General features: G+C 34.8%; 1 protein-coding gene, 1 long non-coding RNA gene and 1 other non-coding gene across 3 annotated transcripts; 1 reads left to right on the top strand and 2 right to left on the bottom strand.

The window, feature by feature from the left end:
* The first annotated feature begins 18213 nt into the window (after window positions 1-18213).
* Window positions 18214-19362, top strand: LOC128284171 (uncharacterized). The gene is made up of 3 exons (XR_008274521.1): window positions 18214-18234; window positions 18776-18853; window positions 19180-19362. It is a non-coding gene; the product is annotated as an uncharacterized LOC128284171 (long non-coding RNA).
* An 11824-nt stretch (window positions 19363-31186) lies between these two features.
* On the bottom strand, window positions 31187-33718 carry LOC108472155 (zinc finger protein CONSTANS-LIKE 16). The gene is made up of 2 exons (XM_017773670.2): window positions 32489-33718; window positions 31187-32390 (listed from the first exon to the last, which is right to left on the bottom strand). Exons 1-2 carry the CDS (start codon window positions 33500-33502, stop codon window positions 32133-32135), a joined length of 1272 nt encoding a protein of 423 aa, XP_017629159.1. The 5' UTR covers window positions 33503-33718; the 3' UTR covers window positions 31187-32132.
* A 6044-nt stretch (window positions 33719-39762) lies between these two features.
* LOC128289881 (small nucleolar RNA R71) lies at window positions 39763-39868 on the bottom strand. Its single transcript, XR_008279523.1, has one exon. It is a non-coding gene; the product is annotated as a small nucleolar RNA R71 (small nucleolar RNA).
* Between the last annotated feature and the right edge of the window lie 32221 nt (window positions 39869-72089).

The following is a 72089-nucleotide window of genomic DNA, read 5'->3' on the forward strand; positions in this document are numbered from 1 at the left end:
ATTTTCCATGGCTGAAAAAGGTTGTGTAAAAGTCTTATTAACCAAAGTTGGTTTGTAGGTTATGATTGTAATGCTTACAACAGTAGTAACAACAAAATACATGAAAAGTTCCACAACAGCTTTTAAACTAAATCCAGATTTATCATCTTAAGATTCCCAAGCATTTATTTCTATTTCTTCTCCCTTACTAAACTTACAATTGAAAAAATTGTAAAGATAAATATCGAGATTGTTTATGCAGTTCAACTTCAGTCTATATCTGTGTAGCTTTACTCAGATCAATAATCCATTATGTTTCTCTTTGTACAGTCAATGATTTAAGTCATACAATCAATCAAACTCTCATCAATTTAGCAGCCTCATTGTACTAGATTACTCTCCCACTAATCTTTCCCTCCAAAGCTTAGTTTTGCAATAGAAGGGATACCTTTGATTGTTTACAAAAATAATGTACACATAAAACGTTCCTAACTTGAATAGATTTGTGTTTTCTCAATCTCTCGGTTACCCTTTTAACCTAAACAAAACTCAAGTAAGCTAAACATCAACATAAGATAATAATTCCATAAGAGTCTCGATGTAATCTAATATCTTTAATAATACCTAAAGTTGTGGGCACTATTTCAACTACAACAACAACCATACAAAATTTCCTTCCCTTCAAATATGACAACACTTAACATTTCCTAAATATAGAATTGCAGAAACAACTCCAACCATTGCATCTTGAGACAGAAACTCTTAGGAAGAGATTTAAAAGAAAAACAGAACAAAGTTAAATAACTTCAACTAAACTAATGGCGAAGATGCATTACTTGCTCTTCTTGACTGGTTTCAACGATATCCATAGCTCTCCTAGTTGCAAGATACTTTTCAGAATCATTTAGTGCATCCAACTCAATACACAGTTTGATTGTTTAAGTAATGAAAAGTTCTTGATTCTCCTGTTTCTATTTCTCAACATCTTGGTAAATATATATCAGGAGTAAAACCAGAAAAGACTAGGATTCTTCGTAGGTAATAAAAAACAGTAAACATAAGCAAAAGTGATGACTTGATGTTAAAATAATGGAGTTGACACTTTAATCACAAGAGCCCAAACAGTTCTACATACTAGGTGAACCATAGGTAAAAATGATGCCCGACCTGCGTAATAAGTTATTGTCCCTAATTGAGTTTAGATGCTTAAATAAGAAGAGATACATTCATCTTGATGGTGTCAAGTTTATTGTGCTTTCAAGATTTTCATGACTAATGATCAAATATATAGCTTCAATAAATAAATAAATCAACATTTAAGATAAAAATAACGACCCAATTTTAAAACCGAATTTCTTAAAGTTGAGTTAGCTAAAATTTGGGATTGAATAATTATGTGTTTGAGTATGGGATTGTAGAGTGGAATTATTAAGTATAAATAAACTAAATTAGCTATTAAAAAAATAGTACATGGACTGTATTATAAAAATGTAATCATATAGTTATGTGTTGAGTATGGGATTGTAGAGTCGAATTATTAAGTATAAATAAATTAAATTGGCTATTAAAAATAATACATGGACTGTATTATAAAAATGTAATCATTAACAAATTTTAATTTAGAAAACGCAAAAGACCTAGTAGAAATTAAACTAGGGACTATAAAATAAATAGACCAAAATAAAGTAAAATAGTGGAATGAAATGATTAAAACCCTTATCGATGTTAATTTGGTTTAGATGATAAAGTAGTTTATTGATAATAGGTTAATTAAAATTAATTAAGCTTTAATCTAACACTAATCTAAGTCTATAAACAAAGATAGTGGAAAGAGAAAGTAAAAATCAACATCAAAACTTTATTCTATCTCCTTCGTCACTATCCATTAAGAAATAAAGAAAAGAAAACTCCATGTTCTTCTCCTCCCCATTGCCGTGACATTCCATAGCTAATTTAGTAAGTTTTTTCTTCTTCTAAATTTTAGTTGGATTTCTAATGAATAATGTTAGATAATAAAAGCTAATACGATAAATTTAAGAATTAATAAGACTTTTAGTTTGGGTTTCATTGTTGAAAAGCTTTTAAATTTTGTATGTATAGGAAGCTCAAGATTCATGCATGAAATGGGTTAAATAAATTAAGTGAAATTATGTTATAAATGTGATAGATGGTAGTGCATTAATTTAAAAATCATGTTTAGATTATTTGGTTAATTATGTAATTAGGAATTTCTTTGTAAAGAATAAAAGTTAATAATAAATAATGGTTGTAGGATGTCTCTATAATATATTTATAAAGTCGGGTTTAATTTTAATTGAGTAAATTGTAAGAAACAAGCGCTTAGGACATTAGGGTGTATAGGAACTAAATTGAATAAAATGCTTTATCCATATAATGTGTTGATTTGTGCTTGAATTGTGTAATTAATGAATTTTCCGTATTCAAATTTAATTTTGTGACAAAAGACGACGCAGGACAATCTCGGGACAAAGCGAATCCAAAGCCGTCAACGAATAAATTTTCTGGTTTGTGCTCTCATAACTTGAGTTCATTAAATAATTAAATATATATATGTTTGAATCAATATATTCTCGGGAATGATTAACTATCAATAAGAATTTGTTCGACAGGTATGTATATAGTTGATTAGGTAATTTGTGATCAATTAGTTGAATGAATATACATATATATGCTTGAAGATATTATACAATTAATAATAATGATATTTTCCCTATTAACCTTGTCGGGTAGGGTCACGAGTATAGTTGGCATGCCATAAGGTCTGTATTGATAGGTGAGAGATTCAGTGCTATACACGTACATATTGTAATAGTTCTCTAATACCCTGGGGGTTAAGAATGTATCACCAGCTCAAATACCCTGGGGGTATGAGCGTATTCTTGTGTAGTTCGTGAGATTAGTGTATTTATACCCGAGTAGCACTTTGGTTCATATTTGGTGTAATGGTGGATTGATCTGTGTACTCTTGTTTGTATCCAATTTGGTTAATAGGGATTAAAATGTAAAAATAGTATGTTGATCATATATTGAATTGAAATGAGATATTGATATTAATATTTGACATGATTTTGATATGTTAAACTAGATGCAAATACCTTGGGGGTGCATCAGAAATTATACTAAGAAGTTGAACTAAGCATTGGTAGGCATAAGATAAAATGATAAATAATTTATTAGTATATATGTATCCTTAATGTTAATGTGAAATGGTTAGATGGATAATTTGAGTTATTGTATTACTTATGTTTATTAGCTTTTGTTGTGTTTATAATTGAATTCGAGTTATGTTTGTAATACCCCATAACCAGCCTAGATGACAAGACTAAGTTTGGAGGGCCACATCAATTATTTCTCAAAATATAATTTTTAAAACTTGGTTTCAAAGTCTTCCAAACCCAAAAGAATTTTAACAAACATAAATTTTTTGGAAATTATCATTTAGAAAGTCGAATATCTGAAAACTACTAAACTTAACTAATAATAATAGTTGATAAAAAAGTATGACCGAGCTCCTAATTCGCTGACCCAATTAAGTCTGTGGATTACCTATAATTTAGTCAGTAGACAAAATGAATGAATAACTAAATAAGGAATCAATTATGTGTTAAAAAAGTGTTAAAGTTAAACCGATAAGGTCCCGAATTCATATTTGAAATCAGATACAGAAGATAATCTGTATAATTTAACAGATCATAACAGATCAGTCAGATAACAAGTCAGCTCATTCCCAAACATAGAACAAAGCAAAGTAGACGAAATTTCCTACCCTCATTTGTTACACACCATCTCCGACCAACCTAACACACTATGTAACGTCTCGATTTTGGGCCTAGTCGAAACAGTGGTTTCGGGACCACAAATTCGATGAGGAAAATTTCATTTTTATTATATTTTTATGGTCTACGATTTCACATAATGATTTCGTGAAAATTTTGTTCAAAAATTTCGACGTTTGGGCACTCAATTTGGTCAAAAGGACTAAATTGTAAAAAGTGCAAAAGTTGAGTTCAACATGTTAGAGGTGTCTAATTGTTATGAAATTTTAAATGTGAGGTCCTTAAATGGTAATTAGACCATTTTATAACTTGTTGGACAAAAATGGTCTAGGTTGGGTAAAATTTGAAAGAATAGTAAAAAAAGTATTTTGGTCATTTAGGGGTAAAATGAATTAAAAGACAAATTTTAAAACCCAAATGTATCCCTTTCTTCTTGATTCAGCAGAATATACCAAGAGCAGCCATGGTTAGGGTCTTTCCAAGCTTCCAAGCTCAATAATAAGTGATTCCGAGCTTCGTTTTTAACATTCTATGCATTTTTGAAGTCCCGATAACATGTTCTAGCTATTTCTACCATTTATTTGAGCTAGGGTTTGTGTTTAAAAATTTACCCATGAATGATACACATATATTTTGATGTTTAATGGTAGAATATGAAGGCTCAGTGTGTAATAAACGACTTTTACTAAGCGATTTTCGATGAAAACGTCCGAAAGGATCGTTTTGTAAAAGTTGTAAAATTGGTCATAAAAGGGTGATTTAGTGGGAATTGGAGGCTTCCATAGTTATGAAAATGATTCATCTAGAAATAAAATGTAATAAAATTGAATAAAAATAATTTTACGAGCATTGGGGAAAAGTGCAAATATGTGAAAGTTTAGGGGTCAAAATGAAAATTTGTAAAAGTATGATTTTTAGACCCATATGAATAACGTGACTAATTATAAGGTTAAATGTGATATTATAGATCAAGGAAATTGAGATTCGGGCTTAAATCGGGAAAATACAAGGTTATGTACTAAAATGGTAAATTGTCGTTTCTAGATCCGAGGTAAGTTCGCGTGATTTAATAAGCCTATTTCATGTTATTATTGTGATACATGAAATATAACTTGTTATAATTGTATTGAATTTGATGTAAATAGAAATTTGGTGGAATATGATATTTTAAATGAAATGATTGGTTACCGTGTAAATAAGGTCCTGCATGTGTTGCAGAAAGGTTGTCCCGAAAGGGTAATCTTTTGATCTCATTATGAAAAGGAAATGTACACCTTGTGTGTACAATGTGAAAAGGGATAGCTTTGGCTATCAAATGTGAAAAGGGATAGCTTTAGCTATCGAATGTGAAAAGGGATAGCTTCGGCTATCGAATATGAAAAGGGATAGCTTCGACTATTAAATGTGAAAAGGGATAGCTTCGGCTATCGAATGTGAAAAGGAAAGGTATACTTTGTGTATATCACTAGAAAATGAAAGGTATACTTTGTGTATACCATTTGAAAAGGATATGTACACTTTGTGTGTACACTTGGAAAGGTTAGGTATACTTTGTGTATACCATTTGAAAATGAAAGATATACTTTGTGTGTACCACTCGGAAAGAAACGTACACCTCGAGTGTACAACTGGAAAAGGAAAGGTCCATCAGAAATTCAATAATTCAGCGGTAATGACATACATAGTGATGTAAATAAAAACAGCATGATAAACTCATCTATGCTTAGTTGATTTTAGTATGATGCATATGATTGCCCTGTTTGGATGAGTAGTTGTGCTAAGAGATAGCACAGGTACGTACTCGCAACTCATGAGTATGTGTTTGACATGTGAAATGAAGTGGTCTTGTATTAAGAATGAATGAGTGATATTTATGAGAATAATTTCTATGACAAACTTGTGATGGTTATCATTATGTTGCACTAAGACAGAATAGGAAAATAACAGTTATCCGACTTTGAAAATCCACTAAAAATAGTGGAAATTAAGTTAGAGGCTGAATAAAATATGAAATTAAATATTAATCAGTCTAGTTTCACATAAAGGAAATGGTGTAAGCAAAAGAATTTTTTATTAAGAGATATTTGAATTCTTGTGAGACAGAGTCAAAATGAGTTTGAAATCCCCTATTCTGACTTGGGAAAATCACTAGAAATTTCAAAAAAATAATTATGAGTTATGAATCATATGAATGAAATCCTTAATGAGTCCAATTTTAGGAGAAAGATATGGGAACATTATCCGAGTCTCGTATTATGAGATAAATAAATTTTAGTGAAGAAAGGTCGAAGCTGTCAAATAGCAAAACAGGGGAGACTTTGAATAATAAACTGTATTTATTGGCTAGGCCAAAAATTTTGAAAATTTTATGGTAATAAGAGATATGAGTCTAGTTTTTGGGAAAATTAATGGATCTTGATTTGGAGTCTCTTAACTCTAGATATAAATAATTTAATGATTGTGACTCGAGAAAATAACTTAGCTGGAATTTGAATAAATAGAAAGAATTTGAAAATAACATGTTTATCATATAGCTTATTATTTTCATGTGAGCTTAATAAGCGTAAAACTTACTAACTCCTTTCCATTTTTTTTAGTTTTTTCAGGTTAACACGGGGTTGGAGATCGTCGGAGGCAGCATCACACTATCGAGCCATTACCCTTGGGGCATTGACATGCGTAAGTTAAATGTTTTCAAGTGAGTGGCATGTATAGGGACGTAATTTTTTTATGATGAATATTGTTGTGATTAGCAAAAGGTATTGGCTTATATTGATTTGTTGTTTATAGCCATGAGATGTGGCTTATAATGATTTTAGCTTGTAAGCCTATTTATCCATGATATGTGTTAATGTCTTGTGATTGTGCTCATTCACTATGTATGAGGAGTATATGACATATGTACACGATGAAGGCCTTAGGACCGTTCGAGGCGGTCATGGTCATAGAATGATTGTGTGATATGGTAATAAGTTATTAGTGCCTTGAACATGGATGTCGATGTATAAGTTAATAACCATAATATAATGGTTTAAGTGATTAATAAGATAAAAAGGTCAAAAGTATGTGTGTGCATGTGAAAATGACAAAAAGGCTTGGAAATTAACCTAAGTTTTGACCTTATGGGTAGAGACACTTTATGTGACCCGTTTTAGGGTTAATCGAACGATGGTTTCAGGCCACCAAATCTGACGAGTAGGTTTGTAAATATTATATTTAATATTTATGAGCTAATTGTGATTTAAAAAAAAATATTTTTGATATTGTGATTTTTGTTTTATAAGCGATTTATTAAGTTCAAGTGGTATGACCCTAAGGTCAAGTGGGTTTAGAAAATGAGGTATCGGGACCTTGTTTCTATAAACCGAGTCGTAAATATTTTTATAAATATTTACGTAGTGGCAATAAGATGGTATTAAAGTTTCGTTGAAAAATTTTATCGTTTCGATAGTTAATTAAGCAAAAGGACTAAATTATGTAAAGTGCAAAAGTTACATTCTATAAGCTAAAGGTATTAAATAGATATAGAACTTAAAAGTGAAAGTCCTTGTTTGGTAATTAGCCCATTAAAGAGATAGTGGGATATGATGGCTTGGCATTTGGTGTAATAAATAAAGTGTATAAAGGTTAATATTGTAAATTGGTTAAAAATAATAATAAAATGAATAAAATAAAAGAATCAAGGTGTCATCTTTTTCATTCTCTTTTTACCAGCTGAATATGAAGCTTGAGAAGCCATGGAAGAAGCTTCCAACTTTCGGCTAATGCATGATCAAGATCGGGTGGAAAATCGAGGAAAATGAGAAAATTACCAAAATACCCCTGAACTTTGGTATCTCTACAATTTAGCCAGGTAAGTTCGTATGCAATAAGCATTGTTAAATTTATGTTTCTAATGCTTTGATGTCGTATAAATTGTATATACGTGAATATTTTAATGGCTGACGACATATCGACAAAATGTGGCACTTAGTGTGCGGGGCAATCAAATATGGTACTTAGTGTACGAAATATTGAGAATGACACTTAATGTGCGAGATATTGAGAATGACACTTAGTGTGCAAAATATTGAATGATTAAATAGAGCAAAGTGAACAGGTATACATGCTATATTATATGAATTGTTTATGAGACGACTTTATAATGGTGTTATATCCGGGCTAAGTTCCGAAGGCATTCGTGTTGGTGTTATATCCGGGCTAAGTCCTGAAGGCATTCATGCTGGTGTTATATCCGGGCTAAGTCCCGAAGGCATTCGTGCTGGTGTTATATCCGAGCTAAGCCCCGAAGGCATTCGTGCTGGTGTTATATCCGGGCTAAGCCCCGAAGGCATTCGTGTTGGTGTTATATCCGGGCTAAAGTCCCGCAGGCTTTGTGCTGGTATTATATCCTGGCTTAAAGTCCCGCATGATTTGTGGTGGTGATTGGATTTGGGTTTTAAACCTAGCAGACTTAATGCCGATGATTCGAGTAAGATTATGATTTCGAATGTTCGTAGTAAACTACCATTGAATATGTTCAATGCATTAAGTTGGTCAGGTATGTATTATATACTTTTATATGTTAGATTGATCGGAATTGAATCATGAATGCGAAATGAGAAGTATATGTGAAAATCTCATATGTGTATGTGTGTATTCGGTTATGGTGAAAGGTTACATGAGATTGATTTGGTGATATACATGTTAAATAATATGAATGTAAAGAATGTGTAATAAATCTGCTTGGGACAGCAGCAGTAACGTGAATTTGGAAAATCACCATAAATTGTGGGAGTTGAGTTAGAGGCTGAATAAATTATTTCATGAAATTTTAATGAGTCTAGTTTCTTATAAAAGAAACCGTGTAAGCAAAAGAATTGCCAATAATGAGATATTTGAAGTGGCATGGAACAGAGTCAAAATGACTTCAAGGTCCCCTGTTCTGTTTTCAGAAAATCATTATAAATGGTACAAAAATATTTATAAGATAAAATTTATATTCTTAGACTCCTTAATGAGTCTAGTTTCAAATGAAATAAACGATAACATATTTTGAATTCTTTATAATGAGAAATTTGATTCGTAGTGAAGAGTGGTCAGAATAGTCAAACAGTGAAACAGGGGAAAACTTCAAGAAAAATCTGGTATTGATTGGTCAAACTAAAAATTCTGAAAATTTGATGGATGGAAGATATATGAGTCTATTTTTAGGGAAAATTAACGTCACTTGATTTGGAGTTTCTTAGATCCAGTTATAAATAATTTAGTGACTGTCGCTTAGGAAGATAGCTTGTAGTGAATTTGTGATTTTATTGCAAACATGGTTAAAACTTGTTAATGAGATGCTTTTCGAGTTCTTATGATCTTATTTTTTATTTCAATATTTGGTTTTAATTCAGTTCAGATTCAAGTGAGGTGAATTTGCTACATATGCATTATGTTCATGGATACTTGGCCAAAATGGAAATTATCTAGGAATAATTTCTTGAAAATTTGAATAATCGATCTATAAGTAAATTAATTGTTTGCATTGCTTAAAACTTACTAAGCATTGAAGCTTACTCCGTGTTCTCTTTTCCATTTCTTATAGGTTTATACTTTAGCTCGAGTTGGAAGGGCCGGAGATATCATCACACTATCGAGTCATTATGTGAGTTGAGAAGATTGTATATCATTATGGTTTAAGGCATGTATAGGATAGACTATAGGTAGAATGATATTTCGACTTGTATGCATTATAGCCATGTGAAGATGGCTTGCTCATTTTGTTTAGAGAAGCCTTATAATTGAACTAATGTGGTGAAATGTTTTAGTTATAACTTGATAGTATTTAAATTGTTATTAGATATTCGGTTATGTTTTGATAGTGAGTCATTTTGGAAATTTATAAGAGCTCCTATGGAAAATCAATGAGACATGTTTACATTGTTGATAATTTATGTCTGGTAAGTATCTTTGACCTTATAGAAGTTTTGTTCAGTCAAGTAATACCTCATGACCTTATTCCGGCGACGGGTACGAGTTAGGAGTGTTACAGACACGGCCTTATGTCTCATCCGTGTGGAGGACACGACCTCTCGCCAAGGGCGTGTACCTTTAAACGGTTGTTGATGTTACAAACAGAGAGTTACATGGGCTGAGGACACGAGCGTGTCCCAAGCCACACGGACGTGTGTGATCACACGGCCCAACCCATACGGGTGTGTGACTCTCCAAAGCAAGAAAATTTGGTGAAGTTGCCCAAAGATTTTCAAAGTTCTCGATTTAGTCTCGAATCACCCCGATGTATGTTATAGGCTTCGAAGGCCTGTATAAGGGACGATATGCATGTGTTTGAGATGTTATAATTTTGGGCGAAAAATTTTGTGGCCCGGTTTTGCCTGTTGTGAATATTTAAGTCTAGTAACGTCTCAAACCTTGTCCCGGCATTGGATACGGGTGAGGGGTGTTACACACCAAATTGAGTATTTAATACTCATTCAGGCCTACACACCACATAGTGTTGGTATGACACGTTTAAATAACTGCAGACTAGCTGCAAGATCAGGTTACAAATACCGGTGGCTTCGCCACTGATTAAGAACAAAACATTTCCTCCTTTACACAATTCTCACCCAGTACAGATGCAGATTTCAGACGACAATTGATAAGGATGCTTATTTAGTTATTCAGACACAATTTATACTCATATATAACATATTAAAGTTATTAATGATGGTCCTATTCAACACACATACAGATATCCAGTCCTCAGTCTCATATCATAGAATAATAGTTTATACAGTCTATTTTAGTTCATACAGACCCTACGGAAGATTGGCATTTGTTTCAAACGATGCATGTAGCCTGAGGATGAAGTCCTGTTCCCGATCTACAAGTCCTTGTGGTTCCACATGACCTAGAAAGCTGGCCCGTGTGGCTTCACACGGCCTGACACACACCCGTGTGCCTGCCCATGTGTCACACTCTGCCTGGCACACGTCCATGTCACTTGCTCGTGTTGTCCTATTATGCAAACAGTGAGTCACACGATCTGGACACCTGCCCGTATCCCTGGCCCGTGTGAACCCTGTGCTAAACATTCCCATACACGACTTGAGCACATGCCTATGTCCCTAGCCTGTGTGTCTTTGATTCATGAACAGTGGGTTACACAATTTTCCACATGGCCATGTGGTGTTGACAACCATGTTTTTCGGCATCTGAAATTCACAGAAGTCGGGTTTTTAGTACGCACCTGTTAGCGATTTGAAGTAGGGATAATGCAGTAAACTTCCAAAGCCTAAAATGACCATTCAATAACGTCATTAATAACTTAATTGAACTAAAATGCTAATTCACATTCAAAATTAATATAACACGCCCTAACTCTTATTCGTCGTCGAAATCGGGTTATGAAGCATTACCAGACTTTTCAGATCAAATACGAACATTTACATAATCATTTAGCATACACATCATAATTTAACCATATTTTCCCTCTATTGAGCCCTTGAGGCCCAAAATATATGTTAGAAATAAATCGGGACTAAATCGGGTACACTAGGAATTTTTCGTGAAATTTCAAAATTTTTTTCCTAGGTGCAAGGGACATGCCCGTGTGACCATGAACATGCCCGTGCTTCAGGACGTGTCCATCCCCGTGTAACTCTCTGACTTAGGTCACACGGATGAGACACACGCTCGTGTCTCTGCCCATGTGAAAATACTTGGGCATTCTGTTTTGAAAATTTAAAGTTGCAGGGGATACACGGCCAAACCACACTCCCATGTGTTAGCAGTGTGTCTCACACGGTCTAGTCACACGCCCGTATGTCTGGCCGTGTAGACTCAAAATGAACCTTAAAGATCAAGTTTTCCATACCCTGCAAACTTAATCACCAAGCAACTCAAAAACTATTTATTCAACCAATCCAATACAAAATCAAATACATCTAAATCATGTCAAAACAATCAACTTAATGACCTAACCAATGTACCCACATAAGTACTTCACATATATTATCCAAAACAATCCAATAAAACTTCATTCAAGCCAATTCTATAATCTTGCCAATTTTCAACCTAAATTTTCCTATAACATACTCAATTATGCATCAAATTAAACATTTCATATTAAACCTTAACATAACACATATATTCTTGTATATAAGCAACCAATATCATCTTACAATATCATTTACATTCATTTCCCAAAATGACAAATTATAAGACATCCTAGGTACATGCCGGCACAAAAAGAAATATACGTCACCTTGAATTCGGGATCGTTGTGGATGCTGATTCGGTAATTTGACTTTACCTAACCTGCGCATGAAAAATAAACCGTTCGCTGAATATGAATTCAATGGTATTTCTATAATCCGAATGTTTAAAAAAAATAATATAACATACACATTTAATCATATATTAACAATAGTCATTCAACTTAAACAATTATTCATAACATATTCAATTTTCATTAATTGTTATCTCGAATAGCATTTCTCATTGTCACACATTTCATATGTCTCATTTCTAATTTCACATTTGGAATTTCAATACCTTTCATACTATCACTTCATTTATTTGCCCCTATTAACATAATATCAATTCAGCACATTTATGCAACAATTTCACAATAAATCCTTGTATTTTTACGATTTTAACAATTTAGTCCCTAATCGACAAATTCATCAAGATTACTTAACAAAATACTTATAAATAACAACTAATACTTCAAATTCATCAATTAACATCTAAAATCACAAAGATTCATCAATGGCAACATTCAAAATCTTTAACAGTTTCAAAAATGAATGTACGGGCTAGTTAGACCTAGGTGCAACGATATCAAAAATATAAAAATTACAAGAAAATGAGTCGGTATTACCTACCATGCAAAGAAAACACCCAAAACCGAAGCTTCACCTCCTTGGCTATGGCTTTCGGCTGTTGAATAAGAAAAATGAAATTAATTTTGTTTTTCATTCTTTAATTTTGTTTAAACTTTCATTAATTTACAAAACTGCCATCCAAAACACATTATTTTATCATTTCCTATTAAATTGCCATCCCGCTATACTAATTAGGTAATAATTGTTACTTAAGTCCTTCCTCCTTTATTAATTAATCTATTTCATCACTTAAATGATATATTTAGCATATTTTACATCTTAGTCCTTTTTAATTAATTAACTATCTAAACATTAAAATTTCTTAACGGAACTTTAATACAATCTTAATAAAACTTCGTAAATAATTATAAAAAATATTTACGGATTGTTTTATAGAAAACGAGGTCCTAATACCTCATTTTCTAAAACCACTTGACTTTAAGGTCTTAACACTTGAACTTAATCAATCATTTATATAACATAAATTATCATATCAAAAACCTTTTAAAAACCATAATTGACTCGTAAATATTTGTAAATAATATTTACGAACATAATCATTGGATTTGTGGCCTCGAAACCACTATTTCCAACACCACTAAAAAACGGATTGTTACATGAACTCACTAAGTTTAATTGAACTTACTCCATTACTTTTCTTTCTCAAGTGTTTAAGTAGTAGATGAAGATCAGTAGAAGGGAACTAGGCCAGAGCTGTGTTTGCAAGTGAGTCACTTGTTAATTTTTGTATCATTCATGGCTATGTTGGTGGGTGGCATATAAATCCATTTTGTAATCAACTTTTGTAATTCACTTTGTCATCAATATTGTTCCATTTTCAAAAGTGAATTTACCCTTATTAGAGAAGTGTAAGCCAAGCTTTCTTAATTTGCAACACTACAGGAAAATAGAGCTTTAGCGGCGTTTTTAGCAGCATTTTATCAAAAAACGCCGCAAAAATTATAAAACACAGAGCAATAAACGCCGCTAAAAACAGAGCAATAGCGGCGCTTTTGGTAAAACGCCGCTAAAAACCAGAGCATTAGTGGCGCTTTCGATAAAACGCCGCTAAAAACCAGAGTAGTAGCGGCGCTTTCGATAAAACGCCTCTAAAAACCAGAGCATTAGCAGCGCTTTCGATAAAACGCCGCTAAAAACCAGAGAATTAGCGGCGCTTTCGATAAAACGCCACTAAAAACCAGAGCATTAGCGGTGCTTTCGATAAAACGCCACTAAAAGTCATATAATCCCTAAAACCCTAAACCCCAAAAAAAATAATAAACACTAATTTATAACCCTTAAAACACTAAACCCCTAAATCCTAAAAACCCCTAAACATTAAACTATAACCCCTAAAACCCTAAACTCCAAAAAACATCATATGGATGTTGATGTGTATATACATAGATATTAATGTAAAAGCTTATGTTCATAATAAATTATGGAATTAAAACTGAATGGGGTTTGAAACGATATCACATACAATTAAAGAATTTCAATTTGAAAGAGTGTTAATCTCATACCTAGTCCCGGCTCATAAACACCTTTACCTTTAATTTGATATTGACCCTTTAGTATAAATTTTTTCTTGTTTCACCTCTCTCAATTATAGAGGCTAAATTATAAATAGGGTAAATTATACATGTAGTCACTCAACTATTTGTTTGTCTTGTTTTTGCTCACCAACTATGAAAAGTTGCAAAATGATCACCCAACAATTTTATTTTTTTTTATTTTTTGGTCAACAACTTTTAAATGGTCAATGAAGATGATATGATATCTTTTAAATTTGACATAATATCAACTTTAACCATCAACATTTAAATGTTGTGTTAATTTAATATTGATTCTAAAAAAATTAACCCCCAACATTGACACATTGTGTAATTTTGTCTTTTTCTTCAATTTTACTTTTCTTTGTGACATTTTCACCTAAAAAAATCTATCAATTAAATTTGATTGGAAATATAACAAAGATGGAAATACCTGAAAATCCATAGTAATTTTCATCTTTTATCATTTTTTGAAAAACTAACCCTTAATGTTACGAATAAAAGTAAATATGAAAAAAAAAACAAAGGATTAAATTTCACAATGTGTAAATGTTGAGAATTAAAGTTATTATTATACAAATTTTAAAGTTTCCAAGTTATCTTTCCAATAGTAATTTAACGACTAATGACCAAAAATAAAAATTTGAATAGTTGGTGACGAAAAAAGAAATTTTTGATAATTAAGTGATCATTTTGTAACTTTTTATAATTAGATGATAAAAAAGAAATTTATTAATAGTTGAGTGATTAACAATGTAATTTACTCTAAAAATACTAGCTTCAGCCCAAATATGATATGTTGAAGCTTCTAAGATGGGCTCAAAGAGCACCCATCAATCCGTAAAATCGGGCCTTTAATTTTAAAATCAACGGCTGAAATTAAATCAAACGGCCACGATGTAAAAAACAAAGACCCTAGCTAGCAACACACATTTTCATCCTTTCACTGCAAACCCTAGCCTTCTTCTTTTTCCTCCGCGGCTACATTTCCACTTTCGTTTCAACGATATCAAAGTAAAAATGAAGGTGGTCGCCGTCTACTTGTTTGCCGTACTCAGAGGAAACGCTTCTCCTTCCACCGATAACTTGAAGGTTATTCTCAGATTAGGTCATTTTTCTCACTCTTTTCTCTTTTACTCGATTTGCTCTCTCTGTTTTTGAAATCTGACGGTGCTTGTTTTCAATGATTTTATGGTCAATTTAGCTACGGAATTTAGGGAAATTTTCCATGTTGTAATTTTTGTTTACTCAATCTTTTTAGTTTATGTTCATTTTTCGTTGTACTTGTTTACATTAATTTGGAATGGTCAAAATATGTCGTCGGTCATTGTGTTTTAGCATTATTTAAGAATCAGTTCCTGTACTAAGTCTTTTATTTTCAATTTAAAAATTCTAGTCTAGTCGATGACTTTAAAAGTATTTTCATTTTCATTTTTTTAAATATATATATATATATATATATTATCTCTGCAGGTGTGGAACCAAAGAAAAGAGGAAAAGGTGATTTCGCCCCCCTGCATTTCATTTTATATTACAGAATTTATCATTTCCAGATCTTTATTTACTGTTCTTATCTTTAAAGGAGCAGGGGAACTAAATTTTATAATAATGGAAGCAGCCTCGTGCAGTCTCGAGCTTTGTGAGGTTAGTCCTGACTCTTAAGCTATTTTTTACTTGCTTCTTCAACTGATTCTTTGCTCTTTACATTTTTCTATGCATTATTTTATTTTATTTTATTGATAGCATGAAATAATAGTTCTCTGGCTAGATGGTTTTCAATTAAGCTCCTCCTTTTACCTTGCTTTCTCATCAATGGACTAAGTCCATTTCCTAATTACGTTTGCTTAGAAAGATAGATATGTGAACCTAACGGTCATTTGTGGCTGTGTTGGTCAGTGTTAAGATAAAGCGTTGAAATTTTAAAACTTCTATTGACAGTAATTAAAGTTTAAAGGGATATGATTTTGATAGTAATATTTCTTACTTTAAAAGAATACAAGATAAGATATTCTAATTGCAGATTAATTTGGGTTCATTTCTTGTAGTACAAATTTAATATTTGGTTAATATTGGCTTCTGAATGAAGTTTTCTCATTTCTGTGTATCTAGTAGTTAGGGATTTTCTATATATTTATCCTGACTTTGATTTATTTCCAAATGCCCGTATGAATATGGCCTAGTGTCGGTTTTCTTACCTTTTTCTTTTATTGTTATTAGTATTTGTACAACCATTTGACAAAGAACATCTAATAAGCTGAGGACTGATCTTGCACATGGCTTTCTAGAGATATTCTAAAGTTTTAGAAGGATCACTTGTCATCCTGTTGAAGCCTTATTGAGGATGAGCCTTAGATTGTTATAGCATTCACCATTTTACATGAAATCATCACTTTTTAGGAGCTTGAAATTCCTAGATATAAACATAAATAAAACGTTACAAATTTAATGTCGAAATTTGAGTCTCATCAATATTTTTGTTTCACTTATTAAAAAAAAGTTATAGATTAAGTCTTTCGATTTGAGATTAGCCAAGATTTAGTGGAGCTACCAGCTTTAGATATGTGGGAACTTGTTTCACGTTGTACTCATCATATGATATTTCGTACTGGCCCAAGTTTGAGGTATACAACCGTTGTTTAAATAGATGCCATTTGAGATCAACACCTTAAAAATGTCCGGTAAGGTAAGACAACAAACAGCGGAAGATATCTCAAATTTTAATTATACAAGCATGAGTATGAGATTTGTACTATTTTAATCGGGATGATCTTTAAGTAAAATCTTCGTAATAATGATAATTTTAAGATATAAACTTAGTCTAATTCCATTTCTTCCAATTACTTATAAGTATTTATAGGTTTAATTTTAACACTTTAACTTTCATTGGCACATTTTTTATTGTTTTATTTAATTTGTAAAATTAATGAAATATCTTGATGTATGGATTTACGACATTAGGAATGGATAAAATTCCATATCGATCACTATGTGAAAGAAGCAACATGTTATTTTCATATTTAAAAATATATATAATTGTTATTGCTATACCATTTATATTTGAAAATGTGAATTCAAATTTTAAAAGGAGATAAGAATTGAAAACCTATAAATTCCATAATAGAACGAGCTAGATTGAATTGTGACAATATATATATATATATATATCAACGAAATATACCCTTTTTTTTTGTCTTACAAATTTGCTTAAAAACTGACACCAATCAACCAAAAGTTAAATAAAATCTTCATCTTTCTTAACATTCTTAGACTAATGTTTTTCTGTGCAGCGACAAATGAAAGAATATAACAGTGACGTGAGACAAAGCAGCCGCCGCTTCTATGCGGTTACAAACGACAACATGTTTTAAGGAGGAAAAAGTTGGAATCCTAGTGCTGCACTTGCACAAAATAAGTTTTCAATCATATTTTCTACCCAACATCTATTCTTTGGTCACAAAATGATTAAAATATATATGATTAAAATCATAGACTTCTTTTGATGTTTTTTTCTTATCAAATCTAGGATCTAAAAGCAAGATAGAAGGAACTTAAAGCAAAAGAGGCTAAATTGAATAAACGTGAACGGGTAATTTGTTGTTGGCTGTTTACACTCGAGTGAGGCTGGCCCTTGAATAATAAGTGTGGTGCTTCTGATTTATTTTTGCGGTATTCGATATCAATTGTGATAAGTTGTTCCTTTCGCATTGCGATTACAAATTATCTGATTTACAAGTAATTTAAATATTGCTATCTTGGCACAAAAAACCAAAACCATAGTTTTTGAATCAATTTCCTATTCATATTTCAGTTTAGTTTTTCTGTCAATTCTTGTAAAATATCTTTATGTTCGTAGTCTTTCTATTATGAAAATACTAAAATTATACAATGACTTGATTTTTATATGTTCGGATGCAATATGTAATTGTGTTGTATGTAAGGTGGTTTTGCTATTCATTTTGCTCTTAGATTAATTTGTCCTTGTAGTAACCGAATGTTAACTTTATATTTTGCGAGAATTGAGAAGGAAAGAGGATGCAATAGCACGAGGTAGGTTCTTTTTATTTTTATCTTGATGAGTCCTGAGTTTATCCATTACCAGTTTGATTCTGACATGAGTTCTTGCCTTGTTCTTGGCATCTGGAATTGTAATAGAGGACAAAAATTGTTAGGCGAGTTCAAGTTCAGGTTTTTCTGTTTCTTTTGAAAAATCTTTCACCAGTATAAAATGGAATGCTTGGATGTTGGTTTTGGTTTGGTTTTGTTCTTTTTCCATTTTTTTCTTACTCTTCTTACATATAAGTCTTCAGTGAGTCTTTCAGTTAAAAATGTGTTTTGTATTGGCTTTAATGTTCATTTTTTCCTTATTTGGTCTACAGCTAACTAAAAAATTTATCTGTCTAATTATTGCTTAGATTGTAGTACTTTGTGCAATTATTTCTACTGTCTTGAATCCAATGATTATAAATGTAAGTTGTATGATTCTTTGGTCACCCATCAACACCATATGTGGTACTGCAAGGAATATTGACTTACTTTACAACTTGTTTCTCAGTTGTTTATTTTAAAATTTTCTTCTGCACATTCTAAGGATGCATGGGACATGGTTGCTGAAATTTGCCTTTCTCAGCGTCCATCGTTGGTTGAGGATCGTAATGCAGAGTTCCAGGTGTGTTTTTCTTCCAGAGTTAGAACTTACTTGAATGTAAATTAAAGGTTAAGGATTTAATAGGAGTAATATAGGGATCTATGGATTTATTTAAGGGTAAATTTTAAGATTTTCCGGTTGCATAAGCCCTTGAATTTATGCTAAAAGTGGAATTTATTATAATTTTATTAATTATTTTGAAAAATCTATAGCCAGGAAAAAAAAAGAGAAATAAATATGTATAAATTATGTAAGTTCTTTGTGTAGCATTTTAAGAACTTCAAAGCTCACAGATGATTTGTTATACTCTATATGAGTTCATTGATTCTATGTTTTTGCAATTTTAGGTATGATCATGGGTGCAGCAGCTTCAACTGAAAAGTACTTGTGCAGGTCTGGAGTAGGTCAATCAAGAAGCTCTGCTGGAATTAAACTGACAATTGTAGTATGCTTGTAGTTAAAGTTTCTTATAGTAAACATCATGTTGTTTATTCGGTAGAAGTTTCAAAGATTTTACTTTTTAGAAGAAAGTGTATTGTAGTCATTAGATTGGGTTTTCAAATATTGATTATGAACATTTTGATCAAATGAAAAGTTCTCTTGTTAATGTTTTTGAACTCAAAAACAATTTAAAATGTGTCAATTGTTAGGTTATTTAAATTTTGTATGATGATTTAAGGTAAGAATGAATATGAAATGATTAAAAAGGAAGTTGAAATATATATAGTCTTTAGCGGCGTTTTTAGGGAAAGCGTCGCTAAAGGTCATGTCTTTAGTGGCGTTTTGAGGGAAAGCGCCGCTAAAGGTCATGACTTTTAGCGGCATTTTTGGGAAAGCGCCGCTAAAGGTCATGATCTTTAGCGGCGTTTTTGAGGAAAGTGCCGCTAAAAGTCATAACCTTTAGCGGTGTTTTTTCTACGCCGTAAAATTTAGCGGCGTCATCTATAGCGGCAATTTTTGCGGCGCTTATAAAAACGCCACTAAAAACCTGTTTTGCTGTAGTCACAATTGATGGTAGGGAATGATTAATAGGCTGACTTTTATAACCCCAATTGTCTTCTTCTTTAAGGATGTGTTACCGATTTAGAGAAAGAATAATGGTTTGTAACTAAAAGGGGAACCTTCATAACTATTTTCTCAAATATTTAAGAAAAACCAAAGAATTTTTTAATCTGTCAATAACACCCTAGTCTGTTGGGCGATAAGTTTGGTTGAATGATGTACGCGAAGTCTTCCTGACGGGTTAAGGGATGTTATATGCAAGGTTGTAAGAAGTAAATCATCTGTTCTTGTATAACCTACATTAAAACCAAAATCACTTACGAATTGTTCATTGGTGTAATATGATGGCATACTCGTCTAAGTGTTTTTGGCATAAAACATCAATGTTTGGAGGTTGAAATTGAAAGCATTCACGGAATGTCATGTTGAGTTTCGAAGTTCAGGTTACCGATTAACCCCAACTGTTGGATAGATTGTGCGTCAAAGTTTAAACTAGGGCTAAAATCGATGAATGTCTTCCAATTGATGATTATGACATTTCATGATATGAGATTTGTAATAATGTTGTGAACTCACTGCACAATTATATGGTTAGACTTTCTACTTCTTGTTCCATTTCGACATTAACTGGAATTATTGTCGAACTCGGAGCCCTATCATCGACATCAAAAAGTGGGCATATAACTCTAGTGTAGCTGATCCACTAGAACAATGTGAATCGAGCATTGCCTCGACCTCCATGTCGCCTTTTAGGTTAAATATATCATATTTATTAGGGTTCAGTGACATTATATATCTATATTTCAAGCTCGAAGTTCTTCTCCGGATTGAACAAACCATTTCCATCCTAGTTCTTGACCGAAGCTCCTGTAATTTTATGCTCCTGTTGAAAGCCAATTCTGTTGATTGGGCTGATGCAAAAACGACCCTAATATCAGTGTGAAAATTTTCACCATCGTAATAAATAACGGCTTTAACACGTCAACTCATCTTCAACCAAATAACTTATTTCACTTATTTAAAACGAAAACATTATGTAAAAAAAAAAAAAGAGTACTAATTATCCAATAACAGCAATACCAAAACTTACATGATCTAATTTAGTGTGTTGAGACAATTTTTGAAATTCAAGTCTTTCACATAAACAATATTATGGTGTTGCAAATCTCCTTATGAAAAAAATCTACTCGAAATTTAAGTATGGAAGTTTTCCAAAAGAGTGAAGGCTCATTTTATAGCAAATATTACCCCTGGATATCAAACATAACTTCAATATGTTGGAAAATATTGGACATGAAAAGTCTAAGTGGTTTTTTTTTTAAATGTGTCTTGTTAGAATTTTTTTTTTTAAATTGGGCTTCCCGTTCTGAAAATTATCCTGAGTTTCCTGAGGTGTTTGACAACTATCCCATATTCTAGACATTTTTCACAGGTTAGGGATGAAAATAGGAGGGGGAAAACGAGCATTGCATGCAATGTTTTCAAATGAGGTGGCAAAATGTTCATTGAAAGCATGCCCTGTAAGACACGTATTCAGCTGACTTGGTTGCCATGCAGGCTGAAAACGCGTCCCACAGGGCACGCTTTCAGCGAACATTCTACCACCTCAACTGAATACGCGTTATGCAAAGTGTGTTTTTCCCCTCCCATTTTCAACCCTTACCCTAACTCGTGAAAATTTTTTGGAATCCTGAGATAATTTTCAGACATCCTGATTGGTACATTTTATGTTTTTCTTCCCAATTTTTCTTCTTCGGTTTCCTATATAAAGGGGATTTTGCTCCCCCCTAATACATTGCCTCTCTTGGCCACTATCTTTAAACTCTAAACAATTATCTCCTAAATTGTTTTCTTTTTGTTGAGTGTTGAAATTTTTGGACGGAAATATTTATTTGTATTTGATGGAGATAATGTGATAGTTGTGTTTGAGTTCACGATGATGCAGTGGCACTCGAAGACCACCACATTTCATCTACGGTGTGGGGATCGAACCATCACCTTAGAAAACTAGGCCTCTAATAGTAGAATTATATAATCACGAGTTGAAGTATAACTAAGGCTCCTGGTTGTCAATGGTTATACGATCACGGGTTGGAGTATAATTTGGGAGCCCAGTTGATGGAAACCATAATTATAGAGAAAAACTAAAGGGCTTTCCAATATAATCAGTTTATTCATTTTCTACATATCCACCAAAGTAGTATCCTTAGCCTCTTTGTTCGAAGCCTATGACAGAGTTGGGAGTAAGAGGACTTTCAATGAAGGAGTGACTGTGGCACCGGAGAAAAGCTGAAGATCCTTTCGAGGTGGCAGTAACTACTGCGCCCCAACTTGAGTTTTAGCTTCTCTCTATTACCATAGTCACTCATCTCTAAGAGTCCTTTTACATCTAAACCTCTCACAAGTTCCCGACAATTAGGTTTAGGATATTGCTTTTCATGGAGATGGAGAAAAATACAAAGTTGATTATACTGGAAACTTCCTTTGTTTTTCCCTATGATTATTCTCTCGAAATTATGTATCGTGTTTATCAAGAATCCTCTTCTAGCATCATCAAACTTGAACTTATGATCGTATAACAACTGCCAACTGAGCTCTTAAGTTATACTCCAACCCGTGACTGTATAACCACCATCAACTAAGTCCTCTAGTTATACTTGAACCCGTGACCGTATTAGTACCGTGAACTTGGAGCTTAAGTTGCAATATGATGGGCTTCTAAGGTAATGTTTCTATCTCGACATGACAGATGAAATGTGTGGGTCTTCGAGATTTATCGCATCACCGTCAACTAAAATATACCTTTAAGCTAATCACAATGTACCTCAAACAAAACACAAATAAATCTTTCTCCCTAAATTTCCAACCTTAAACCCTAAAAAATAAAAACATTAAACATTAAACATTAAACAAAAAAATAAATCCTAAATCCTAAAAAACCCTAATCCCCTAAAAAAGAGCCGAGGAGAGAGAAACTAAAAGTATGTCCTACTGAATGTGTTTTTAGCTGAGCTGGCAGGAAAGCGCATCTTACAGGGCGTGCTTTCAGTACGTTTTCTTTTCTCTCTCTCCAAAATTGGCCTCTTTCCCTAAATATCCCAAAATTCGACCCAAAACCCTAATTTTTCTTTAAATTTGGCATTTTCTTCAATTTTAGAGAAGGCGACTCTCTTTTCTGAAGACGGGATGTCAGAAAAGTTACTTATGTGGAATTTGGGGACCATAACCCTAATATATAACTTTTGCACATTATCTTTAATTTCTAATTAGTCCATCATCAATTAGAAATTTGTTACTACAATATCTACACATATTTGACTCATACTTTATTTAATAACTGAAATCTAATAGACCTTAATCAAATTAGATCACTTTTAATTTGGACTGTTAAAATAAAATAAAATAAAATAAAGAATATACAGATTTTATGTGGAAACCCTTTCAGGAAAAAAACCACGGGCAGAGGAGAAGAAAATTTACTATGTCAAATTCGAATTTAATTACAAGAGGATTAGACTATGTCTATTTATAGGCTTGTAAAGCCATCTTCTAGTAAGATTGAAACACCTTATTCTAATCAATATAAAATAGATAGAGTTTAATAAGGTTTAAAAAACCTTATTCTAAAATAAAATAAAAGAAATGTAGTTCTATATGGATTTTAATTCTATTTTATTTTACCACTGTATTTTATTTAAATAAGGATTCAGGTCATTTAATTCTAACAATATTCACCTTGACACGAATTCTCAATGAACAAGTTCTTCATCACGAAGTTTCAACGAACAAGTTCTCCACTTCTTCCATAAAACCCTTAAGGGTTTAACTTCAAAAATGAACACCAACCAAGTCTAACCAATGCTTAAACTTGGTTATAGGAAGTGACCTAGTCATCATATCTGCAGGATTTTCATGAGTACTAATTTTTCCCACAACAATATCACCACGAGCAATAATATCACGAACAAAATGATACAGAACATCAATGTGTTTTGTTCTCTCATGAAACATTTGATCTTTTGTAAAGAATATTGCACTCTGACTGTCACAAAATACTGTACTGATTTGAAGGTCTTCATTGAGTTCATTAAAGAGTCCTTTCAACCAAATAGCTTCTTTACAAGCCTCAGTAATCGTCATGTACTCAGCTTCAGTGGTAGACAAAGTGACTGTAGTTTGCAAAGTTGCTTTCCAACTGATTGCACAAACTCCAATTGTAAAGACATAACCTGTGAGAGATCTTCTTCTATCAAGATCTCTAGCAAAATCAGCATCAACATATCCAATGGCTCCATCTCTAGTTCTTCCAAACTGTAAGCAGACATCAGTAGTACCTTGTGAGTATCTTAAAATCCACTGAACTATTTTCCAGTATTCTTTACCAGGATTCTTCATGTATCTGCTAACTGCACTGACTGCATATGATAAATCTGGACGTGAATAAACCATAACATACATGAGAGATCCCACTGCACTAGAGTATGGAACATGTGACATGTACTCAATCTCATCATCTGATTGTGGAGACAAAGCCAATGAAAGTCTGAAATGGGCTACTAAAGGAGTATTAACAGGCTTAACACTCTGCATATTGAACTTGCAAAGAACTTTCTCAATGTACCCCTTCTGACTTAGGTACAATTTATTTGCTTTTCTATCTCTGAGAATCTTCATACCATGTATCTTCTTTGCTGGTCTCAAATCTTTCATCTCAAATTCTTCACTTAGTTGGGCTTTGACCTTTCTTATCTCTCATTTATCTTTTACTGCTATCAACATGTCATCAATATAAAGAAGTAGATACACAAAAGAACCATCACTGTTTTTCTTAAAGTAAACACAACGGTCAAAACTACTTCCTTTGAAATCATGAGAAGTCATAAAGGAATCAAACCTCTTGTACCACTGTCTTGGTGATTGTTTCAAACCGTAAAGGGACTTTTTCAGCAAGCAAAAATAGTCCTCTTTTTTAAGACTGTTAAACACTTTGGTTGTTGCATGTAAATATCCTCCTCAAGTTCTCCATGCAAAAATGCAGTTTTTTTATAGCTAACTGCTCAAGCTCCAAATCATGCATGGCCACAATACCAAGTAAAGCTTGAATCGAACTATGCTTAACAACTGGGGAGAACACATCTGTGAAGTCTACTCTTGGAATTTGACTGTAACCCTTTACAACAAGCCTTGCTTTATATCTGGGTTCTTCAACTTTTGGAGTCCCTTATTTCTTTTTAAACACTCATTTACAATGAACAACCTTTTAACCTTTAGGAAGTTTCACAAAATTCCATGTTCTGTTTTTTTGGAGTGATTTCATCTCCTCTTGCATAGCAAACATCCACTTTTCTGAGTCTTCACAGCTAACCGCCTCAGGATAATTAGATGGCTCTTGATTCGCATCTATGTCTTTAGCCACATTTAAAGCATAAGTAACTAGATTAGCCTCGGCATACTTCTTTAGAGGTTTAATTTCTTTTCTAGTTCTTTTTTTGGCAATAGAGTATTGCGGTGAAGAAGCAACTCTATTCTTAATTTTTGTACTGGCTTGAGGAGTCGACTCTGTATTAATCTGATGCTCCATCTGCTTTTGATTTTCTTTATTGGAAGAGTCTTTAAAAGATAAGTTAGATAGCATAGCAGTTTCATCAAAAACAACATCTCTACTAATCACAACTTTTCTATTTTCAGGACACCATAACTTATACCCTTTTACACCAGCTTTATAACTAAGAAAAACACATGTAATGGATCTCGGTTCTAATTTTCCATTATCAACATGAGCATACACAGGACACCCAAAGATCTTTAAGTCAGAATAATTAGCAGGATTACCAGACTATACCTCTTGTGGAGTCTTTTTCTCAATGGCAACGGATGGAGATCGGTTGATCAAAAAACATGCAGTAGAAGCTGCTTCTACCCAAAACGACTTTGGTAAGTTGGCATTTGACAACATACATTAAACCTTCTCCATGATCATCCTGTTCATTCATTCTACAACACCATTTTGCTGTGGAATATGATGAACTGTCAAGTGTCCCACGATCCCTTCTAAATTGCACAATCTATTAAACTTATTAGAACAGAACTCTAAGCCATTGTCTGTGCAGATGTATTTTATTTGTTTTCCCGTCTGTTTTTCAATCATAATTTTCCAAGACTTAAATTAGGAAAACACATCGCTTTTTTGCTTCAGGAAGAACGCCCAAACTTTTCTGGAAAAATCATCAATAAAAGTTAGCATATAATTAGCTCCACCTTTCGAAGGCACTCTAGATAGCCCTCACAGATCAGAATGAATGTACTCCAACGTTCCCTTCGTGTTATGGATTCCTCTAGTGAATCGAACTCTCTTTTTCTTCCCACAAATACAGTAATCACAGAACTTCAGTTTGCAAATTCCTTGTCTATCAAGAAGTCCTCTTTTGCTCAATTCTGTCATGCCATTCTCACTCATATGCCCTAGGCGCATATGCCAAAGTTTAGTAATATCATCATCTGACAAAGAAGAGGAAGCGACAGCTGCATCACCAGTAACAATAGAACCCTGCAAAACATATAACTTGGTAGTCTTTTTTTGCCCTTTCATCACAATAAGGGAACCTTTAGGAATCTTTAAAACTCCACTTTCAGCTATGTATATGTACCCTTTTCAATTAAGAGTACTTAACGAAATTAAATTTCATTTCAATTCTGGAACATGTCGTACGTCACTAAGTGTTCTGATAACTCCATCAAACATATTAACTTTAATTGTTCCAACACCTGCGATTTTACATGAAGCATTATTTCCCATCAAAACAACACCTTCAGACATTGTTTCGTAAGTTGTAAACCAATCCCGATTAGGACTCACGTGGAAGGTACAGCCTGAATCAAGTATCCACTCTTCACTTACTTTAGAATCATTAACAGAAGCGACTAGAAGTTCACCATCGCTGTAGTCTTCTACAACATTAGCTTCACCGAAATTTTCTGGTTGTTTTCCTTTTTGATTCACAGCCTCCCTTTTAATCTTGTTTTGTAGCTTATAGCACTCAGATTTAATGTGCCATTTCTTCTTGCAGAAGTTGCAAGTTTTACCTCTGTTTGAAGACTTCAATCTACCTTTAGATTTACCACGAGGATTTCGTTCCTGTGTCCTTCCACGATTATCATCAACATTCCGATCTTGTCTCCCACGAATAATGAGACCCTCTCCCTGAGAGTCCAATTTAACCACAAGATGCTTCATCTTATCATAGGAGGTTAAAAAATCATAAACCTCATCAACTGTGAGAGACTCGTGGCTATATAAAATCATGTCTCTAAAGGTTAATTAAGACGGGGGCAACGAACAAAGTAGAATCAACCCTAGATCTTCCTTATCATACTGAATCTCCATGGCCTCCAAGTTTGAGAGAATTTCTTTAAACACTATTAAGTGTTCGTGTACAGACACACCTTCCTCAAAATGATGAGCATAAAGACACTGCTTCATATGCAACTTGCTTGTTAGAATTTTCGACATACATATTTGTTCCAGCCTCTTCCATAATGCAGCGGCGGTCTTTTTCTTCGTCACATCCTGCAAAATTTCGTTGGACAAATGCAGACGTAATTGTGTTAACGCCTTTCGATCCTTACGCTTCTTCTCTTCATCTGTTAATGTTGAAGGCATCTTATCTATCCCTAGCAGGGCATCCTCCAGATCCATTTGCGCAAGAGCTGCTTGCATCTTAATCTGTCACAACGCAAATCTGGTGTTACGATCCAACAGTAGAATTTTATACTTCAAATACGCTATTACCGTGATCGAGATGAACTACCCGGAAGCTTTGATACCAATTTGTGAAAATAAAATAAAATAAAATAAAGAACACACAGATTTTACGTGGAAACCCTTTTGGGAAAAAAATCACGGGCAGAGGAAAAGAAAATTCACTATGTCAAATTCGAATTTAATTACAAGAGGATTAGACTATGTCTATTTATAGGCTTGTAAAGCCATATTCTAGTAAGATTGAAACACCTTATTCTAATCAATATAAAATATATGGGGTGTAATAAGGTTTTTTATGGATTTTACTTCTATTTTATTTTACCATTGTATTTTATTTAAATAAGGATTCGGGTCATTTGATTCTAACATGGACTAACTTTTTATGATATAAATAATAACATGTAATTCTTCTTATTATATATGTAATGTCCATATTTTTCCAACATGATACCTTAGTATAATATTTTAGACTAAGAAAAATGGAAACTAATTGTAGTTTGAACATGTTAAGCTAAGGAAAATGAAGACTAGCTTAACGGAATCAATCGACCTCGCTCAGCATCGATCAGTCAAGAGACCTACTAGTGTCACGGGGCTAGACCTTTCGTCTTACAATCCGTGTGGCCTTAGGCGATTTGCTCGTCCAAACTCGCCTAATTCAACCTTTTCTCGAATGAGGATTCCTTAAGAACTCCTTCAAGGCACCAACTCATACAGCGGAAGCAAACTTATGCCAAAAGAAGCTTAAAAAGAACAACAGAAAGGGACGTTCGCAAAATGTTTGAGTAAATGCTCTCTATTCTCTTATTCACAAAGAATAATGAAACAATAAATGGAGTGAGTACAAATGAGGGGGAGGCTCTCTATTTATACTTGAGCTCCCCCAAAACTGATGGTCAAGATACAATTACATCGACGGACGAGATTAACCAATCCCATAATTTAAGGGATTTTATAAGATATTGCCATATCAAATCCTATCTAATATTTACAAGATATGATTCCCTCTATATTTAAAGATTAGTTACCATAGTTGCCTAAGTTGCCATATCTTCGCTATCGGGCCAACCATGCTTCAATTTGACAGACTTCTCTAACAGTTCCTTGAATTGGGCCAGCTCACGTGGGCTAAATGATCCCCATCTAAGTAATAAACCTCCATCGGATGTATTTGGTTCGATGGTCACAGGCTTTGAACTCTGGCCTTTGACATTCTCCCCTACCCATTCTCGCAACGTCCTCGTTGCGACTCCCGAATGGCACTAACTTGATTCATCTCGGATCCCACTCGTTACCTTGTCTCTTCCCTTCCTTCGGGACTTTTGCCTCGACTTCCGTAGCTTCTTAGCTCGAGCCGTCCTACTCGTTTGTACATCTCAACGACAAGGAGTTATGTCACTCCCTTGCCCACATTCTAACTTCCCTCGAACAGAATCCTCGTGATTCACAACACTTGGCTTCGCTTTGCCCACAGTCTCTCGGCCTCCTTGCTCAAGAACTTCGAAAGGGCCCCTACGTTCTCACCAAATCAACAAGTTAGAATGCAAAACACTATTAGAGTGCTCGGAATGTACCTTTACATTTACCCGGGTCAACTGTCCCACATGCATCACTTCTTTTTCCTTGAAGTCCGATGCACCACTCACCTCTCCCATAGGTGAAAGCCTTGTCGATGACTTGGCCAACTCCGACGCTTCACTTGATTCGAGTCTCATTGGTCCCATCTTCACTGTTTTCATCGCAACTTCTTCCTTTAAGTTTGATGACAAACTCACCACTTCCTTGGGTGGAAGCCCCTCTGACGACTCACTATGCTCAGACGTTGCCTTTCCTTTGACTACGGCTTGCTTTGGACAGTTCCGCAACTCATGCGGACCACGACACAAGAAGCACTTTACTCACTTATTTTTGCTCCTCTTAGCCCTCTTGGCTTCGACTTTACCCTTGCTCGAACCAAGCTTCTTGGACTCCTTGTCTGCTCCATCGTTCCTTTCGATGACAGACTTGCTCCTCTTTGCCCTCTTGGCTTTGGCTTTTCCCTTGCTCGAACCAAGCTTCTTGGGCTCCGTATCTGCTCGATCATTCCCATCGATAATAGGCTTCCTCAGACACTTCCGCAACCTATGCGGACCATGACATAAGAAGCACTCGATTGGCTTCTTCTCGCTTTCGGCCTCCTTGGCTTCGACACCCCTTGCTCTCGAACCAAGTCCCAAGGCCTTACCCACCGGCTTCTTCCTAAGCGCGGATTTCATCGGACATTTCTTCAATATATGTGGACAGTCGCAGAGAAAGCATTTCAGCTTGTCCCTTTTCCTCTTGGGTTTCTTCTTCCCAACTCGTGGTTTCCCATTACCACCATTGTTGCCGTTGCCGTTGCCATACTCATCTGTATCTTCCTTGTGATTCCCTTCACATACGCCCTTTTTTTCGGACTTGGAAGATCCAAGCTTGTCTTTCCCTAGACCAAGCTTAACCACGGATACCGCTACCGTCATGGCTTCCGACAACTTTTGGACACCTCTTTGTTCTACCTCTTGTCTGACCCACGGCTTCAATCCCTCTTGAAAAGCAAGCATTGCTTCTCTCTCGGTCACATCTGAAACTTGGAGCATGAGTTTCTTGAACTCACGAACACACTCCCCCACTGTGCCCCGTTGCGTTATCCCTTGTAACTTTTCCCAAGTTTCTTTCTCGAAAAATCCGGGTAAAACTGTCCTTTCAACTCGCGTTGGAACTTTTCCATGTTCCAATCTCACATTGCCTTTTATCTGTAGTTCTACCTCACCACCAAAAAAGCGCAATATCAGTAAGAAATAATGAAGCAGTTTGTACCTTACCCGCATCATCCATGATGCCTTTTGCACGGAAGTAGTTTTCCATCCTCCACAATAAATTTTCCACATCACATGCAGACCTTGTCCCCACAAACTCTTTCGGCTTCGGGACATACTTGTTACTAAGTGCTGCACTTGACACTCCTTCCCCCACCGCAGCTCGGCACAAGGCCGGCTCTCCCTCGAGCTCCTCTATTCTTGTGCTTAAAGCCAGTGTCGTGGCTATTGTTTCCTCCTTCAAAGCAATCAACATGGCCTCAAGAGCATCGTTCCTGTCTGACAGTTTATCTTTATGTGAATCAAATAACTCGTTTACCTTATCCATGGTCGAATTAAGAGACATCTTTACATAGTCTCTGGACTGTTCCTTCCAGTTGTTTATGTGACCCTCGAACCCATCGAGTGCCTCCTTTACGTTCTCCATGGATCCCTCGAGTTTATCCACATGTTCCTCTACTGCCGACAGCATCTCCCTCAAACCTTTTCTTGTCCTCCTTTGTTCAAACTCTTCTTTCAACATCCCAACAGTGCCTTCGAACCAATAGCTCGGATACCACTTGTCACGGGGCTAGACCTTTCGTCTTGCAATCCGTGTGGCCTTAGGCGATTTGCTCGTCCAAACTCGCCTAAGTCAGCCTTTTCTCGAATAAGGATTCCTTAAGAACTCCTCCAAGGCACCAACTCATACAGCGGAAGCAAACTTATGCCAAAAGAAGCTTAAAAAGAACAACAGAAAGGGACGCTCGCAAAGTGTTTGAGTAAATGCTCTCTATTCTCTTATTCACAATGGATAATGAAACAATAAATGGAGTGAGTACAAATGAGGGGGAGGCTCTCTATTTATACTTGAGCTCCCCCAAAACCGACTGTCAAGATACAATTACATCGACGGACGAGATTAACCAATCCCATGATTTAAGGGATTTTACAAGATATTGCCATATCAAATCCTATCTAATCTTTACAAGATATGATTCCCTCTATATTTAAAGATTAGTTACCATAATTGCCTAAGTTGCCATATCTTCGCTATCGGGCCAACCATGCTTCAATCTGACAGGCTTCTCCAACAGTTTCTTGAATCGGGCCAACTCACGTGGGCCAAATGATCCCCATCGAAGTAATAGACCTCCATCGGATGCATTTGGTTCAATGGTCACAGGATTTGAACTCTGGCCTGTGACACTAGCACTAAAATGTAAGAGGAAAGGTTCTAGTGGCAAATTCAGGACTCCGATTCAATAGCCATTAGACAGTCGAATCGATGATTATTAGACTTGTTGAGGAAAGTATTAAATGAGATTTTGGTTTTTAAAGCTAGAGCCATTTAGTTGTCTAAATTATTGTTAATCGAAATGAATTTTATTGTGCCTATACTTCCTAATTTGATTAAATTGGTACTTGACTTGCGACGAGTGTTGAAATTCATCAAAGGATTTAACCACTTCGAATTACTTTATTAAAATATTAGTTGTAAAGGAAATCATAACTTGTTGCAATTAATCTGATTTTAAAATTTATATACTTTAATAGGCGAATTCATATTTCACAAAGAAAATAAGAGAATGTGAGAGAGTGAAGAAAATCATTCACCCTTATTTATTTATTAAAATTATGTGGAGTTTGAGAACATTGAGGCCTAAGCACCAGGAACTAGACACTACATCAGTGGTGACGAGTAGAAGAGGATTTGAAAGGGCTACTTGTTGAGCAATGGAAAAGCAGGTCCTGCAAGAAAGGATGCCCTTTTGACGAACCTCCCTTTCATTCGAGGCCTCTTCTCCGCATTAAGTTTGCGAACCTCGTACCTTATTTTCTTGGAGAACAACCTTGTTCTCCGCTTTTCTCTGTACCTTGATACTCTTGCTTCTCTACCTCCGTCCCCCATTGCCTGCTGCTGTCCTCCCATTCCAATCAAACCACTATAGCTCTGCTGAACTTCTGTTCCACCATTTCGCTGCAAATGGAAACCAAACCTTGTTATCATGTTACAGCAATAGAATAACATCTATATATGGAATAGAAGAGAACATTAACAAATAAGTGGAAAGATACCATGCAATCTGGCCAACATTCGTCTGGGTCCAAATCTGGTTTGCCACCAGAAGTCCAAGAAGACCCTTGGGTTGCCCAGGCGGTGATTACGGCTTCATAATCTAAGCTCAAAAGTGTCTTCCTTTTCTTCTTTTTTGCAGTATTCTCCTGACATTCCCCATCCTCTTTACTCTTCATTGCTACCTCTTCCTTTACCAACTCATCCACCCCTCCACAGCTTGGTGGAGTGTCATAGTTAAAGCTCAACTCAAAGGGTTCTCTCCCCATGCCACCTTCAAAACTCTCTTCGTCTTCAATCTTCACTTGACCGTTTCCGTATGAATACTCCCTCAAGTCTTTGTCTTTGGAGCCTGTTAGACCCAGCTCCACCATAGTAAAGGACTCATTCTCAAGACCCTTTCCAAGCAAACTCTCAACATCAGCTGCAAACTCTGCAAGATCCATCTCAGACGGGAAAAGCCCATGTGAACCATCAACATCTTGTCCCAAGAAAGCTTTAGATTCAGTTGCAGTAGTTTCAGCTTCATTTCCTACAGCACTCACCGCAGCTTCAGTTGACGTTGTAGAAGTGCATAATTCAGCAACAAAGGGGTCAAATATTGGTACCCTATAAAGAAGCTGTTCCTCTTCATTCTCTTCATTGAATAACTCATCAATACCAACTTCTGGCACAACAGGAACCGGGTTGTTCTTAGCTTTAAGTAGCTTTCGATGAATGGAGCCCTTCACGGGTCGCCTTGTCCTTGCCTTTCTGGTAAACCCTCTATCCCACGTGGGTGAAAAACTCTCCAAAGGAAGTTCATCACCTGAGGACTTAACTGAAGCAGTTTTCAGGCGGACTCTTTTATGTCTACGAGCAAGTGGATTGGCCGAATGAACTGAAGAATCGCAGGCTTGACAAAGAAAAGCATCATCAGCAGCACAGTACCAACGAGCCCGTTTCTTTATACAGCTATCACAAGCTCTAACGGTTTTGGCACCAACGGCGTTCGCCATCTTTTTGCTAGATATCATTGAACTAATACCCCGATTAATTAGTTCAAATTACGAGAGAAACAGAGAGAAACTGGGATTCCAAAATCAATGTTACAAAGCATAGAAATTAAGTTCAAGAAAATAAAATCTGAGAACCATCAATCAAGCCAAAGATGAACTGCGCTTTATTTTAAAATACCTTTTTGAAGTGGTACAATTATTGTGCTTATGGTGTGGAGGTCTGACCCACAAACTGCTCTTTTATAGAAACCCTTCAAAAAGTCTTCATCCTCAAATTTTTAGATAAAATTTAAATTTTAAAAATGATATTATTAAAAAAATTTTACTTAAATAATATCTTTTTAATTGGTTAAAATATATATTAGATTTATAGAACACTCATGACCTACCTAAAAAGAAAGTATATAAAAAGTATATTTATTAAGAATTGTCGTAAAAACTTACTGATTTTTTAGCATATTTTCATAAACACATAACTTAATTTTTATTTAGTTAAATCCTAATACCAATTCAATAATGATAAAAAGTTGGGATGCACTTTTGGGTCCATTAAACAGTGAGGGATTGCGCTTTTGGGTCCACAACAAGGCCTTATCTGGATTCCCATTGGTTGATACCATAAAGTTGATCCTAAACTGTGTCATCTCATTGGCTACATCTCAAATCCGAAGGATTTCGCGTGGGTCCCAAGCACCAAAGATGAGAATGAGTCTCCAGGATTTCACTGTCAATCTTTTCTCCTACCCTTCCTTGGCTATGGTTGTGAATAAGACCCTTTTGTTTCTAAGTCCTCCCCCCGCCCCCAGCTATTGTTGTGAGTTCACAGCACAGTACCCGTTTTGGGCGGTCCCCTTTCCCTGCTTGCCTTATCCATTTTTCTTTTTCTCAACCTCTCTCTCAGTATATCTCACTGCAACTGTATCATGCAAAACCAAAGAAACAAATCTAATAAATAGTGATCTTACTGTTTCATGCACTGTTACTATTTTCAGCTTTAAACCAAGTTTTGTTCATATCTGTAGAAGAAGTCATTCCCAATGGCAAGAAATCCAGTTTTACCCCGGACACTTGGCAAAAAAAAAAATTAAAATTAATACTTAAAATCAAAATTAAGTCGATAAGTCATGTCATTTGGGCTCCTAAGTCATAAATGATAAATACGGCTCTTGGGATATATGTGGAAAAACTTGGCAAATAGCTTTTGAGCCTTAAATAGTTTGACAAATTAAAAGATAGAATGGAGCATTTATGGATTGTGGTTTTTCGCATGTAAGTTGAAGGGATTAAAAGATGATGTGGAGATCTAACCCTATTACATACAAAAATCTCAATTTGACTAACCCTCACAATTTGGTTATTTTGAATGTTAATTCATCAACTTTCTCGACTTAATCAATTTAACATGCTCAATTTATCCATTTTTTGGAATTTAAAAAATTTCCTCCCGTGTACCATATTTCTAAAAATTACTTTTGGGTACAACTATCTTTACTTGATTGAAATATGTTTTATTATTATTATTATTTAGGGTGTGTTTGATAATTCTTTGAAAATGAAAATCTTTGACATTTGATTTTTTTTTAAAATTGTGTTTGATAACAATATTAGCTTTTTACTTAATATAAAATTTTAATAAAAAAATGTTGAATATGATAAGTAAGTAGATAACTGCTTATCACTTAATGTGGAAAATATTAAGTTAATTTTACTTTTCAAAATCTTATTTTTGAAATAAATTATTTTCTCATTTTATTAAAAATTAAAATATTCCAAATTTATCTTTAACTTTTATTCTAAATTGTTCAAAATGAAATAAATAATACCGTATTAATAAGATTAAAATTATGAAATTATGAATTTTGAAAAATTAATGTTTACTATTATTGCATAAAATAATTTTACTTGGTGCTTAATTTTATTAATATATCGAACAGTTTTATAATATAAATTCAACACTAAAAATTTAGTACTTAATTTTTAATTTATCAAATAAAATTGAATTTAAGTTAATTAAGTTAAGTAATAAAAATATTAAAATGTTGGGATGGTATTAATGGTTGAGTTAGCTAATTGGGATTTAGTTTGGGATTTGAATAGTTTAAATTATACTGTACATTATATTTAAAATAATTTTAAAAATAAATATAATTTAATTAAGTTAATCGGTTCGATATCTATCATACGTAATCATATGTACAGGTTTTTGAGTCCCATCTTGTATAAGAGTTTTAGTCTAGTTAGTTGGCTTTAGTCTTGTCTGTATCAGTTTGATTGTACTTGGTAGTTACTTGGACAATCCGCTTGTAATAGTTTGATACTTGTGAAAACGCGTTTGGAAAGTCAAAGGGTAATTAAATTTGGATGTAATTACTGCCTAATTACTCTAATTCCCACCCTTCCCCTAAAAATTAAAAAAATGTAATTGGGTGTGTAATGACCAGATAGTCAGGGGTGTGGGAAAACATATTTCTGAGACTCCGTTTTCGTAAATCAGACAAATAAATATTTTTAATTATATATTTACAAGGCTATCTTAGTAGCTAATTAATTTTGGGATTAGTAAATTTCGTGAAATTAGGAGTTATTAAGGTATAGGGACTAAATCGCGTAAGGGTTAAAAGTTGAATTATAAATTGAAAGAAATAGAAAGGACTAAAGTAGCAAATTTACCATTTATTAAAATGGTGGGAGGTGGCGGGTTATGGTTTAATGAATTTTCTTGTGTATATGTTATATATTAAAGTAACTTTAATAATAATGATAATAATAATAATAATAAAGATAATAAAATGAAAACATAATAAAGAAATAGAAAGAAAGTGGAAAGAAAGATGAAACAATTGCATGCAAATTAAAGAAAAGAAAAGAAAGAAACAAAGCCCCAAACTTTCAAATTTCAATTGGTTAGTTAATTTAGTCTCATTTTCTTATAATTTTTACATTTTTAGAATTTCGGTACTTAGGGCTACCTGACCCATATTGTAATTTTTAGTATTGTTTAAGATTTTAGATGTTGAAATTGTTGAATAGTTTAAGTATTAGGGATTAAATAGATAGATTTTTAAGTTAGAAATGAAAAAGGACTAAATTGTGGAATTAATTGTTAATTTTGAATAATAGGGACTAAATTGTGAAAAATTCAAAATTAAGGGCTCGAATTGGAAAAGAAGCTAAATGTGGTCTAGAGTAAAATTAGTATAAAAATATGAAGTTAAATGTGAAGGTTAAAATTAGTTTCGGTTTAGGGACTTAATTGAAGAAAAAGCAAAATATAGTGTGAAAATTTAAAATTAATGTGAAATTGAAATGTGTAATATTAATGTGATTTAGTTGTTTTATTTCATTGCTAACGTCATGCCGAAATCCTTAAGTAAAAAGGGAAAGGATAAAATCGACGTCGAATAGCTCGGAAATCACGATTTGTGTTTCTATAATCCGAATGAAATATTAGATTATTCCATATATAATTGTTTGCATATGGTAAGCATTTGAGGTGAGTACTTTGGTACTTTGGGATTGAATTAAATTCATAATTGAAATTAAATGGATTGATTTTGTATATTATGAAATGTATTGATTATGAATATATGTGTATTGAGAAAAATGTGATTATTATCAAATTGAATATATGATTATATATGATGATATACATTCATGAAATTGAGACATTAGTTGTATTGAAAAGTGAAATGAATCCCTATTAACTATATTAGGTTGAGTCAGATATGGATGGCATGCCATAGGATAGGAAGAGTTTAGAGATTTCTTCGACCTCGAATCAATGAGGCACTAGGTGACAATTTGCTTCGATTTAACCGATGAGACACTAGGTGTCAATTCGTATAACGTTGGGCACAATTATTACTTTGGATTTATCCGATGAGGCATTGGGTGCCAAATTGGTATGTTGGTTAGGTCCGTGTATCCGTCTGAGTCCGTGTCGTATTAATAGGGGAAAGTAAAATAATAATTTATATGATTGATATTGAAATGACAAAGATGAGAAATGAATATGAGATGCGCAAATATTGAAATGACAAATATGAGAAATGATCATGAGATGAGAAATGAGATATGAAATGATGAATTAATATGTGAAACTTGAATAAATTCAAGTATTGATCAAAGATATGAATCATGCCATTGTATGAGATGATGTATTCAAATGTTAAATGAAATGGCATTGATATATGCTTATATATTTGAACATGTGAAAATCTTAGTAGATGTGAATAAGGAATGAGCAAAAATTATACTATTGAACTGAAACACATGAACATAGCTTACTTTGTTGCATTTTGATAAACCATAAAATTAACACGTTTTAATCCCATGCTTATCATGTTTTTGGATGATTTATTATTTAATTTAGTGAATTTGATGCTCTTAATCCTTTAATTACATGTTTTATACTTAGGGGAGCATAGGGGAACAAAAGGAGCAGAAAACGGGCCAAAAATAGACAAAGCGGGCTGATTTAAAGATCTACACGGCTGAGACCATTTCCACACGGGCTGAGCACACGCCCGTGTGAGCCACACGGGCTATCCACATGCCCATGTCGATTTCACTCCTTGTTTCCCAAACACGAGAAAAAAGCCAATTTTTAGGGTTTCTGAGCATTCTAAAGTTTATATAAACACACTAGAATTAGACTTAAAGGGAACACACAGAGTAGAAAGTAGAAAAGACTCGAAGAATGCTATTGGAATCATCTCGGAAGCAGATCCACTTCAAGATTGAAGATCTCCATTCAAATTTCACTCGAAGTTTATTTAGGTTTTTTATGTCTTGCTGTTTTTCTAAATTTGAGATGTTCTCCTTTTACATTATGAACTAAACTCCCTAAATACCTAGGGAGGATGAAAACTACGATGGATCTTATTATTTAATTATCTGAATTACACGATAAATACTTGTTCTTGTTTTTAATTATGTGTTCTTAATCATTGTCTTAATATTTTCAGGATATTAATCCAAGTTTGCTGTGCTTATTTAGTGGAGCAAAAGTCTCTGTTTAATAGTAGATCTAGCATAATTAAGCGGAGTTGCATGCAATCCTAGAAATAGGACGACATAAATCTACCGGATTAGAGTCAAATCTAATAGGGGAATTAGTTAATATGACGATAGGGGTTTTAATTAGAAAGAGATTTCAATTAATCAACCTAGAGTCAATTGTTCTTAGTCTCGAAAGAGATATTAACATAATTTAGGGATTTCTACAGATAAAGACAAGTGAATAAATCGTTTGATTCAGCGTCAGAATAATAAGTGAAGTCTAGGTGGATTCTTTCTTGGGTATTGTCTCTCTCATTGGTTTTCTTAAATATTTTCCCAATTTGATCTCTGTTGCGTTCATAGTTAATTAGTTTAATTTAGATTAAAACAAATCCCTTTAATTATAGGCTAAATAATAGAAAGATAGTTATTACTAGTACTTTTAGTCCTCGTGGATACGATATTTCGAGACTCACCATAGCTATACTACTAATTGATAGGTGCGTTTGCCTTAGTCGAAATATTAGTTAGTTTCATGACCCACAAGTTTTTGGCACCGTTTCTGGGGACTAAAATATTAGGAACACTTAATTTTTATTAATTTAGCCAATTTTATTTTATTGCATTCAATTTTTGTTTTAGCTTTATATTTAATTACTAATTTTTCTTTTATTTGCTTCTGGCAGGTTTCTTTAGTTTATGACTAGAAGAAATCTGTCGGGACCATTGCTTTTTAATAGTGAAATTGAAAGTACAACTCGTAGAAATCGTAGAGAAATAAGGCGGAGTCTACAGTATATAGAGAAAGAGCATGAGGACGATACCAATATTACCAAGGAGATGGCTAAAAATCATAATAATCTTCTATCTCCTGTGGTTGCCGCAAATCCTATAAATCAAAATCCTACTCCTCGTACTATGTACGAGTATGCCAAGCCTAATTTAGCGGGGGCTGAATCGAGTATTGTGAGACCTGCTATTGCTGCAAATAACTTCAAACTGAAGCCAAACACCATTCAGATGATCCAACAGTTTATTCAGTTCGATGGTTTGCAAGATGAGGATCCAAATACTCATTTGGCTAACTTTCTGGAGTACTGTGATACTTTCAAATTAATGGTGTTTCTGATGATGCCATTCGCCTTCGGTTATTTCCCTTTTCATTAAGGAATAAGGCTAAATAGTGGTTGAACTCTTTACCACGAGGTTCTATCACTACTTGGGACCAAATAACCGAAAATTTTCTATTGAAATACTTTCCACCGGCCAAAACGGAAAAGTTGAGCAATGATATCTCTTTCTTTGTGCAAATGGACTTAGAAACTTTATATGATGCATGGAGAGGTATAAGGATTTATTGAGAAGGTGTCTTCACCATGAGTTACCCTTATGGTTACAGGTTCAGACTTTTTACAATGGTTTGAACCCCTCAACTAGACAATTGATAGATGCAGCCGCCGGCGGTACCCTAAACAACAAAACACCTGAGGAGGCTTATGAGTTCATTGAAGAGATGTCATTGAATAATTATCAGTGGCAAGTCATGAGGACAAAACCGACAAAAGCTGTTGGTGTTTTCAACCTCGACGTGGTCACCATGTTATCAAACCAGGTAGAGCACTTAAATAAAAAGATTGATAGTTTATATGGTTCTACGCAGGTATATCCAATGATACAGTAAGATACAAGTGGAGAAGGGATGAATAATCCAGAATGCCTAGCTTATAACCCTAGTACAACGAACGAACAAGTCAACTATATAGGTAACAATTCTAGACCTCAGAATAACCCCTATAGTAATACTTACAATGCAGGTTAGAGGAACCATCCCAACTTCTCTTGGGGTGGTCAAGGTAATCAAAGGCCACAACCCCCTCTAGGTTTTCAACAACTACCTTACCAGTAGGAGAAGAATCCGAACCTTGAGGAGATGCTAACGAATTTATCTCGGTGATTACACACGACTGTGCAACATGAACGTGTGAACCACATGACCTGGACACACGGGCGTGTCCTAGGCCATGTGCAGACAGGGCTGAAATGTTAAATCACACACGAGCTATACAACACACACCCGTGTTACCCAACATGGACCGTTACACGACCATGTAATTAATAAAACCCCCAATCCCTATTTTTTTTTACTTTTGTCTTCTTCCCTAACTCTCCCCCCTAGCCGACGCATCACCACAACCTCCCACCGTCCGACCATCAGCCTCTCCTCCACCGTTTGTTCACCCAGTCCTCCCTCATTTCCCCAGTCCTCCCCTCAAATCCACAACAACCACGACCCACGGCCCCCTCACTTTACCACTTTTCCTTCCCCTTTTCCCCTCTCTTCTTCCCCCTTTCTTTTCCCCTACCCGTTCGACCACCAGCCCGCCTCCCTCATTTCTTTTCTTTTCCCATTCGAGCCCCCTTCCCTCACCTGAAATCCCTTCTCTTTCAACCACCACCGACCTCCCTAACTCGAACCACACTCCCACACCGGCACCATACCAGTCTCCATACAGCCGTCGCTGACCGATAACCACCACCGTCGGTTACACTCACTTAACCCTTTTATGATTATTATTGATTATTATATTTTATTTCTTTATTATTTATTAATTTATTGTTATTATTATTATTTTATTTCTTTCTTTCTTTACTACTATTTCATTTTGTTGGGTTTTATTCGAGTTCTTATTAATTTTTGTTTACGATTATTATTTTGCTTTAGGCATTGTCATTATTATTAATTTTTCTTTCACTATTTTTAATGCTTTCAAATGATATTGTTCTTTCTCATAGTTGTTCTTACTTATTAAGATTATTTACTTTTAATTTTTGAGCTTATTCTTGATTCTTTGGACAAATATTATTCTTTGAACAAATATTATGCATGCAGTTCCTTTTTAGTTTTCTTATTTCTGATCTTATACATGCATTTTTATTAGTAGTCATTATTAGTATCCTTTATTTTTACAGTATTTCCACTTATGGCAGTAGTTTATTTAGATATTCTATTCTACATTAGTCAAATTGTTGAAGCTCCACTCAGATTCATATCTCATATTAGCACACCTCCATTATGTTGATTCGTCCATTGAATCTATTTGATCACTTTATTGCAAATTTTTCATGACGAACACATGAGGTAAATCCAAAGTCGCCGTCCCCACTTTGAAAAAGTGGAAGGGCCCCGATGGGACCTCCTCCTCTAGCACATCTGCAGAGGTTCGCCATCCTTATCTTCGATTTGTGGCTAGCCCCCAGAAGGATCTATTTCAGTTACTACGAGCATGACCACTCGGCCTAGGACGCTGCATTGTCGCACTTCAGCAGGTCCGCCTAACTGACGAGGTTCGCGCCTTTATTGCTATAGCTCCGTAGGACAGATTCTTTGCCATCATCGAGCCCACCTACATACAGCTAACATTAGAATTCTATTCAACGTTTATGGTTCAGTAAGTTATGACGGTTCACGACGAGCTTGGTACTATCAGTTTTTGACTTGGTGGGTTGATACACTACATGAGCATTCCCGAGTTCGGCGCAGCTATGAGACTCTACATTAAAGAACTTATGAGCGCCGAGAAATTTCTAAGACTCCACCGACACATCTACTATTCACTATCACGATGTTGGACCGAGCTTACAGGGAGTCAGATACTTTATGATGCGAGTTGATCAAAGGCGACTTCTCTCCCACCAGCCCTACGGTACCTTCGCTCTCTTTTAGCTCATAAGTTGACAGGTCGGAGAGAAAGCACAAAATTAGTTAGTACCTATGATGCCTATTTTCTATTGAGCATGGCTACCGGGCTTGTTTTTGATTTGGCGTACTTCATCGCGCTTGCCTTTCGCCATCAAACCGAACGCCACAAGAAGGGTCCCATCTGTCTAAGCCCTTATGTGACTCACCTCACTCGACACTTTGGTTTACTCGACATACCAGAGCAGTCCTTGGTACTTACCCTCGTTGGCTAGATGTCCTCTCAGGGCATCTCGAGCATAATCCACATGAGGATGATAGAGCGGCGACGTGGAATGGACCCCCTCAATACAGACTATTTTAGTCTGACGTTCAGAATGACCTAAAGGACTTCACTGATGATGTTCCTCCCTACCACGAGGATCCACCTCCACCACCACCTTCGATTCACCGCCCTACTCATTCTGCTGCTACCCTTGCGGACCTCTTGAAGCGATTTACTCGATTCGAGAAGCAATGTTTTCAGAGGTTCAACAACATCGATGCCACTCTGTAGCAGATATATCAACCCCTCCATATTTCATCTTAAATACTGACGACTTACGATGCTCTCTGATGATGAGGACCATTGAGTCTATTTTATTTTATTTTATTTTTCTTATTATTTATATTTTCCTAAGACTTCTTTACTGCTTTCATATTTCGAACTATATTAGTATGGTTGTTTCTAATTGAGTAACCCTTTAATTCTCTTCACCCTTGTGTTTATCTTCTTATTAGTTGCTTAGAATTTTGCACTACACCTACACTTATCTACAATTTCGCTTTTCACTATACAAGGAATTCATCCAATATTCAGGGCAGTTTCAATTCTCTTCCTCTCTTATGATATTTTGTTTTTGTTATGATTATCTATTTTTGTACATTGAGGACAATGTACATCTTAAGTGTGGGGAGGTTATTTATATGATAATGAGAAAATCCCTAAATTATGCCTTGTGTTTAAGTCATTTTTTCATATTACTTTTAGAATGAACCCTTATTGATTTGTGATAATCATTGATGTGTTTAGACTAAATTCATAGGTAATTGTGTATTAATTATTTAAACTTTAAGACACTAGAGAATTAAGCATGTTAAGTCTATTTTCAGAATTAAAAAAATTTAGGTTGTTTACCTAAATTGAAGTATTACCTTGAAGTTTGAAATTTGCAAGATTGACATCAAAAGCCATAATTTTTGTGAGATTTTGAGCCTTTAGAGCATACATTTCTTCTTGCTCACTTTATTATTGGTTATGAGTGTGTCAATACTAATTGGTTATTCTAGAACTTGCTTCGATTATACATGTCGAGACCACACTTTTGATTTGATATACTGAGATGATAAAGACACCTAGGTTTTAACTCACTTATCCCATTAAAAAACTACCTTCATAACTAACCCTTAGTGAACCCCCTTTAAGCCTAACAAACCGTTCATTGATTTACCCATCAATAGTATCCCATAACTCAGTTTTGATTCGTTTGGAGTTTTTCCTATTTTATTGGCTCCCTCTTTGTCGAGATTTCATTTGATTAGTTGTCTAACTATGTTCTTTTATTTTAGTTGTTTAAATTTTCTCTTATTGTTCATAAAAAAAAGTCAAAAAAAAGAGTAAAAAAAATACATATATGTTGATTATTATTAGTTCTTTGTGTTGAGCTTAAATAGTTAATTTCATATTATGAGAAGAAGCTCGTGTTTCTCTTACATAATTTCGACTGATGTGATTATTTAGTATTAGTTTCTTTTTCTAGTTAGGTAATTTGTCAAATTGATCTCGATTCTAACCTTCTTTTTCAACTTTTATCCACACCTTTAACCCAAGCCTCGTTACAACCCTTTAAAGACCTTTTGATTTGTGTATCATCTCAATTTATAGTGGTGGAGATTTGATTTTCATGTAAGCCTATGGTAATAACTTTTCATGTTTGACTATTGAGTGCTTAATTTTTGAACCTTAAACACTTTGAGTAATTTGAGTGAATCTTTAGCAAGGATGTCAAATCTTATTAGTTCTGGATTAAAGGTAATTATTTAGATAAAGGGAAATGCCTATGTTTTCATACTTAAAAATGTGAGACTTGGATTGGTTGAATCTTGAGTGCTCTTTTAGTTGAATTATCAATGTGTGATTATTTGTGAATTATGATAAAACATTATTAATGAGAATTATGGATTGAGAAAGTTTAATCTTAATTGTGAGTTGAAGATTTTGCTTGAGGACAAGCATACGCTTAAGTGTGGGGATATTTGATAAACCATAAAAGTAACACGTTTTAATCCTATGCTTAGCATGTTTTTGGATGATTTATTATTTAATTTAGTGAATTTGATGCTCTTAATCCTTTAATTTCATGTTTTATACTTAGAAGAGCATAGGGAAAAAAGAGAGCAGAAAACGGGCCAAAAACAGACAAAGCGGGCTGATTTAAAGATCCACACGGCCGAGAGCATTTCCACACGGGCTGAGCACACGCTCGTGTGAGCCACACAGGCTATCCACATGCCCATGTGGTAGCTCATGTCAATTTCGCTCCCTGTTTCCAAAACACGCGAAAAAAAGCCAATTTTTAGGGTTTCTGAGCATTCTAAAGTCTATATAAACACACTAGAAGTAGACTTAAAGGGAACACACAGAGAGTAGAAAGTAGAAAAGACTCGAAGAATACTGTTGGAATCATCTCAGAAGCAGATCCACTTCAAGATTAAAGATCTCTATTCAAATTTCACTCGAAGTTTATTTGGGTTTTTTATGTCTTGCTGTTTTTCTAAATTTGAGATGTTCTCCTTTTACATTATGAACTAAACTCCCTAAATACCTAGGGAGGATGAAAACTACAATGGATCTTATTATTTAATTATCTGAATTACACGATAAATACTTGTTCTTGTTCTTAATTATGTGTTCTTAATCATTGTCTTAATATTTTAAAGATATTAATCTAAGTTTGATGTGCTTATTTAGTGGAGCAAAAGTCCCTGTTTAAGAGTAGATCTAGCATAATTAAGCGGAGTTGCATGAAATCCAAGAATCTACTGGATTAGAGTCAAGTCTAATAGGGGAATCTATAGATAGAGTTAATCGATGATAGGGGTTTTAATTAGAAAGAGATTTCAATTAATCAACCTAGAGTCAGTTGTTTTTAGTTTCGAAAGAAATATTAACATAATTTAGGGATTTCTACGGATTACGGCAAGTGAATAAATCATTTGATTCAGAGTCAGAATAATAAGTGAAGTCTAGGTGGATTCTTTCTTGGGTATTATCTCTCTTATTGGTTTTCTTAAATATTTTTCCAATTTGATCTCTGTCGCGTTCATAGTTAATAAGTTTAATTTTAGATTAAATAAATCCCTTTAATTATAGGCTAAATAATAGATAAGATAGTTATTACTAGTACTTTTAGTCCTCATGGATACGATATTCCTGACTCACCATAGCTATACTATTAATCGATAGGTGCGCTTCCCTTAGTCAAAATATTAGTTTGTTTTGTGACCCATCACATTTTGTATTTTAAATACTTATATCAAGTTTATGTTATTCGGATTATAGAAATACTAATAAGTTTTACTCAGTGTGCAGTTTTGTTTTCTGTGTACAGGTTAGGTACTGTTCGATTTATCGTCGACTCAGCATCAAATCACAAATCCCAAGCTCAAGTGTGGTGATATTTCATTTTGTAATGGCATGTACCTAGGAAGTCTTTGGTTGATATTGTTTATAAGGTATGGTTAACTTAGTTGCTAGTGAAATGATGGTTAAATGTGTATATGGTTGTGGTTGAGGCTATGTTGGTATGTTAGCCTAGTTTATATTTTGGTATATGATAGTTTAAAGTTTGGTAGCTTAGCATAATGCTTGGTATGTGCTTAGCTTCATATTTGGTAACTTTAGAAGTTGAAAGTTAGTTCAAATATGGTAAATGTGATATGAATGAAAGTCTTGAATGTTGGTGTGTTGTTGATGTATTTGAACATATAAAATGTGGTACCAATGAGGGTACATTGGTTAGGCATATTAGGTGATGATTTGTTTTATTTTAGGCATGTTTAATCATGTTTTGAATAGGTTAAACAATTGGTAATTGAGTTTCTTAGTGCCCAAGTAAGTAGGAAATGGTAAACTTGAGTTTTAAGGTACTTTTGAGTGCATACGGCTTGGCCACACCGATGTGTGTCACACACGGGCAACACACATGTATGTGTGACCCAAGTTAGAGAGTTACACGGCCTAGCCATACGGGTGTGTGACCCTTAAAATCAAAATTTTTGTAATTAATTCCTAAACTTCCAGAATTGTTTCAAATTAGTCCCTACATATTTTTAAACTACTTTTATGGTCCTGTAGACTCGAAATAGGGGCTGTAAGAGTAATTTTTGTTCTATTTTGGGGTAGATCAGCAAATCTAAATTAAGTGCATTTCACTAACATCATCGAAGATAAATTAAAAAGATAATCGTAGATGGAGTATGGACTAATACTCTAATGCTAATAATTGGAACAGTCTTGTATGTATTTGAATTCTGACATTTAAGAAGGGATAAATAGTGATAAGAGTGTAGATAGAGGAAACCTAAGTTTAGTAGTGTATAAATAATGATAAGAGTGTAGACAGTAGAAGAATAAGTTTAGCATTGCATAGCATGAATCATTATTTGATTGTATAATATTCTAGTATGATATGATATGATTGTTTGTAACTTGCCCCTGTATATTATACTGCTAATGGCGAGTATATATATGTGTAATTATGATTGATTAATTGTATGACGTGTTAGTAATGCTTGTGACCCTAATCTGAAGACGCAAAGGGGTTAAGGGTGTTACTGGATGTTTTAATTACATCTAATTCAATGAGACCCAAAAATTACAACGATTACTCAAACATGTCACCCCCTGTGCAACTACAAGAAATTACACACAAATCCAATTATTAAGTAACTTTCCAAACACCATATAAAGCAATAAATCAAAGTTTTGGTTTGTAATAGCGACAAAAAGTGAAGCAATTTTATCGCTATTTGTGATCGCAACACACCATTATTTATGCAAACCACCACCCACAGCTAGAGTTACCCATGGGCCGAGTTGGGTCAGATTCATGTTGGGCCCTAACAAAATTTTAGACTCGATTGATAGGCTTGGGCTCAACCAAAAAATGGGTCTATTTTTTTGTCCAATCCCAGCTCGAAAAATAGACGATGTTTTGGACAAAACTACCTTTGAAACTTTGAGAATTTTACGGTCTTTGTGTTATATTTATGACGATGTCAAAACGTTTGTGCGAAAGTGTTGTTCCATGGTTAATTATCTTAATTTCATAAATTAATTAATTATTTATTTAATTACTACACATATCATTGTTGATTACTTTCTAAATTTTTTATTTTAGAGTGTTATTTTTTTAACAAACTTTTAAAATTAACTGGTTTCTATTATAAATTAAATCAATCCTCATTTAATTAATAAAGATATATTTTATTTAAAATCATAGAAATATAAATTTAAAATAGACCCCACGTAGAATATACCTAATTGTAAAAAGGGGTTTATATTTCCATTGAATTTTAAAGGCTTTTTAAATTGGTTATATATATTGGGTGTAGCAGACTATCATTTATTTTTTGCACCATGCTAAACATACTATAAATACTAAATCAATTTTTATTTTTTTCAACTTTTTTTAACTTTGTGGGTTAATTGAGGAAAGGGAATTCATGAGTTAGAGCACCCTTTACTTTTTTTTTTTTTTGGTAAACAAAACAATCAGTTACAGAAAATGATTCATGAAAGAGTTATCAACAGAAATATCATCCTGCAAAATATCCTTAATCCTAGAAGGAGGAGATTCAAGGATACGCAAGGAGGAACCACTTGACAGAGATATTTTAGCCAAAGCATCAGCTACCCGATTGATTTCTCTGGGGACATAAGTCAACACCCAATTGTCTTCCAAAGATAGAATTTGTTGAATCCTTCTAATAAGTGCATTACTAGAACCCTCATCCTTCCTTTCACCAAGCAGGATCACGTTCTCAAGATTATCTGAACAAATGATGACCTCGTTATAGCCTTGTCTCTGAGCGATAAGCAAACCATAAATAGTTAATTAAATAGTTAATTAAGGTTGAGGGAATAAATTGTAAAATTTCAATTGCTATAGATTTTTAATTGGCCAAAGGTTTGGGGACTTAAATAGCAATTACCCAAAGATTTAAAACGATAAATAAGCCATTTTTCAATATAAATTAGTGGATGATGATGACATTTTCCACTAATTAAGCTTAGTGATTAACTTAAGTTAATTAAACCAAATTAATTAAATCTAATCCAGATATATAAGTCAAATTAGTGGATGACAAAGTCATCTTCTTCATCTATTCTCCCTTTCCATCCAAAAGGGGAGAAGAAAACCTAAAAAATTTGACCATTGATTGGTAAGCAAATTCAAGTCATTCTCTTGTAATTTTTATGAATTTGAGGTCATGGGAGTTTCATTTAGCTAGCCTATATACCAATTTGTAAAACTGTTAAAGTTTTATAAAGTTACCATTGTTGATTTCTTGAAAAATTAGGCTTGAAATAATAGACTTTAAGCTTAGAATATAAAAAGGACTTGACTGTAAAGTAAATTTAACTTGTTTGTTAACTTTGTTACATTAGGGACCAAATTGAATAAATGTAAAATTTGTCATAAAATTATGTTAGAAATAGAAAGTATAAGGTCCCTAATGAGAATATATGAAACCAGATTTTAATCTAAAGCTAGGAATTGAAAGGAGCACACACTATCTAGATATAGTAATTACATGTTCAATTTGAGCCTAGACTATGTAGCATGTACATAAGGGCTCATAATGTGCAAATGGTCAAATTTTGGAGATAATAGTTTTATGTAAGTGTGGTGATATTCGATTATGAATATACCATTTGGTATAAAACTTATAGTGCATATTTTGATTGAGCTTGATGCTAAGTAATTGATAAGGGTACTCTTGAATAATTTAGTATGTTTAGGATATCATCCCATCTATATGAATTGGCTGAATTGAGTTGATGATTTGGAAATGGTAAGTTAAATGTTAAACATGCTTTTTCGCTTAGAGTATGCTTAGATTGATCTATGCTAATCTCATTGTTTTGTTTAGTTTCCAAATTAGTGTAATGAATATGTTTTGAGATTGAAATTGGAAGCATTTATCATGGATAGGTAAAATAGAGTTGAATTTTCTATATCTTGAATGGTTGAATGGTATGTTATACAATAGTTGGCTTAAATGATTGAATGCTTAAATTGATTGTCCATTGGCTTGGTTTAAAGGCTACATTTTTTGTGTAAAGTTGAATGAAACACTTGGGAAATGGTTTGAACTTAATTGAAATAGATACTAAATGAGTATTTTGCTAAAAATACAACAGCAACGTCCCAACGAGGAGTTTTTAACGTTGCAACTTGGCATGAAAATGAGTGGCATTGTGACGTGATTATACTTGTTGTAACACCCCTAACCCGTATCCAACACCGGGACAGGGCTCGAGGAATTATCGGAACTTTACACTTTCAGTATACTAACTCGAGACACTAAATTTTATTTGAATTTAAAACTTTTCAATCATGAACAACTCGTCCCTTGTATAGGCTTTCGAGACCTATAACATATCAGAATGCAATGTGGGACAAATACGGGCACTTTCGATTAACCTTGGACTACTCAGAAAATTTTCCTTAACATAAAGGGACACACGCCCATGTAGGTGAGCCATGTGGACTCGCACGCCCATGCCCTTCAACCGTGGGCAACATTGACTTATCAACACGGCATGGAACACACCCGTGCTGCCTGCCCGTGGACAAAACTATCATTTTAACACGGCCATGATGCACACCCGTGTGGCCTTCCCGTGTACAACATTGAGCTAAAATTTTAAGTGCAGGGGACATACGGCCATAGCGCACGCCCATGGGAAGGAACCGTGTGTCACACACGGCCTAGACACACGCTCGTATGTCCAACCATGTGAACTTTATTAGGCTATTTTCCAAGCCTTTAGTCACCCCTTTCTACTACTTGTGTTTAGTGGTTACCAAGTTTGAGAGAAAACATAATTTTACGCTTGTAAATAACCTTCAAAAAAATAGTTGTATAGAAACCTCATATCATTGGTTTCATACATAAATGGTTATTTCCTCTTTAGTATCATGGGTTTCCATGTTACATTAACCCATCTGAAATTGGCTCATTCATGTGACTCATTGCCAATTGATAGCAACCCATCATTAGTAATTAAAACCATGCATAAAATCGTAGGTTATAGCCTACTTAAATTAAGCCAATTTTCATGGCCATATATATAAAGAGATAAAACATATTTCTACATGCCTTTACTTGGCAAATCAAATGACACATATAACAAAATACTCAAAAATACTATACATGCTATTGCACAAAATAAACAGAGTCTTTATACCAAAGCTTGTTTAGTTGATAGTGTGTTGACTCTCCAATTGTCCTCCAATCCTTTCGAGTCCTCGAGCTCTGTGAGACAGGGTAAAAGAGAGGGGTAAGCATTTACATGCTTAGTAAACTCGAATAACCGGAAAGTAAACTTACCGAGTAATTAGCATACATTCGTACTTAATTCATGAAATCATCCATTATGAAATGATTTCCTGTCACATGCACTCAATCATTGAGTTAGTCACATAATCATGTATCATGTAATTTAATTAGATGAGCTCATCATTCAACATTTCATTCACATATATATATCCCATGTAAATATCGTTGACTTTCTAGGAAATCTTGATGGAATACCCATTATCCGTCAATTCTTACGAATGATCATTTCACATATATGCACTCCCGCAAATCTCACATCATATGGCGGGATTACCAGTCCAGGTTAAATCCCCCATTATATGAACTTATAAGGTGATGTTAGGATTACCAATCCAGGCTAAATCCTTTATAGCGACAAACACCCTTAATGAGTTCGGATCTAAATTACCAGCCCAGGCTAAATTCAGACCCAATTCAGATTACCCGTTCGGGCTAAATCCAATGCACATATATTCTTCGGGAGGCTCGATCATTCAAGGAACACCCGTCCAGGCTAGATTCCTTTCCATATTTGAGATCATGGATTACCCGTCTGGGCTAAATCCTTTATAGCAACACATGCAGGATCTCAATTCACATGTAAAACATGGTTTATCCATTGAATTCCCTTTTTAACCCTAACCGAGACAGTTATCAACAAGTCATTACCAAAGGTACATTTCATGCATTTTCGTACCATAAATAAATGCAAATATCATGCATTCCTAAATCATACAATTATGTATATTATGGGTTTACTTTAAGTTATCCGAACTTACCTGGTATTCTTTTCGGGATTGTATTTCGGTTATTTCGAAACCTTGCGTTTACCACGATTGACCTTCGAAATTTGTTCCTCGGGGTCTATAACAACACAATTAACTTATTAATACACTAAATTATACATTTCAAGTTTAATATCTACCCCCGATCCAAATGATCGTTTTGCCCCTAACCTTTGACATTTTTACAATTTAGTCCCTAGGCTCGTATAATGAAACACATGAAAATTTCTATCTCACCCAAGCCTAGCCGAACATTTTTTTCTCTTATGGAAGCCCAAATTTTCCATTATTTTCTCATTTCTACCACACATTTACATCTTTTGCAAAATAGTCCCTATAAGTGTTTTTCATGAAAATCAACTAGGAAAAGATGTTTAATAGACATTCATCTTTCATATTCCTCCATAATCCATCAAAATACAAGCAACTCATGCATGGTTAAATTTTTAAACATGAACCCTAGCATGAAATATGGGTAGAAATGGAAAGATCAGGCTACCGGGATTTCAAAAATACAAAGAACATGAAAAAGGGGGCTTAGGAGCACTTACTATTGAGCTTGAAAAATTGAAGAAACCCTAGCTATGGTGTCCCCCAAATTTTGGCAGCTATGGGAAGAAGATGAGCATATTTTTGCTCAATTTTTCTCTTTTTATTTCATTAAAATGCTTAATGACCAAAATGCCCTTATGCCCTTTCTTTAAAATTTCATCCATGCAAGCCCATTTTTGTCCAAAATTTAGAATTTGGGAAAATTTCTCTCCAAGACCTTCTAATACACAATCTAAAGCAATTTCATACAAATTGCTTCTAGAAACCAAGTTTTGCAATTTATTCAATTTAGTCCCTAATTTTCAATTGGACATCTTATACTTAGAATTTCTTCATGAAACTTTAGAAAATGCATATACTCATATTCTAGGTCTCATAATGACCATAAAATAAATATTTTGATGTCAAATTTGTGGTCCTGAAACCACTATTCCGACTAGGCCCTATTACGGGATGTTACATTTGTCATTGCGATGTGACTCACTGAGTTGGCGATGCCATGACGAGGAAGTTATGAAGTCGTGACATCGGCTCGAGACTTTTAAAAACTTTACATTTTTTCCTAATTCATACTCAGGTTAGCAAAAGAGCTTGTGTAAGCTTGTATGAGCCCCAAAAATGATTATCTAACATGTTGTGAATGTGATTAACACTTGTTTACATGTTTGGATGAATTAATAATGTACAATTGTCTGTAGTTGCTTTGACAACGATTATAACATCTTATAGCATGGACCAGACAATCGGGTCGGGTAAGGGTTGTTACAAGCTTTTTATAAAAATACATACAAGATTATAAAAATATTTATAAACAAACGAATATATATGTTTCTTATTTCTAACATGAAATTTATTTATTAAAATAATAATTTTATAAATAAAATAATTTAAAGGGTGATCTTCCATGACCAATCATGTTATTTATATTCCTTTTCACATAACTTTAGCTTGTTTAAGGATAAATTTAAGTCAATTTAGTAATAATTTATGTTATTACGTTTAAATAACAAAAGTATGATCTTTAGTAGTTTTTATAGTATTTTATATCTAAATAAAGTTATGTGGTTATGTAGGATGGATCAGGAGCTGAAGATGCAACTTCTGGACGAAATTACAACCAATGTCGCAACATTGAAGATAGACAAAAGAACTGTAACGTCCCGGTTTCTAGTGGTATCATAAATTGCAGTTTCGGGACTTCGTTTTCATAAATTGAGTTTATAAAAATTAAATAAATATATTTATGAGGTTATTATATAGATGAATTTAAATTTGTATAGTCAATTTAGCCGAAATTGTGGTTAATTAGCACTCAGGGACTAAATTATAAAGTCCAATCTATAGTTTTTTTATTATTAGAAAATGGATTGGGGATTTAAATTGAAATTAACTAAATGTTCAAAAATCAATTAGTCCATACTAAAGTGATGTTAGTGGACGGTACGATTATATGGCCATTAACTTAAGGAAATTGAGATTTATTTAATTAAAATATAGTAATTAAATTAAAATATAGTTAATTAAGTTAATTGGAAAAATCTTATTATATAAGTGTCGAAACCATTTTCAAATCGAGTTTTGGAAAATGGGAATCGATTTTAAAAAAACGAAAACGGGAGTCGCCACCAATCTTTTTAGGTGTGATTGGATCACTTTAAAACATTTTGTTTTAAAATTATTAGTTTTGGTCCACGAAATAAAAGAATGGGTTCGGGAGTTGGTTACGTACGAGGAAGGATTAGCACCCTCGTAACGCCCAAAAATTGGTACCTAATTGATTACCAAATGTCTTTAATGTCGGAAATTTAAAAATTTTAAGATATAATCCTCTTTAAAATACTTTGATTTTAAAATTTGGGTTCACTCAGTATCAAAACATTGACACTAAGTTAACCCTTTTGGAAATCCCTATCTCAAACGACAAATCGCCACATCCAATAAGTTAGGACACAACGCTTTGAAATTCCAAGACAGGTTGCTCGTATTTTGAAAATTTTAAAACTTAGAAGGGTACTTGACTATTCGAACTCAACGAGAAAAGTTGCAACCCAATAAGTTAGGGCACTACTTTTCTCAAGCTTTCAAACACCAAGTATTGCCTTTATAACTTTTGAAAATTTTGGAGCCTTATCTTTTAAAGATGATGCATGGAAATCGATTACATTATAAATCATAATAATATATTATTGCACTAGGTAGATAAAAATGAATACTATGATATAAAGAATAATTCATACGAGGCAAAAAAATGCAAACAAAGATATATGTATAACATGTATTGAAAATGAATAAACAAAGTATATAAACACACGAAATAATATTTAAATGATGCATGATAAAAAAACATAAATCAAATAATGTATGGTATACAAATAAAAGAAATATAGTGCATATTATAAAAATAAACTTAACACATACATGATACATACAATATAAAACATATGAAAAGAAACTAATATATATAAAAAAAATAATTGATTGTTAACAAAATATACATACAATTAAAAAACAAGACATTTCATAACCATTTTAAAATAGCATTTAATAGATAATATAATAAAAGAATAATAATTATATGATAATATATTGGTTTAGAAGTATGTAAGAGATTTCATAATATAACAATATTAGTTTTAAAAATAATATATAGTAAATAAATAAATAATTAATAAAATATATAGTGTGAGTTAAAAAACATGATTTAATAATAATAATTTTCATTTTTTGAAATAATATATACAATATAAATGTAAATAATATAATTGACTATACATGATATACATAACATATATAAAAATAAATAAATATTATATAATAAAATGTAATATAAATATATAAAATTATAATAGATATAATATAAAATAACATGTAAATATATATATATAATTAATAAATATATAATATATGTGAAAAATATAATAATATATAAAAATAGTGATAATTTGAGGAAAATATTATATATTATACATATAAAAATAACACTTTTTATAATTTTAAAGTATAAAATAAAGTTAAAATTAATCAAATATTAATAAAATATATATAGTAATAAAATAGGAGCAAATTTAAGGTTTTGTAAAGCTACAGGGTAAATTTAAAAAGCTAAAACTGAATTAAGGCTCAATTTGAAACACCCGCAAAATCAAAGGGGGTTACTGAGAAAATAACCCTCTTTCCAAAATGTCGCCGTTTCCCCCTAATACGATTGCAAATCATTAGGGGGTCGAATTGAAACAGAATAAAATGTTAATGCCAAATTTCACAATGAATAAAATAGAATTGAAAGTATAAAATTAGCCCAATTCTCAAAAATGCGCGGACCTTCCCCGGGTAATCGGGTCGACGCGCGGATCCTATAGTTGTAAAACGACACCGTTTTAAACAGACTATATAAGCCACATTTCACCCCTAAAAATCATTTTAACATCCATTTTTAAAAAAAGAAACAAAAAATCCTCTGAAGAGGATTCGGGGGCCGATCCCGGAGCTGCTGAGCTTCTATCCAGGGATCTCCTCACGCGCTCACGCGCCGCCCTGTACGGTGGTCTGAGGGTTAAAATCCTCGTCCTTCCACAGGTAATCTCTTCCCCCTTCTTAAAAGCTACTATTTTTGCTAAAAATAATGTACATACATGCATATATTCTAAAAAAAACACACAGTTAAATCACCTTTTCTTTGAAACTGCTTGTATTCTCTTTTATTTCTGTATGAGTATCTGTGTGTGCCCGTCCTCGTTACAAGAGTTACAAAGGCTTTTTATAGCCTACTGATTTATTACATAAGGAAAGAAATCTCTGATTTCTTGTCTATGGTATCTTTGACTGATATGCTGAGATTCTTTTAGTTTCCTTTTCTTGCTCTTCGTATCTGCTGTGTTTCCTTCTCTTGCAGGTATCCCAACGAGAATCTCTCTCAATCACCGATGTTCGTGCGTTAATGAATCCAACGCCGATTCGGCATGTCTCGTGCGTTGATGGTGGTGGTGGCGAAGGTTGGTGCCAAGGCGCTAATCACGGAAATTGGACGACGCGTCGAACATTACGCTTCTTGTGGCGAGAAGATAGTGGCGAAACCCTAGGGTTTCTTGCTTGGGTCTGCAACCATTTGGGTCAATTGGGCCTTAGGAAATTTTGGGTTTGTAACGGTATAGGCATTTTGGGCTAAATGGTTTAATTGGGTCTTTCGGGTTTGGGTTAGTAGGCTATGGGTGGCAATAGTGGGCTTCTTGAGTAGGGGTTAGTTTTGTAACTTTGACTGCTTATTTTTTGAGTGGACTTTTAAAATATTTATTTATTTATTATTTTTGCTTGGTTGTTTAAGGCGGACAAATTTGGGCTCTTACAGCTGCCCCTCTTTGCTCATTGCTGTGTAACAAGAATCGAGCAAAGACTTATAGAAAGACCAAATTTGACCGGCCTTACGGTTTTCAATCCCCTTTTTGACGACTGCTATGTTGATAACTTTGATCTGCTCATCGCCGAATAGAGATATTGAATCTATAGCGAATCATCTTGAATTTTTTTGAGAACATTTGAGAGTCATATCTGCAACGTCCTCGATTTGTTTCTTATAAACACAAGAATACCAAATCATCTTGGATCTGTTTCAGCATAAACATCTGAAGGTTAGATCTGCTATATTTGAGAACGTCTGAGAGTCAAATCTACTATGTCCTCGATTTGTTCCTTGTGAGCACAAGGATGCCAAATCATCTTGGATCTGCTTCAATATAAACATCTGAAGTCTAGATCTGCTGCCTTTGAGAACGTCTGAGAGTCAAATCTGCTATGTCCTCGATTTGTTCTTTGTAAGCACAAGGATGCCAAATCATCTTGGATCTGCTTCAATATAAACATCTGAAGTCTAGATCTGCTGTATTTGAGAATGTCTGAGAGTCAAATCTACTATGTCCTCGATTTGTTCCTTGTGAGCACAAGGATGCCAAATTATCTTGGATCTGCTTCAATATAAATATCTGAAGTCTAGATCTGCTGCCTTTGAGAACGTCTGAGAGTCAAATCTGCTATGTCCTCGATTTGTTCCTTGTAAGCACAAGGATGCCAAATCATCTTGGATCTGCTTCAATATAAACATCTGAAGTCTAGATCTGCTGCCTTTGAGAACGTCTGAGAGTCAAATCTACTATGTCCTCGATTTGTTCCTTGTGAGCACAAGGATGCCAAATCATCTTGGATCTGCTTCAATATAAACATCTGAAGTCTAGATCTACTGCCTTTGAGAACGTCTGAGAGTCAAATCTGCTATGTCCTCGATTTGTTCCTTGTAAACACAAGGATGCCAAATCATCTTGGATCTGCTTCAATATAAACATCTGAAGTCTAGATCTGCTGCCTTTGAGAATGTCTGAGAGTCAAATCTACTATGTCCTCGATTTGTTCCTTGTGAGCACAAGGATGCCAAATCATCTTGGATTTACTTCAATATAAACATCTGAAGTCTAGATCTGCTGCCTTTAAGAACGTCTGAGAGTCAAATCTGCTATGTCCTCGATTTGTTCCTTGTAAGCACAAGGATGCCAAATCATCTTGGATCTGCTTCAATATAAACATCTGAAGTCTAGATCTGCTGCCTTTGAGAACGTCTGAGAGTCAAATCTGCTATGTCCTCGATTTATTCCCAAATCATCTTGGATCTGCTTCAGCATAAATGTCTGAAGTCTAGATCTGCTGTCTTCAATTTGTTCCCCATAAGCACAGGGATGCCATGTTGAAATCTTTAATCTTCATTGTCCCCTAGAGGACATGACCTGTAAGATGAGTATGTGTCTATGCCTAAGTATGCTATGATTGGAATGAGTCGAATGTCCTTAACATGTTATGATGCAAAGTGCTGGGAATATGACCCCTATCTCAGGTGTCATCATTCATTCCTTCATTTGTCTTTCTCAAAATTTTATTCTGTAGGCCTTCATCCCATGCTATGATCTACTGAGGATGTCTGTAAGAATTGAATCATCCATTTCTTTTTGGATTGGAAAAGAAATCCCTCGAGTTCCTTCATCCCTTACTTATGTGAATTTCTTGAACAATTGTCCTGTTTTAGTTTCTTGCATTATCTAGAAACCCCAAAGTAATGTGCAAAACTTCGTTTGTGAAAATATTCTAGTTCATCTATCATTATTTCAATGCAACATACTTTAAAAATATCGGGAGATGAGTGAATCTTTGAGAATAATTGGATTTGAATTGTTAACAGTACAAAGGAAATAAGTCTGATAGCATATCTTTAAGAAGAAATAGAATCCAAAAATAGCAAATAGGATAAAATCAGATGCTCTAAATATCGCCACTTGAGCATCTATACATTAGCTCCCCGAAGCCCTCTTTTTTTGTCCGACATGTATTTAAAAGTTCCAAAGTACTTTGTTGATGCCCCAATGTACATCGTGCCTCACTCTCTTAAGTCAAATAAGGTTCTTTGTGTGTCCTTCAAAATTTGAGTCGCCTTTCGGGTTTTCAACTCAAAATCCTTTGGTCTCAAGGTGCCCTTTGTGGGTTTTCACCACAGCCTCTCCTTTTTTTTTTTCAAAATTCAAAGGCGCTCTTTGCGGGTTTTCACCTTAGATTCTTTTCTCTTTTAGACAAAGTATTTTTTGACTGAGTCTGAGTTCACCGGATTGGGTAGGCTCTTTCCATCCATTTCTGTCAAAATCAATGCACCACCAGAAAAAGCCTTCTTCACGACGTATGGCCCCTCCCAATTTGGCATCCATTTTCCTCTAAAGTCCTTCTGAATGGGAAGGATTTTCTTTAGCACAAGGTCCCCCTCATGGAATTCCCTTGGACGAACCTTTTTATCATAAGCTCGCATCATACACTTCTGGTACATCTGACCATGTCGGATAGCCTTCAGCCTCTTTTCCTCAATCAAGTTTAACTGGTCATATCGAGATGAACCCATTCACTTCATCCAACCTTATCTCTGTTAAAATTCGGAGAGAAGGTATTTCCACTTCAATAGGTAAACCGCTTCCATCCGTAAACTAACGAGAACGGAGTTGCCCGTAGAAGTTCTAACGGATGTCCGATATGCTAAGAGTGCAAGCGGTAACTTTTCATGCCGGTCTCTATAAGTCTCAGTCATCTTTCCCGACCTTCTTAATGTTCTTATTGGCGACCTCCACCGCCCCATTCATCTTTAGGCGATAGGGTGAGGAGTTGTGATGCTTAATTTTAAAGCGTTATGAAACCTCTGCTATCGTTTTGTTGTTCAAATTCAATGCATTATCGGATATGATTCTCTCAGGCATTCCATACCGACAAATGATTTCCTTCTTCAAAAATCGACTTACAGCTGTTTTAGTAACATTTGCATATGAAGCAGCCTCTACCCATTTTGTAAAGTAGTCAATAACTAAAAAAATAAACCGATGTCCATTCGAAGCTTTCGGCGATATTGGTCCAATGACATCCATGCCCCACATGGAAAATGGCCATGGAGACGTCATAACATGTAAAGGTGAGGGTGGTACATGAATTTTGTCCCCATAAATCTGACACTTATGGCATTTTTTGGCATAATTGATCTGATCTCCTTCCATAGTGGCCCGATAATAGCCAAACCTCATGATTTGTCTTGCCATCGTGAATCCATTTGCATGCGTACCACATACACCTTCATGGACCTCTTCTAGAATTAGCTTGGCCTCTACGGCATCGACACATCTCAAAAGTACTTGGTCTTTCCTTCTCTTATCTGAATCTCCCCATCAAAACATAGTCACAAGCTAATCTTCTCGGGGTTAAATCATCATTTTGGATGCTTGTCTTTGGATATTTACGATCTCTTACATATCGTAATATGTCCGGATACCAAGGATTATCATCCTTTTCTTTCTCTTCAAGGTTACAACACTAGCTGGAAATTCATAGACACTCATTTGAATTGGTCTCATCTCTTCCTCTTTGTTCGCCTTAATCATTGAAGCCAAAGTTGGGAAAGCATCTGCCATCTGATTTTCATCTCGTGGGAGATAGTTGAAGGTGATATCATCGAACTCTCTTAGTAACCCCAAAACTACCATTCGATAATTGATCAACTTAGGGTCTCTTGTCTCCCATTCACCTCTTAGCTGATAAATTACCAACGCAGAATCTCCATATACTTCTAGGGTTTTATGCCTCTTTCTATGGTCGCTTGGAGCCCCATGATGCATGCTTCAGTATTCACCATATTATTTGTGCAGTCAAAATCCAACTTGCATGTGAAAGGGTAATGGTGACCATTCGGGATACCAAGATCGCCCAATTCCATTTACATTGCATTAGAAGCCCCATCAAAATTTAACTTTCATGGAGAATCTTCAATTGCTGCTATACACATTAACTCCTCATTTGGAAAATCAAAGTTCAATGGCTCATAATCCTCCAAAGCTCTACTGGCCAAGAAGTCTGCCACAGCACTTCCTTTGATAGCCTTTTGACTTACATAGACTATATCAAACTCTGAAAGCAAAATTTTCCATCTAGCCATTCTTCCATTTAAAGCCGTTGATTCCATCATGTATTTTAATGGATCTAATTTTGAGATGAGCCAAGTTCTATGGTATAGCATGTACTGCCTCAATCTCCATGTGGTCCAAATCAACGCACAGCACAGCTTTTCGATTGATGAATATCTCATTTCACAGTCAGTGAATTTCTTGCTGAGATAATAAATTGCCTTTTCCTTTTTCCTTGACTCGTCATGCTGACCAAGCACACATCCCATAGAATTGTTGAATACTGACAAGTATAGTATTAATGGTTTATCTGGACTAGGCGGAGATAACACTAGAGCATTCAACAAATACTGTTTGACTTTTTCAAAAGCATTCTGGCATTCTTCATCCCAAACACCTTGATTGTGCTTTCTGAGGAGACGAAAGATAGGATCACATTTTTCAGTCAATTGTGAAATGAACCGAGCAATGTAATTCAACCTTCCTAGGAATCCTCGAACTTCTTTTTGAGTACGTGGTGGAGGCAACTCTTGTATGGCTCTGACCTTGTCCGAGTCAACTTCAATTCCCTTTTCACCGACTTACGAAGCCTAACAACTTCCATCGGCTCCAAGGTGCACTTTCTTGGATTGAGCTTCAACTGAAATTTTCTTAATCTTAAGAACAATCCTCTCAAGACCTCAATGTGTTCTTTTTCTGTTCGCAACTTGGCAATCATATCATCAACGTATACCTCAATATCCTTATGCATCATGTCGTGAAATAAGTTTACCATGGCTCGTTGGTATGTTGCCCCTGCGTTCTTCAACCCAAATGGCATTACTTTATAACAAAAGGTGCCCCATAATGTTATGAAAGTAGTTTTATTCATATCCTCTGGATGCATCTTTATCTGATTGTATCCTGAGAAGCCGTCCATGAAAGAGAACAACGAATATCCCGCAGTGTTGTCTACTAAAGTGTCGATGTGTGGCAGAGGAAAATTATCCTTTGGGCTTGCTTTGTTTAAATCTACGTAATCAACGCACATTCGTACCTTCCCGTCTTTCTTGGGGATGGTACAATATTAGCTACCCATTCGAGTACTTCACTTCTGCGAAATCACGCATCAAACGACTTTTGACCTCATCTTTTATTTTCGGGACAATGTCCGCGCATTCTTCGCAATTTCATTTGTATCGGTCTACATTCTTGTCTTATCGGAAGACGATGTACTACAATGTCAGTACTCAATCCGGGCATGTCCTGATAAGACCATGAAAAGATATCTTTGAATTCCTGAAGCAACTCAATCAAGCTATGCCTTGTGCTATTAGCGATCGGTGTTCCAATTTTCACCTCCTTCCTTCCTCTAAGGTTACATTTTCTATTGCCTCTTTTCATGTGGCATGATTTGTTTCTCCTCTGTTTTACCATTCTTAATTGATCGAGAGATACGCCACAATCTTGAACATCTTTAAAATCCCGAGACTCCTCTAAACACATGTCTTGCTCACAAGAGAAATCGAGAACAGCGATATTAGCGCTCATATCATTGATATCTAGAGACACATGAGGGTATGAAAGAATATACAAAGAATGAATGAATTTGAGAATGATTGTTTATGTGCTATGAATAAAAGAATAGAAGTTGTTAGAATTTAAAGGAATATTCGTTGATAAAAAATGAGACAATACTCTTTTAAATTGGTAAAAATTATGCTTTATTTGAATAATAATAGATGAACATAAGCCTATTCTCACAAATGTAACCTTACTACTCCTAGGCTCTAGAGTAATAAACATGTTTGAGAATTACTCGAAAATTTCTAAAGACTACGGAAGATCTTCCATGTCCAATTGTTTAGAGAGCTCCCAGTTAAGTGAGGCGAATACCCTCGAGGTTTTCTGTCCAAACCACTCACTATGTACAACATTGATCGATGGCTCTCTTCTACCAACAACCCTCCCGACTTAAAGGTTTTGGATATAGGTGGGAATATCATCGGTTCCTCCACTTCTCCTCCGTTCAAGCGCCCTTCCTTCTCGCTTGACGCTTTTCCATCTCTTGTCTCCTTTGTTTATAGTCGGCTTAAAACCCAAACCAAAGCGATCCTTCTTTTCTACCAATTTTGGACTTGAATCCTCCTTGCAACTCTAGTCCTTTTTAGAGCAATGCTCTTTTCCCCATCATTGTTTGCAAGGCCATCTTTGTTGCTCTAGATATTTTGGGAAGCGGCACCTTACTTCCCTCCGAAATGAAAGTAGCATTAACAATTTCCAAGGAACGAAAAGAACACTCGATAGCCTCCTCGTTTGTCTCCACATAAGGGGCTTTACTAGTGACAGCTGCTATGATGTCCTCCTCTGCATTGACGGTTATCAAGCGTCCGTCATCACTAACTTCAATTTTGGTGCGATGAAGAAGGCACCGCTCTGCTGAGTGTATCCATGGCCTCCCCAACAAACAATTATAGGAGGGCTTGATATCCATTACCAAGAAGTCAACCGTATGTATTTGGTCCAATTTCGGAAGGATGTCAATTCGCCCCATTACTTTCCTTTCGGTTCAGTCAAAGGCTCTTACCACATTATGACACGTCTTCATGTGCGGTTGTCAATGGGTAATCTATTCAATGTAGATAATGGAAGGGCGTTCAAAGCGGACCCATTATCAACAAGTACACTTAGAAGCGTGTATCATTTGCAACGAGTGGTGATGTGCAAAGCCTTAGTTGACCCTATGCCCCCGGGTGGAATTTCATCATCATTGAAGTAGATGAAATTATTAGCATTAATGTTATTTATCAACCGGTCCAACTTATTGACAGATATATCATGAGTGACATATGTCTCGTTGAGTACTTTTAACAATGCTTCTCGATGTACTTTAGAGCTTAGCAGTAAGGTTAAAACCGATATACGTGCTGGTTGTTTACGCAACTGCTCGACCACACTGTACTCACTATGCTTAAGGAACTTTAGAAATTCCTTAGCTTCTTCCTCCCCTACTGGCTCGTTAACAGGTACTTCACCTTTTTTCTTAATTTCAACATTCTTGGGTTTTGTGGGCTCTACTCTAACGTCCCCCATATCATAACGCTTCCCACTCTGCGTATGGGAACCTTCATCTTGTACGTCTTTAGATGCACTGGCTATGTTTCCTTCTCCAAACCTTTATTACGCTTCTGATCCTAACTCCATGGTACTTTCTTGCTATCTTTATAAGGGAAAGGAGTAGGTGTATGGATAATAACCTTGGACGCTACTAGTGTCCCTATTTCATTATTCCCTGGCAGGGAGATAATGATCCTCGGTCTACTGGTTCTTTGCTGTTTATTTTCCAGCACACATACTTGCTTTTCACTAGAGCTACCTTCATAAACCTGTAACTCTTTGTTGTCCATAAAGCCTTGCACCAAGGCTTTGAATTCCTCGTAATCTTCACGGAACTCACCGTAGTCCCACGCATTTTAGAAGTCAACATACCCCTCTTCATCATCTCCTCCCGATTACCCTCATAGGCATCCTTATCTCCTCAACATTTTCCTTTTCCCTTACTTCACCGGCTTTACCAATGGCATTTATTCCCTGATTGTCATGATTTGGTAAAGGATTCTCCGTACTTGAGGTATTCTCAAATTTTAAAACCCCATTCTTGATCAACCTTTCTACGGCTTTCTTGAATCCAAGACAATTCTCGATTGAGTGCCCGATATTCGATATGATACTCACATCGGCATTTGTATCATACCATTTAGGATACGGAGGTTGTAATGGTTTTAAATGAAAAGGGGCTATAGCATGTGCATCATATAGATTTTGATAGAGCTCTCTATACGTCACGGGTATAGATGTAAATTGCATCCTCTCATGCCTAGTGTTAGATTCCTGCTTTTGAGAACCTTGTTGCCCAACTGTGGCTACTTTGGGTTGGCTAACTGGGACTGCTTTTGAATTGAAATCACTTGTATTATTTACCTCGTTGTCTTTTCTTCTTAGGGCTGGTCTTTTGGCTACTTCCCCCTCGATTCTTCCCCCTCTTATGGCATTCTCTATCATCTTTCCTGCCATAACTATGTCCGCAAAACTTTTAGTATTGCTTCCAATCATATGAGTAATAAATGGGGCTTTCAGAGTATTAATAAATAACATAGTGGTCTCCTTCTCCAACAGTGGTGGTTGGACCTGCATTGCTACCTCTCTCCACCTCTGTGCATATTGCCTAAAATTCTCATTAGGCTTCTTCTCCATGTTTTGTAAGGTAATCTGTCGGGGTCATTTACATTACATGATTGTATTGTTGCATGAAGGCTTGTGCAAGATCCTCCATGAACTTATTCTAGCCCTACTCAACTGATTGTACCATCTGGTCGCCGCTATTAAACTATCTTGAAAACAATGGACCAACAATTTGGTCATTATTTACATACCCGTCATCCTTCGCAAAACATTGTGATGTGAGCCTCGGGCAAGTAGTGCCATTGTACTTTTCAAATTCGAATTTTGAATTTGTGAGGTAACACTAGGTTTGGGACTAGACTTAAGTCCTTGGCATCAACCACCGTGATTATTGCCGTGCCTTCCAAAGCCTTGAACTTTTCTTCTAGCCATCTGCGGCGTTCATCCAATTGCCTTGCGACTTGACCTTCAAATCCTCTTTTCCACCATATCTAGATCGGGAACAAGAGGATTAGTAAGATACCACCCATATTAAGTCTTGAACCAATCGGAAATTCACGGGGCCAAAGACATCAATTGGCCCATCTTTGAGGCCTCACAAGAGTAGATGGCCTTCTAGGGGTGCTTGATTTGCAATGATACATGCGGCGGTGTAAAACACGGAGGAGGACCTCATTTTCCTCTTCGATGATGGCCATAGGAGCCTTTCCTTTCTCAGTGGCCCTCAGTAACTGAGCCATTTCGGCCATTATATTCCTCTGAGCTTCCATCATTTGCTCCCTCATCTCGTTCTGCATTTTAGCCAACTGTTCTTGCAACTGGTCTTGCATATCCTTTTGCAATCGCTCAAACCTTTGATCCATGTTCTTAGTTTTAGTGCGAGTCTTAGTAAGGATGTGTAATTTCAGATTTTCTTTTCTACCTTTATAAAGAAACTTTAACTAATTAGGGTCTTTCTATAACCTTGAATGCATATGATATGATGTAATGCAAAATGTATGAATGCAACAAAGGCATCAATCTCGATTCAATCCCATTTAGAAAACTTTATTTAGAAAAAGAATATCTTTACATATAAATGGATTACAAGTACGCTTTCACCCTAATGCCCAAAGTTTTAATTCTACTTAATAAAAGGGCTAGCTCTCTTCCTATGTCTGACGACGTCCCACACATCATACTCAATACATCGGCTCGTACAGCCAAGTCTTGCACATATTCAGCAACATCTCGAATCTGAGCTATGGCTTCTTCCATAACATGATCCCTTTCTCTAATCTGCCCTCTAGACTGATGAAGCTCTCCTTTCAGATAATTTCTTTGCATCTCGAGTTGCTCGATCTGAAGTTTACCTTCCGTAATCTTTGCTTCCAAATCTTCAACTTTAATCTTTAGCTCTTTTAACTCATTGTAGGATCTTGGTTGCGATGCCAGCGAAGGATCTTCAAGCTCGATTACTTTAGACTTCAACTCTTTATTATCTTCTTCCAATGCCAAATTCCGTGATTGCATCTCCTGAAACTTCTTTTCCCAGTACTCAGCTCTAGCATTTCCTTCTTGGACCTCTTTCTGCAATTGATCTAAAGACCCTCCTATTTTCGCTCTTCTCAAGGATACCTGTGCCTTTTTGTAGTGTTCCTTCAAGTCATCTCTATCCTCTTCAATTTTCCTCTTTTCCTTTCTTTCTTTTTCAACCTCCATCTTCTGGACATCAATATCTAAACTCAAGTACATCTTTTCTTCTTCAAGCTTTGCTATCCTTTTCTCGAGCTCCAGATTTTTCCTCTCAAATTCTTGTTTCATAATTTCTAACTCCGAGGGCATCACTTGCAGATATTCCTCCATTGGTCGAGCTCCTTCCATATTTGGCTCAAGAATATTATCATTAATCCTTCTACCTCTCCATTCAACATATTCTGGAGTCGTAGCAGGGCCAATAACTACTCCTTTTAATCGACACGTCTTGTTCCAAGCGCTAGAGATCTCAACGACCTTTTCTTGTAATCTGCTCCTCTATATGCGAACTCACTTTGAATTAACCCATGAGTTCTTGTACGAATCGCCTCAAACCGAATCGCCTTAACACGAGCAAAGGGCATAACCAATGGCACCCCAAATTCCCAATAAAGGGACCCAATCGAAGCGCCATAGCGGTAAAGAATCTCACCAGAATCATCCACGAGCTCTCCACTCAACGTCTTTTGGTGAAGATTTTGCAAGTAGTGCCATCCAATTCTCCTCTAGAACATCAACTTTCCTAGTCGAAGTAACTATATCCTTCAGCGGTGAGTAATCCTCGAAGAAAACCCGACAAACAACCTTATCTATCAACCGAAAATGACTATAGAACCAAGCTAGAAGCAATTGTGCACAACCAACAAACACGCTTCGCACCACTTTTCTACATGCGCCTAAGGACACGAATGTCTCGCCAAAATTGCGAGGATGTAAGTGACCCTCTTATTGAGTCTATGGAAAAGATCTGTGGTTGCCTCATCCACATATCCCAAAGCCCTAGGGAACACCATCAATCCGTACAAACTTAAGGCAAATACATCTACCCTTTTTGTTTCATCGGGATGCGTCAAAATCAGGCCCTTCAAAGCATCCCATGAAATGCACTTGCACTCACCTTTCTCTTTAATCCTGGCTGTAATCCACTGCTCACTCATCCCTGTAATAGCCATCAATTTCTTCCAAAAGGTTGGGACATTAACAGCTCGAGAATAGATTCTATCCGCCTGGAACCTGGGACATCGTAACAAGGCAGTGTACTCCTCTACGGTAGGCACCAAGTCTACTTCCCCGAAAGTAAAGCAACTGTACGCTGGATTCCAAAATTGAGCCAGGGCTCGGAACAAATGCTCATCTATTTGAACATCGAGCAAGTAAGGTAAGTCTCCGTAATTACCATAGAATAACTGTTTAGTCTTGTCTTTCCATTGATCCCAAATCTCCTTAAGCTCTTGGAGATTATTCTGCGTAACAACTTGATGCGAGTATATTACGGTAGCTCGGATATATATCCATGACTATACTATCTCCCTTTTCTAAGCGAGTTTGCTCGGACCATCTATGGACGTTGGCGTTGCCCTCCACTCTATCAAAGTCCGTTCTCCATAATAAAACTCTCTAATTTAGACACCGACCGTGAATCGATACCTTTGTAAATGCAAAATGATATGCAACAAAAAAAGGAGATAATTAGTATCACATGATAACAATAAACTCAAAAATAACTCGCAAGGGTAATAATTATGGCATAATTCTACCTAGGTTGAGCTCTTACGGTCCTTCTATATGTGGTTTAGTTCTAAAGTTGAGGTACACGAACCAGCAGATTCCTCGATCCTCACCCATTATAGGCTCATTTGAATCGAGTTCGATTCGAGAGGACACATTTCCTGTGGCTACGGAGATGAAAATCTCACGAAACCATAGGTACGGATGTATCCCGAAAGTGATCCACTATCCCGCACGGAGGTGAAAACCTCACGGCGTAGCTTCTCACTCCCACTTAAGGCGTGACCACAGCGGTCATGCAAATGCAATGCGTATTAGAATATAGCAACACATGCAATAACACAAACACATGTAATACTAAGAAGATTAAATTTTAAAATTTTAATTTCCGACATTAAGACAAGAGATAATCAATTACACGGCTTGACTCTCTTATTAGTCCCCAGTGGAGTCGCCAAGCTGTCGAAACCATTTTCAAATCGAGTTTTGGAAAATGGGAATCGATTTTAAAAAACGAAAACGGGAGTCGCCACCAATCTTTTTAGGTGTGATTGGATCACCTTTAAAACATTTTGTTTTAAAATCATTAGTTTTGGTCCACGAAATAAAAGAATGGGTTCGGGAGTCGGTTACGTACGAGGAAGGATTAGCACCCTCGTAACGCCCAAAAATTGGTACCTAATTGATTACCAAATGTCTTTAATGTCGGAAATTTAAAAAATTTTAAGATATAATCCTCTTTAAAATACTTTGATTTTAAAAATTTGGGTTCACTCGTATCAAAACATTGACACTAAGTTAACCCTTTTGGAAATCCCTATCTCGAAACGACAAATCGCCACATCCAATAAGTTAGGACACAACGCTTTGAAATTCCAAGACAGTTGCTCGTATTTTGAAAATCTTAAAAACTTAGAAGGGTACTTGACTATTCGAACTCAACGAGAAAAGTTGCAACCCAATAAGTTAGGGCACTACTTTTCTCGAAGCTTTCAAACACCAAGTATTGCCTTTATAACTTTTGAAAATTTTGGAGCCTTATCTTTTAAAGATGATGCATGGAAATCGTATTACATTATAAATCATAATAATATATTATTGCACTAGGTAGATAAAAATGAATACTATGATATAAAGAATAATTCATACGAGGCAAAAAAATGCAAACAAAGATATATGTATAACATGTATTGAAAATGAATAAACAAAGTATATAAACACACGAAATAATATTTAAATGATGCATGATAAAAAAACATAAATCAAATAATGTATGGTATACAAATAAAAGAAATATAGTGCATATTATAAAATAAACTTAACACATACATGATACATACAATATAAAACATATGAAAAGAAACTAATATATATAAAAAAATAATTGATTGTTAACAAAATATACATACAATTAAAAAACAAGACATTTCATAACCATTTTAAAATAGCATTTAATAGATAATATAATAAAAGAATAATAATTACATGATAATATATTGGTTTAGAAGTATGTAAGAGATTTCATAATATAACAATATTAGTTTTAAAAATAATATATAGTAAATAAATAATTAATTAATAAAATATATAGTGTGAGTTAAAAACATGATTTAATAATAATAATTTTCATTTTTTGAAATAATATATACAATATAAATGTAAATAATATAATTGACTATACATGATATACATAACATATATAAAATAAATAAATATTATATAATAAAATGTAATATAAATATATAAAATTATAATAGATATAATATAAAATAACATGTAAATATATATATAATTAATAAATATATAATATATGTGAAAAATATAATAATATATAAAATAGTGATAATTTGAGGAAAATATTATATATTATACATATAAAATAACACTTTTATAATTTTAAAGTATAAAAATAAAGTTAAAATTAATCAAATATTAATAAAATATATATAGTAATAAAATAGGAGCAAATTTAATGTTTTGTAAAGCTACAGGGTAAATTTAAAAAGCTAAAACTGAATTAAGGCTCAATTTGAAACACCCGCAAAATCAAAGGGGGTTACTGAGAAAATAACCCTCTTTCCAAAACGTCACCGTTTCCCCCTAATACGATTGCAAATCATTAGGGGGTCGAATTGAAACAGAATAAAATGTTAATGCCAAATTTCACAATGAATAAAATAGAATTGAAGGTATAAAAATAGCGAGAGGATCAATTGGGCAATTAGCCCAATTCTCAAAAATCTTGGACCTTCCCGGGTAATCGAATCGACCTTTCGGATCCTATAGTTGTAAAACGACACCGTTTTAAACAGACTATATAAGCCACATTTCACCCCTAAAAATCATTTTAACATCCATTTTTAAAAAAAGAAACAAAAAAATCCTCTGAAGAGGATTCGGGGGCCGACCCCAGAGCTGCTGAGCTTCTGTCCAGGGATCTCCTCACGAGCTCACGCGCCACCCTGTACGGTGGTCTGAGGGTTAAAATCCTCATCCTTCCACAGGTAATCTCTTCCCCCTTCTTAAAAGCTACTATTTTTGCTAAAAATAATGTACATACATGCATATATTCTAAAAAAAAAACACACAGTTAAATCACCTTTTCTTTGAAACTGCTTGTATTCTCTTTTATTTCTGTATGAGTATCTGTGTGTGTCCGTCCTCGTTACAAGAGTTACAAAGGCTTTTTATAGCCTACTGATTTATTACATAAGGAAAGAAATCTCTGATTTCTTGTCTATGGTATCTTTGGTGATATCTTTGAGATTCTTTTAGTTTCCTTTTCTTGCTCTTCAGATTCTGTTGTGTTTCCTTCTCTTGCAGTATCCCAACGAGAATCTCTCTCAATCACCGATGTTCGCGTTAATGAATCCAACGCCAGATTCGGCATGTCTCGTAGCGTTAATGGTAGTGGTGACGAAGGTGGTGCCAAGGCGATCACGGAAATTGGACGACGCGTCGGAACATTTTGCTTGCGGCGAGAAGATAGTGGCGAAACCCTAGGGTTTCTTGCTTGGGGCTGCAACCATTTGGGTCAATTGGGCCTTAGGAAATTTTGGGTTTGTAACGGTATAGGCATTTTGGGCTAAATGGTTTAATTGGGTCTTTCGGGTTTGGGTTAGTAGGCTATGGGTGGCAATAATGGGCTTCTTGAGTAGGGGTTAGTTTTGTAACTTTGGATTTATTTATTTTTTGAGTGGACTTTTAAAATATTTATTTATTTATTATTTTTTGCTTGGTTGTTTAAGGCCCGGACAAATTTGGGCTCTTACAATAAGTGGAATTTCGGTGGAAAGAGAGATAAACTCATTTTCTCCAATCGATTTTAAGAAAAGAGGAAGAGCTTGACACCATTTTTAGGGTTTTAAAGCTTTTGGTCATTAATTCAAGTAACTCCCTAACCATTTTTCTTTGATTTTTATATATATATTTTTTTTATCTTGGAAGCTTGATTAAGCTAACCAATGATCAATTTGATCAATCGGTGACACTTTGATGAGATTCCATTGTTGAGAATTGAATGATTTAGGTGCTAAATTGACAGAAATTAAGCTTAATTTAAGAAAAAAGACTAAACTGTAAAGCTTAATTGGTAGTTTTATACCTTAAGGACCAAATCAAATAAAATGTAAAAATATTATGAAATTTTGGTAGGAATAGAAAGTAGAAGGACCCTAAAGAATATATGTAAAATTAGATTTTAATCTGAAGGCCTAAAGCAAAAGTTATGCTTGTCTCGAGTTTAGGGACTAAATTGAATAAATTGTAAAATATGTTTGATATTGTGTTTGGTTCCAATTTGAATAGAATTTAATAATATTATATGTTTTATGATTTTATTTAGCTAACGTGGACTCCAAACCTTCGAAAGAGAAAGAAAAATTGAAAGTTGTCGACGAATAGCTCAAAAATTCGATTTGTATTTCTATGATTCAGGAATCACTTATTTTTTGCAAGTGCATGTCATTTTTCATTATATGGTGTTGAGGTGAGTTGTTATTGGATTATAGAATTTAATTGCTACGATTTAGATTGAATATTGAGATAGACTAAAT

The sequence above is a fragment of the Gossypium arboreum genome, chromosome 2, assembly GCF_025698485.1.
Source record: "Gossypium arboreum isolate Shixiya-1 chromosome 2, ASM2569848v2, whole genome shotgun sequence".
Classification (NCBI taxonomy): Eukaryota; Viridiplantae; Streptophyta; class Magnoliopsida; order Malvales; family Malvaceae; genus Gossypium; species Gossypium arboreum.

Coding starts and splice junctions, on each gene's coding strand:
- LOC108472155 (XM_017773670.2), bottom strand. CDS start 33,502: ATGATATCTAGCAAAAAGATGGCGAACGCCGTTGGTGCCAAAACCGTT. Junction 32,391..32,488: donor AATGTTGGCCAGATTGCATG/GTATCTTTCCAC, acceptor TTCCATTTGCAG/CGAAATGGTGGAACAGAAGT.